The sequence below is a fragment of the Paramormyrops kingsleyae genome, chromosome 8 (genome assembly GCF_048594095.1).
Source record: "Paramormyrops kingsleyae isolate MSU_618 chromosome 8, PKINGS_0.4, whole genome shotgun sequence".
Taxonomy (NCBI): Eukaryota; Metazoa; Chordata; class Actinopteri; order Osteoglossiformes; family Mormyridae; genus Paramormyrops; species Paramormyrops kingsleyae.
Genome location: NC_132804.1, coordinates 40,544,915 through 40,617,003, shown reverse-complemented (window position 1 = coordinate 40,617,003; position 72,089 = coordinate 40,544,915). Strand labels below are relative to the sequence as shown.

The window sequence follows — 72,089 nt, the reverse complement described above, 5'->3', positions numbered from 1 at the left end:
AAGTCAAGGGAGGTGATGTTACACTTATATAATTCCTTGGTAAGACCCCACCTAGAATACTGTGTGCAGGTTTGGTCACCATACCTCAAGAAGGACATTGCTGCCTTAGAAAAGGTGCAACGAAGAGCTACGAGAATGATTCCTGGTCTAAGAGGAATGTCTTATGAGGAGAGGTTAGCGGAACCGAATCTGTTTAGCCTTGAGCAAAGGAGACTAAGGGGGGATATGATTTAGGTCTATAAGATTCTAACGGGTCTGGATGCTGTTCAGCCAAATGACTATTTCAATATTAGTCTAAATACTAGAACTCGTGGCCATAAGTGGAAATTAGCGGGAGAACATTTTAAAGCAAATTTGAGGAAGCACTTCTTTACACAGCATGTAGTTAGAGTATGGAATAGTCTTCCTGCTAGTGTAGTGGAAGCTAAAACCATGGGTTCCTTTAAATCAGAGCTAGATAAGATTTTAACAACTCTGAGCTATTAGTTAAGTTCTCCCCAAACGAGCTTGATGGGCCGAATGGCCTCCTCTCGTTTGTAAATTTCTTATGTTCTTATGATGGTCTTTTGTGACCTCCGAGGTAATGTGATTAGCTGTAAATGTGCTAATGGGGTTTATTCTTACTTTTAGGCTGTTTTGCTTTACCGCTGTGCCCTTCGGCTCTGCCCTGCCATTTGGCTGCTGCTCTGCCCTGCCGTTTGGCCGCTGCTCAGTTGCCACTTTGCCCTGCTCTGCTACCGCGCTTTGCCTAGCTCCCTTGTTTCTGCCGTCATGCTGCCACTTTGCCCTGCTGCTTCGCCTGCTTTCTATTTTTCCATCTGTTATTCGGGTTTCTTTTTGTATTTGTTGTTTTGCATGTTTGTTTTTGGTTATTTTATAGGTATATTGTTTTGGTTATTGTAGTTTGATTATTTTGGGTTTTTTTTTTTCTTTTTCTTTAAAGTCAGTAAGTTTGCTAGTTTAGGTATGTATGTTTCTTTTTTTGTTTTCGTCATATTGGTTGGGTAGTTTTCGTTATTGAGTTGTTGTGGGATTCTATTGTTAAAAGCCAATCTCCTAAGCAAATTCTGGATTTTTATTTAATTGTTTCTTTGGTTCTTGTTTTAGAGCATTGCCTGGTCGGGGGGGTGGCTGTAGGTGCTGTTGGGCGGACACATCTGGTACAGGAGGTCGCTTGGGTTTTTTTTGGTTTATTTTTCATTGAACAAGTATTCTGCGTGGGTTTTTTTTAGATTTTGTTTTGTTGCAGTGTTTTACTAAAGCCGGTGGCGTAGTGGCACTCCTGGATGTGTGTTTGTGTTCCCCCACAGTCAAAGCCTCCGCCCTGCCCGGGTGCTACACGGGGAATCCAGATCCAGCAGTGGTCCCTGTTTTTACCTGTTTTACTTTTACTTTTTCATGGTTAATAGCTTGTCCACCTATATGGTGGTGTTATAATAAATGTCCCTTGTTGTTTCTTTTGTAAATCATGTTTCTGCATTAATTACTGGTAGAACCATTGGGTGTGGGGTACACGTGTGGTTATATCCTAGGGTGAGAGGCCCAAGGTGGCGTAGTTGGGGTAGTTGTGTCGTTTGCCAAAGTAGTCATGCGCCCTTGGGCAAGGGTTTGGGGGGGCTACACCTGGATCATGTCCCCCCTCAGTCTCCTTTGCTTGAGGCTGAACAGATTTAGCTCAACTAACCTTTCCTCGTATGACATTCCTCTAAGACCAGGAATCATTCTTGTGGCCCTACGCTGCACCTTTTCTAAGGCCGCAATGTCCTTTTTAAGGTATGGTGACCAAACCTGCACACAGTATTCTAGGTGAGATCTCACCAAGGAATTGTATAATCTTAGCATTATCTCCCTTGACTTAAACTCCATACACCTGGAGATATACCCCAACATCCTATTGGCCTTTTTTATTGCTTCCCCGCACTGGCGAGAATGATCTGCCTGGTATCGGCCCAGTCACTAATTAAATCAAGATCCCGCTGTAGCTGCTGAGTCGCTAGTTCAGTATCTGCTACACCACCCACCTTGGTGTCATCTGGAAATTTCACCAGTTTACTGTATATATTGGTGTCTATATCATTTATGTAAATTAGGAATAATAGTGGTCCTAAAATTGAACCCTGTGGTACCCCACTATGAATGCAGACCCACTGTGACATTGTGCCTCTTATAACTACTCGCTGCTTCCTATCTGTTAACCAGTTATCGATCCAGGTCGCTACAGTTCCTAAAATAATCTACCTTCTGGGTCTGCGATAGTGTCTTTACAGTTGAAACATATTCTTTTGTTAATTAAAATTGCTATACCTCTGTTTTGAATTATAACTAGCTAAGTATACATGTGGAAATTCTGGTAAATTTAATGTACACTGTCCTGTTTTGGCTAAGTGAGTTTCCTGCAGTAGGACAATGTCTGCCTGTAATGTTGTTAGATATTATAAGATTTTATGTCTTTTAGCAAGTGAGCCAATACCACGCACGTTCCAAGTGACAAAGCGTAATGAGTTCATGCTGTCCTAACTTAGGCCCCTTGAGTACAATACAAAGTTGAAATCGACGGATGTGTGAGTGTGTGAATGACTATGTGTGCACAAGTGTAAGTGTGTCAGGAGGCATGTGTGTTAATGTTAATGTGCGAGTGTTAATGTGTGAATGTCTCCATGTGTGCTATTAAGGTCAGGACATCTGTCTGAGCTTCAGTGGGCATGTGTATATGTGAGTGTATGAATGCATACATGTGTGATGTTAAGATGAGGAGGTGCGTGCATGTTTGAGTGGGCGTCTATGCATGCGAGTGCAAGTGTGTGACTACCTACGTGTATGTGTGGGTGTATGGTATGTGGTAGACTGCTTCCAGATAAAACATATTTGAGCGTCAATCGGTCTTTGACAGTTGATGTCACACTCGCTAAAGTCGCAGTGTATTCTGGGTCGAATCGCCATTTTGCAGGTATATAACTCAAGAGCAAGCGTTTGCATCCGCCTTTATCCTTCGAAAGATGGGATACTCGTGCTGTGTGAAAGGCTGTCATACTAAATCACAAGGCAGAAAGGTGGACCACAACATAAGATTTTTTCGGATTCCCACTTGGAAAAAAGGATATGGACGGCAGGTAGAGGAGGTGTTAAATTATTCCATGTATTATTATTTATTATGCATTTGTAAGGCTGTCTACATGATTACAGTTAACTTCATCATATAATTACTAATAACTTAACTTGAACATAAGAACATAAGAAATTTATTGAAGTAGCCATTTGGCTGCATCCAGACCTGTTAGAATCTAATATGCCTGGACCATGTCCCCCCTTAGTCTAATTTGTTCGAGGCTGTACAGATTTGTTTGCAACTTGATTACAAGTTAGCGTACCTTTGCAGTGACGATTGTGTTGTCGCAGTCCTGCGTTCGAAATGTGAACAGATCCTACACCCAGCCATTGATGAAATGTCCGTGGGCTTCAAGAGATTTATAGTTCTTGAACTGTTCATATGTGTAAGCGCTGATACCATAAACAAGGTAGTTTGTTATATCCAGAGATGAAGTTAGAGGCAACAATGTCGCGTCGGAATTCCATTTTTTTATGTGAGATCATACGGATCTATACTGCTGATTGTTCACAATTTAGCCAAATACTGATCCCTGGCGTCCTTCGTAAGTTTTTCTCTGTAAGGAATTTTCTCGTTCTGCTTTTTCTTCTCAATTCTTCCTAGTGTTTGCGTCCGCGAATACCTTCAAAATGGCGAATGGGGGCGTGTCAGACAGTGCAGACACGTGACTGACAAAGACCGATACCGATATGCTACAAATGCCATAACAACCAAAGTGACAATGATGGCCATAACAACAACAACTACAACAACAATTGCGACCGTGGTGAGACATTAAACAAGGGGGTTGAAGAACAGTAAGGGATATAAAGTGTCCCAGCATTAATAACTGTGAGGCCGCGCATATGGAACCGTCCTCACTATCTTAAGGCAGGGGTGTCAAACTGCAGTCCTGGGGGGCCAGAGCCCTGTGTAGCTTAGTTCTTTCCCTGTTCCACCATAAATGATTCAGCTCAACAGCTATGTGGTAATTAGCACAACAAGTTGAATCAGGTGTGTTAAACGAGGGGAAACTGTCATGATAGCGGGCGGCTCGGGCACACGAACGAGGCATGGTGCAGGCACAGAAAGGATGGACGACCCACTTGCGGCTCAAAGAACAAAAACGGGGTTTATTTAACTGAACTAAAAAAAAAAACACAAGGAAGGGCTAGCAAAAACAAAGGACCACGAGGGGATTAAACTAAAGGGGATTAAACAAGACTAAATAGCAAACACCGAATACACATAGAACACTGAAACTCAAAATCATCAAACATCGCAAACAAGTCACAGTCACAGTCACAGTCACAGTCACAGTCACAATCACAATCACAATCACAATCACAATCAATACAGACCAACAACCCACACAGAACACAGACAATGAACCACTGGGGAACTGAACAGAAGCAGGAACTAAAATACTAAAGGGGTAACGAGACTAACACAGGACAGGTGAGACTAATTAACAAAGACCAGGGAAACAGGGCACAGGTGAAACTAATAAACTCAAAAGGAACTAAAAAACAGGGAAACTAAGAACTAACCAAGGACACAGGGAAACAGAAACGAACACTAGGGAATTACAAACAGCTAAAGACAAGCAGTGGCCTGTACTACGAAGGGGGTTTAACCAAATCAGACTTAACCCCGAGGTAATTTGCGAACGCGAGGTTAACAAAATCATGTTGACTCCATCGGGGCTAATCAGTACTACGACGCCAGTTAAGAAGTTGATTTGTTAAATCGGTGTTAACTGCATTGGAGTTTGTGCGCGTTCACATATATGGAGCACGTTCGGCAACGCAAGGCACCGTTTGACTCATCGATCTCCATATGTTTTACGGAGGAAGACTGCATGCTAATTATGCAGCGTTATGAGGAGTTTAAATCAACCCTTTAAAGAAAGTCCAATACCACTGCAGGTAACAAAAGCAGGCAGGCTTGTTGGCAACGTATTGACGACGAAGAAAATGCATACGTACATTTTCACGGTCATAAAACGTGGTCTAAAATATCCCACGACCGAGTATTAGACAATGTAGTGTTTTCTGAAAAGAATTGAAATACTGTTAATAAATACAGAGGCTAACAGATGCGACACAATTCAGAAGTCACCTATTATATGCTGCTAAGTAATATAATGCTCCCTGAAGTTCCATTACTATATATATGTTACTCATAATGAAACCTAATGTTAACAATAACTGATCCGATTTCAAATGCAATAGTAGTGGAAAGCGTTCGTCGCAGCAAATCAAGATGAAATATAGAAACATTGTCACATGTCAAGTGGTAGGGATATGTATTTATATTTCTACTCATTATGAAAGATTTGTTGTGTCTAGCCTTCACTAATAGCGTTTTTTCTATGTTTTACAGCTAATAATAAAAGGTGTCTGTTAATATGACACTTAATAGAAGGTGAGCCACTGTTTAACAAACAATTAAATGATTTACAACAGGACAAAACGAAAAAAAGAAGCATATGTGTAGTGAGAAAACGACTTGGAACCTGTCACCGCGGTTAAGTTAGCCTCATATTCGATATTCAGTTTTCTGGCTTTAATATCTTTGCGGAATTAAGTAAGGTGGCCGTTTTTAATGACAGAATTGTGATGTCCAGTACACAGACATCGATGCACACCGATTATTTTTCTGCTTCAAAACATTTTGTGATTTGTGCCAAATCATGTTAATCGCTAATATAATATAGGTCCTTTCAGCTGTAATGATATATGGTGGTTTAGTATTTTGGGCTCATGGCGACTGTTGCACACCCCTTTGTTTCCCAGATTGTTTTACATGCAAATTTTAATTAATTTTTGTATCCGTATACTGTGCAGTCGACAATACATGAATGGGTTAATAACTTTAAAACTAGATAAGACAGGCACATCTAGTGAAGTGTGCTTTGATTAGTGGACAACAGGGAACAATGCACACCCCTTGGGTTTTCAGAATAACTTTCTCTGTAACAGTTATTAATGAATACATTGAATGCATATTATATGCCATTGCTCCATTTCATACATATTAACAGAGAGAGCCCCTCACGATTCGCGCACCAATGTGGTACGGATCATCCAGGTACGCCGGCATTGTTTTCGGAGAAATTGTAGTGGGAGGGGCGGTGCTCATATAGGGCTGGCTTACGCAGAAACCTCGACTTAAACAAGAACAAAAACTGCTCGGAGCAGTTTTGAGACTTAGGGTAAATTGCCATAGCAACATGTCTCGACTAAAACCTACCCACCTTTCGTAGTACGGGTTAATCGCGAAGTTACACCACACGTCATCAAGTTACTCGCAAAGTTACCCCGAAAAGCCAGTAACCCCGCTTCGTAGTACAGGCCACAGGGGCACAAGGAACAAAACCAAATACAAAATCACCAGATACAATAACTAGAAACACTAAGGAGCAACATACCAAAACATTCAAACACAGGACAGAAGGGTACACAGACAACCATATGCTCAACACATTGAGCCACATGACCAGACAGGTAACAGGGGAGAACAAAGACTAACATAAAGAACGGGATGACCAGCAACACCTGCCAGTCAAACGGGGAAGGGACACGGAAGGACAACAGCAGGGGCTGACCCTGACAGGAAACCCAAAAATGTGCAGGGCTCCGGCCCTCCAGGACTGGAGTCTGACACCTGTGTCTTAAGGGGACAGTGGAATTTTACCGCAATAATGAATTATTGTTTTGGTATCTTTCTCCCAAGGTTTTGTTTGCAGGATCGGCAAGGGTGGAAGCAGATGGGCGCGCACATGTGGAACCTACGCAGAGTCTTTATTTATATCTATTGCCCTTTTGTGTGGGGACTAGAGGACACAGTTAAGTCTGTTGTACTTGTGTTTTTTTTTGTTTGTATTAGTTTTTCTTTGTTGTTTTCTTTATTTTTTCTCTTGTTTTTGGAGCGTTTAATGGGAGAAGCCAGAACATGAGCTGATGACAAAATAAACTTTTTTTTTTTGGATGTTTTGTTATCTTTGCCCGACCCTGAGACCTCTCGACACTTTACCCCTCGACAATAACCCTTATCCAAAGCCATCTAGTGCGCGGCGTGCGCTAAAAACCTGTATTAACTGGCGAACTTTAAAGTTAGTTTGTTAAATGCGTGTTACCTTAGTTGGAAGTGGTTTCAGTAGAGCCAAGCGGTGGTGTTCTGGTCGTGAAACAGTTGTCCATTAACATACAGTCTGTCTACCATGATGATCCCTCCACAATGATTTTTATCCTGAGCAGGAACAGGATTCTGCAAGTTTAAGTTCTTGTTGTATGAAGTTTCTGATGGCAGCTTCTGCGTCTTCCTCTGCGCGCTCCGGAATTCCGGCGAACACTAAATTATCCCGCATACTTCAGGCTTGAATATTGACTGTACTCCAGAGATTCCCGTAGTGCTTGGAATTCCTTGTGTAGGATTTCTACCAGTGCCAGTCGGGCGTCAAAACTGGAAAGTTTGTTATTAATAGAATCTAAGATATCTCCGTATTCCTTATCCGTCGGCGAAGGGCTGTTCAAGGGGCTGTTTGAAGTACAGTCCGAGCGGGTTCTCTTCGTGGATGGAGTCGCTTGGTTCTTCTTCATGATGAGTCGCTCGTAACACTCATCCACGTAATTGTCATGCGCGCTGTCTAACAGGCAGGCAGGACGCGGGGAAAGGATCAAGCAGGTAAACGAAGATCCAAGAAGACGGGTTTATTTAGGACGGACAACACAGTCACTGACATCACACGCGACAATACAATGACCGGACTGGGGGATACTAACACAGACGTGGACTAAATACACAAGACAAGTCAAAATCAAAAAGGAAACAGGTGATAACAATTAGGAAATAACACGAGGTAACGAGGTGGGCGTGGCACACACGGGGATCGTACGGAGCCGGGCGTGACAGTAATCCTGTAAATCTTCTAAGGTTTCTCCGTCCAGGATGTAATGAGTGAACTTATCTATCCAATAAAGTACTATAGATACTAGTAGGGCGCTGCCATGTTGGATTACGCACAGCTCTCACGAGATCTCACAGCATTACTCCTCCCTCTTCCTGCCCCGCCCAGAATTTGTATGTCTAGCGGAAACCTTGTGCATCCACGTACACCTAAATTCAGTTCTTTTAATATAGCATGGTAGAACACAAAGAGCCTGCTAACGGACCACCAAGATCAGATAAGGGCCATGAAGGAATGTGGAAGAAAAGGGGGGGGTTGTTAACCCTCTGATATGACAGAAATTTCCCCAAACTGTTTAAATAGCTTTTTTTTGTCATATACCCATTTAAAAAACACCCTCAGAAACCTTGGACGGTCTACTTTTCAAATACATCCTCCTGAGACCCAAGGAAAAAAGTGTCCTTCAATTGTAGGTTATTTGTCTTTGGAGGAAATAAGACATCTTACAATTTAGATTTTTTCAAATTTATTCTTATTTTAATTTCACAGCATGTCCTCTTTAGTCCACTACAAGAATAAATATGTTTCCCAACATCAGTGAAAAAATAAATGCAATAATACAATGTCCACTACAATGGACATAAATGAATAGGTCAGGTCTCCGGAGGATATATAGGTAGAAACGAAATATATTTTTACAGTTTCATGATATGAATAGAAATAACAAGAGTGACCGACTTAAACGTCTGCGTCTCGAAGCAGCTCTGATCGCCCACCCACTTGCAAGTCGCGCTATTCGCATGATAATAACATGATAATCCGACAGTCAGTACAGGGTAAAGAAATATGTGAATACGCCCATTGTGACTGAAATAAACAAGAGCAGATGTCTGGGTAGTGTTTACACTGATCGGCTACAAAATGGCACACGGATACATTTCTGCCACTGAAGCTTTGCACCAGTGTTGCCACTTTCAGCAGCGAATCTCATACCTGTGTTCATGGCTCAGTGGGCTAAGCCTGCATGCCTGTAATCATAAGGTTGCCAGTTGATACCCAGCCTATTTCGAACGTGAATAGCGATCTTCAGCTCTGAGCGGTATACACCCCCGATGCAGGTAAAACAAAGAAAGGTGACGTGGTTTGCTTTTTTGCCAATTTAACCTAATTTTAAAAACTTTAATACTTCCAACAATGGAAGTTTTGAAAAGAAGTCAGTGTTTTTTTCATGATTCTACATAATGATTTCAGCGAGATATAAACTGAAATACACAAGAAAGATACGCGGTCGATGGTGCCCTCATCCCCAGAGCCTTAATAATAGTGAATTATTTTATTTCCGTCAACTCTGCATAGGCACTGCATCATATTTATATGGTCACAGTTTTTCATTTTTCATTCCATCTACCAATAAACTGTGAAAAGGATTTTATTGTTGCTACTTTTCTTGCGTTTCAAACTACCTTTCCAAAGTGATGGTTGTGGGGTGCAGTGACATTCCAGACTGATGGGTCATTGACAGTATGCAAACTACTACAGGTGTAGGGACACCTATGTCATCAATATTCATTGTATAGGCCACTGACTTTGAGAAAAAGAGTGTCACTCTAAAGTTCTAACACTTTAGTAGTCAAACCACATAAAATTTCAGAATGTCTCTTTCACCTATGTGTAACCAACCCTTGTGTCTATAAGCATCAGAGCTCAAACGTCTTGGCTAGAAATGTCTATAATGTGATTTTTTTTACAATTTCTCAGCATGTCTGAAAATAGGTTTTTGAAAAGCATATGTTTAAAGTTTATTTTAACAAAAAATAGAATAATAACATTCTAAGTGGTCTCAGATTATTGGTGCTGAGTTTGTGCTAAATAAAAGCAAATGTAACACTTTGGGATAAATGTTTTTTAGATAGGTGAAATATTTTAAAATGTCAAGGCATGTCAGACTACCTCGAAAGTGGAAAAGAGGCCTCAGGCCCCAGGGGGTTAAGGTCGAGAAATGCGAGTTCCATCGACATACCATCTCCTTTTTGGGTTTCATCTTAGCAGAAGGTAGGGTTCAGATGGACCCAGAGAAGGTCAAGGCAGTGGCTGAATGGCCACAGCCCCAGTCTCGTAGGCATCTGCAACGCTTTCAGGGGTTTGCTAATTTCTATAGGCATTTTATCAGGGGATACAGCTCTGTGGCCGCTCCACTCACTGCACCCACCTCTACCAAGCTACATTTCCAGTGGACTGAGGCTGCCCAGACAGCTTTTGTTTGACCTGTGCAGACGTTTTTCCACTGCACCTGTCCTGCAGTTACCTGATCCAACAAGGCAGTTCGGAGCAGAGGTAGATGCCTCCGGAACTGGAGTGGGGGCTGTCTTGTCCTAGCGTTCACCCCTTGACAGTAAGTTACATCCATATGCCTTCCTCTCTCACAAGCTATCTTTGACTGAGAGGAACTATGATGTGGGGGATCTGGAACTTCTGCCCATTAAGTTACCATTGGAAGAGTGGCGGCATTGGCTAGAGGGTGCTAAGGATCCTTTCTTGATCCTGATGGATCATAAAAATCTGGAATATCTTAGTTCGACTAAATGTCTTAATGACTGTCAAGCCAGATGGTCTCTATTTTTTTGCCTATTTCCGATTCCAGATCTCCTATCGGCCTGGCTCCAAGAACAGCAAACCCGACGTGCTTTCCAGACAGTTTGAGGGGGTAGACGGCACAAGGGAACTGGCCCCCATCCTTCTTACTACTTGTTTCATTGTAGTAGTGTTCTGGGGACTCGAGGAGGCGGTCTGTGCAGTTCAACGTTTTGTTCTGCTTCCAGAGGGTTGTCCGGTAAACTGACTTTTTGTACCACAGTTCCTACGATCACGGACACTACTACTGGGGACATTACTGTCTTTTAACTTGTCACGCTGGGGTTCATTGAACCAGAGCCTTGCTGCAGTAGCGCTTCTGGTGGCCTTCCATGCTGCGCAACATTCGCAGCTATATTGCCTCTTGTCCCACCTGTGCGAGGAGCAAGAGCTCTTCCCAGGCCCTGAAGGGTCTATTACAGCCCCTTCCTGTTTCCCATCACCCCTGGTCCCATGTGGCTTTGGATTTTGTTACAGGTCTTCCTCCGTCCCGAGGGTTTACAGTGGTGCTGATGATTGTGGATTGTTTATCTAAAGCTGTGCATTTAGTCCCAATTTCGAAACTCCCTTCTACTAAGGAGATGGCGAAGCTTTTCATCGACTATGTCCTTCAGGCTTCAGGAATTATGATGAAAGTACCTTTTGTTTAAAATATACACATGGTTCCATTATAGCCATTTGGAAAAATGTTATGTTTTATTGTAAATCAATTTTTGCAACAATATGCCTTCCAATGTTTTTCAGTGCACCGCCAGTCAAACAAACCTAAAGCCAGCCCTAGCAGGTAGGCAGGGTGTGACAGTACCCCTCCCTCTTAAGTGGGTAGACCACTAAGAGGGTCTAGTACGTTTATTTCACAGTGTGTAACAATACATGAAAGAATAAAGAAAAAGAACAGGAATAATATACATAATGTTCTATGGTTTGAATCTGGCAATAACTTATTTCTCCCCGTACGCTCTGGAATAATCAACAAAAGATTTAAATAAATAACATGCTCAAGGTGCAAAATAAAAATACCATCTATGCTCAGAAAGTGGTACAAAATGAATGGCAGTGGTGACGCTAGGAAGACAAAACACAAGCTCCATAAGCATCACACATGATACATTTGTCATGTACTACATACGTTTACATTGAACATTAGAATACTTACAACTCAGTTACACCCGCAACTAACTTCTGTATGATCGCGGTGCACGGAGCGGGGAAGCAGGAGAGGAATACAAAGGATTGGGTAATACAGGATTCAATGGGGAAACGGAGCAGGGACATGGAACAGACAGCACTACACAATCAGATGTGAAAATACTTCACTGACATACCTAGGGAAATGGACTCAGACGTGGACTAAAATACACAGGACTAAACAGAAATAACACGAAACAGCTGATAACAATCCGAGTTTCACACAAGGTAAATGAGGGGCCGTGGCACACAGGAGGATCGGACGAGTAGGGCATCACACTGTAGGTGTCTCAATCCTCCAGATGTGACTCAGAACTAAATGAAATAAAATAACCAGGAATGCACCGAATATTCGGCCACCGAAAGATTTTTATCACAGAAAAACACGGCCGAAACAGTATGTTGTGATGACAAACAGAAATCGGGGCCTGCACGTGCTTGTCTGAAGCAGCATGTGTCACACTCGTGGACAAGCGGTGCAGGTAAACAGGCGATCGGAGCCAGGAAGTCAGGGAAACGGGGTTTATTTGGATGCAGACAGACAGGCACGGACATCGACGGACACTACAATGACAAGTCTGGGGAAGACTGACTCAGACGAGGACTAAATACAAAAGACAAGCTAGACTTAATAGGACACAGGCGATCACAATCAGGGCTGAACACGAGGTAACGAGGTGGGCGTGGTACACATTAGGATCGAACGGAGCAGGGTGTGACAGCATGTCTGCGGTGTGGACGTATTTCAATATATCTGAGAAAGACCCACGGATAGCGATTTGCAAAACATGTAATGCCGAAATTTCAAGAGGGGGTGCGTCTGCAAAGACTTTCGCCACGTCGGGTTTAATTTATCACCTGAAATCCAAACATCCCGATCGCCATGCTAGATATGAGAGTAAAGCAGCACAGAAAAGGAAAACCCCTCCGAGCACGTCCACTCCGTCTGTGGCGGACATTTTTGAAAAGGCAAGGAAGTTTCCCAGTGATAGTGTCAAGGCAAAGGGCATTACACAAAAGATTATGGAATTCATTGCCTTAGATGATCAACCATTCTCTGTCGTAGAAGATGTAGGATTTCGTAGGCTGATCGAGCACATTGAGCCCCGTTATGTCATGCCGAGCAGACGACATTTCTCAGACGTGTGTTTACCTGAGCTGTTTAATGTTGTTGCAACTCACGTCCATGAGCATATAGCTGCAGATATTTCAGCAATCAGTTTCACAACAGACATATGGAGCTCAGACGTCAGCCTTACCAGTATGCTCAGTCTAACCGCATAATGGATCGACGCTGATTTCCAGCTGCAAAAGATTGTGCTCCATTCACAAGAGTTTCGAGGGTCACATACAGCAGCAGCCATTTCTGATGCATTCGCCAATATGTTCGACACCTGGCATATCGACCGATCTAAAGTGCATGTTATTGTCAGTGACAATGCAAGAAATATGGCACAAGCAATAGAAGACAGTCAGCTGAAGGGAATACGGTGCATGGCCCATACACTACATCTGGTTGTGAGTGATGGAGTGTTGTCTCAACGCAGCGTAAAAGACATACTGGCTATAGGCAGAAGAATTGTTGGCCACTTTAAACATTCACAGTTGGCCTATTCCCGCTTGCAGTCTATGCATGATCAGTTTGGAACACAAATAAAACGGTTCCAGCAAGACTTGAGTACGCGGTGGAACAGCACGTATTACATGTTGCAAAGCCTCTTTGCGCAAAAGCGAGTCTTTCTCTGCATATAGCGCAGATCACGAGCTCCCGGCGACATTCACTTCACACCAGTGGGTCCTAATAGAGAACATTCTCTCTCTTCTTGCCCCCTTTGAGCAGCTAACTAAAGAGATCAGCTCCTCTGATGCATCTGTATCGGACGTTATTCCTTTAATCGCAGCACTAAAGTGTCTCTTAACCAAAGTGTTTGAGACGGACCACGGAGTGAAAACAATGAAAAGTACACTCTTAGAGTCTGTCAGCACACGTTTCACTGAGATCTATTCGGATCCTCTGCACTTCATCGCGACTGTAAAGATCATTACTTGGATGCGGAAATAAAGCAGCGTGCACGAGAAATGATCCAGACCGCGATGGATGCCGAGAACCCACGGGGAGATGGAGAGGGAGCAGCGCACAGCGCAGGAGAAGGAGATCAGAGCGCAGAAAAAAAGACTCGTGTCTTTGCACCAGATGAGGGTCATGCACCCTCGTTGTCTGATATGTTCAGTGAAATCCTGCAAGAAAGTGCCTCAAATAATAATAGGTAGGCTATTCTGTTCTGTTCTATTCTGACTTAGGCTACAATATATGTGACTATCAGATTGTAGCCATATTTCTGTTAGATATTTTTTAAATTTGACAAAAATTTTAATTTATGCACTGGCCCTATTTAAATACACTTTCTCAAATGTCAGGCAGATGACAAGCTCAACCACTCAACAGCTAGATGGTTATCTGTCTGAAGTCCCCATCCCCATAAGTGATAACCCTCTTGTCTACTGGAAAAATAATCACGGCTGCTTTCCTGACCTGGCAAAGATGGCACGCAAGTACTTGTCTGCTCCGTGCACAAGCACTGACAGCGAGAGACTGTTCAGTGCTGCAGCCCATGTTTTCGATGAGAAGAGGAACAGACTTCACTGTGATAAAGCAGAGAAGCTACTCTTCATCAAGAAAAACCTGCCACTTTACCTCAAGAAGTAGAATGGGCTTGTCTAGTGTTTAAATATTTATTATCCACTTTGCACATCTGCAATTCTTGGTGCATTTGTTGTTGTTAATGTTCTACAGTTAACATATGGGCTATGGCAGTCTTTGTTTTGATACACTATTATGTTGTAGGCCTACAGAGAAAATATTGTATCTTTAAGCAGTTGGACTTGTTCTGAATGCACTTTCTTGCAGTAGTCCTACAGAGTAAATTTAATATGCACTAGACTTAAATGCACTTTGTTTTTATGAGAGAACATATTTAATTTTACAACCTTTCAGCAGGCCAGAAGGCCTGTACATTGTTATTTAATGTACACATGAGTGCGGTTAAGTTAAACATTTAAGTTTGAATTTTATTTTATTTTATACTGTGCATTGTTGCAATGTGCTAAATAAATATTTTCATAATTTGTAACTGATTTATTCTTTGAAACTTTAATATTAATTTATGCAATCGCAATGCCTTGATTTTAGTAAGGTTAGTACACAGTTGTAGGAATTATTAGCTCAGGTAATTTTAATATCTCCACCAATATGTTTGAAATTAATTAAAGTTTAATTAATTATTATTTAATGCTGATTATTAACCAATCGTTATGCCGAATGGTCGGCTCCTCCAAACTCAATTGCGGTATCCCTGTGAGTCTGTTAATGTGACACTTAAATGGGATTCACTAATTACCAGTATCGCTTAGTAACCTGGGTTAGAAGGCTCGTCCAGCAAGCTGCATCACCAGGTAATGTAAACGATTGGTAGCGAAGCTCCCCTCACGGCCGATGAGAGAGGTTCTCGCGATGTTTCAGGTGAGTTGAGGTTCAGAGTGTGTAGCAAGATCGCACAGAGGCAGGGACTTTATTGTGAGACACTCAATGACGGAGGCTAAAGTTGTGTAAAAGACATGCATTTATTCCTAGCTAACACTACAATCAACATGACAGACATTACACCTAACACAAACAACAAACACGAAATAACGGAATAAAACAAACGATGTAATTATGAAAATGCAATGACCGGATTTAAATGAGTAACCTTAAATGGGAAATACTGTTCTGCAAAGCAAGCACAGTTTGTGGAACACGACCCTAAAGTCTTATAGCAGGTTAACAGAACAGCTTAAGTTGTTAGAATGAAAGGAAGTTGGTTTACTTGGTTGAAGAGTGGGGGGGGGTCTTGGCAGTTGATGGCAAAGCTGCTGAGCTGATGGCACTCAGGAAGGCGCGGCGTTTGGAGCAGTGGAGTGGAGCCCCTCTGGATTCTCTCTCCTGGTGAAGCTTTGTCTTGGGTACTGTTCTCTGTTCAGCTGGGCCTTCACCGGAGGGTTTCTTGTGGGCTTCTCGTCTCCTGGGCTGATGGTCTTTCCTCGGGCTGATGGTTGTTCTCTGCACCCTTTGTTCTGAGGTCCAGGTTTTTATGGTCTAAAGTTCATGAATAGGGATGACCAGGAATTCGACTCCTGGCCCAATGGCTGGCCATCCAGTTGGCAGGCTTTCGGAAGGGGGTCTGTATCAGTCCTTTTGGGATTTATGGCCCGACTGATTCTCCCTTTACTGATGATTTTCATTAAGCTGTTATAACTTTTGATACATCCACTTTTATGGTAATCACTGACCAGATTTGGAATCAGGGGTGATTAACAATCAGTTTGACACCAAACATGCCATACCAGCTTCACAGGTACATACCTCATACCATCTGTATTAATTGATTAAACAATATATTATTTTATCTATGTGACTGATTCACATCAGTATAGGATACAGGTGTTTTGGGTTGCACCTCAACAGATGTTACACTTTGTGCAGACATTACATCAAATATTCATATTACAAACAGCACATCTTATCCATAGATAGGCGTGGCCATTAGTTTGTGGTAATATCAATATAAGTTGCACATCTGGATACAACATATATTGGTTGGTGTGGCTTATTCTAATTGATCTTCTCCAAAATGGATAATGTACACCTTAATTCAGTTCTTTTTAATATAGCATGGTAGAACAAAGAAACTTGGTAACGGTCCACCAAGATCAGATATGGACCACAAAGGAATGTTGGAAGAGAAGGGGGGTTGTTAACAAAGAAGACTCTCTAAAAGTTAGGACACTACACTAATTTTCCAGATTCTTCTGGTATACCATGGGAACATATATACAATGGTAGCTATACCTATCTATTTATTTAAATTTATATGTGTTCAAGTGCAAAGGGGTAAAATAGGTGATACTCCGTGAACATGGTTATAAGGGTGGCACACAAAACACTAAGATTGTCTAAGGACACATACAAACATAACCAATCTGTATATTGAGACTAGTAGTCGTGAGTAAATCAATATACAGGGTATACATAAGCCAAACTTAAATGAAACTTCCTTTAGGGTGTTCGTCTGTTGGGTGAGTGATATGTAAGGCAGAATGTATGGGGAGGGGGTTGTGTGCCAAGTCGAGGGACCCCTGTTCATTAGGTCCACTCTGCTTTTCTGTAGGTCCCTAAATCTTTGGGCAATAAAAGTTGGAGTGCTGGCCTCCCTTGTTATCTGTGTGTGTGTGTTGATGTGTGTAACCCCCCTTTGGTGCCTCTCGTACCAGGCTCGGCCTTGTCTCAGGCCACCTGGAATTTAGGCCCTGTGATATGTGCGTGTGTTATCCTACACAATCATAGCCATAAATGCAATGGTACTAATTATTGGCATAATTTCTTTCGGTGTTTCGGTTTTCGGCCTTCGTTTCCTCTTTTTTGGTTTTCGGTTTCGGCCAAGAATTTTCATTTCGGTACATCACTAAAAATAACTAAATGAAATAAAATAACATCCGTAAATCCTCTAAGTTCGTCCACCAAAAAAATTATCTGCAGCTACTCAGCACATCCCAACAGTCACTCTAATTAATTCCCGGTTTTTTCCAGTCACGTATGCATAGTAATCCCAGAGTGCTTTTCAAAGCTCATTCCTCTACTACATAGTAACGTTACTGTAGTCTTTTTCTCTTAAAGAAAACATACCCCCCAAACACCATACAACTACGTATATATGCGTTCACAGAATATTAAATCTGTCAACACATTAAATGTCTGAGTAATAAATTATAAATTATTGTAATTGCTGACTGAATAGGTGCTGACTGAACACATATTGAGACTAGAGCAGTTCCTTGCACTGTATGGTGTTACACAAAACTTCACTATCTCAGTTTCACTCTACAATAGAATAGAATATAATAGAGTGGAGTGGAGTGGCATGGAGTAGAGTAGCTTCATTCATCCCTGTGGAGAAATTGTCTTTTCATGGGCAGATAATGTGGGAGCTCTGATTACAGAGTGTCTCTCCTTGCTATTCTGGAGCTCTTCCTTAAGTATTCCAAACCAAGGAACGGAATGTCTTTGAAGACTAAATTTTCTGACCAAATATTTTGATTTATTATTTTAGGGAATGTTTTGATCTTGTGTGTGTGTTCTAAAGAACTGCTGATCTTATCGATTCTCAGACCCTCAGCCAATCGAATTGCTTTAGGACGAATGTGGGAATTCCTTTGATCCACCAAGTGATAAGATCCTCCACTTAGGTGGGTTTAGTCTTACTTTTTATATTTCTTTTATATGAGAGATTCCTCTGAGTTCACAAGTCAGAATTCCAACTTCAGGGGCGTTCCAGTTGAAATTTCGAACTAGGAACTCAGAATTAATAAGTTACAATGGAATTCAGCATTATACATAATTGGAACATTACAATACAGCCCCAGAAGATTGCAGCATTCTTTGTGGCATGTTGTGTGTTACATAACATTGCCATTCATGATGGATATATCTTGGACATAAATGAGGACACATTAAAGGACTTCAGAAGGTATGATGCTGAACTGCTGAACAGTGCCGATGCCAGCAAAGGAGTTTGCAGCAGCAGCATGGGCAAGGGAGGGCCATCTGGCTGCAGACCTCCACTGTGGAGTCACTTCCTCTGCAGCCTCCACTCTCAGGACATCTCCACTGTCAGTACAGGAAATAACAAGGTGTGACTCCACCCCCTTCAATAGCGGAGAGTGAGCAGTTCAAAATAAAATCCCTAGGCACTTACACTGGAATTGATTTTCAAAATAAAATCGCTTTGTTTCATTCAGTACTCAACAATATAACGGTAATCTCTTCATTCCTCTTCTATAGTATATATCGTTTTATGTACACGGTTGTATATAGTTAGACTTTACTTATTTTGTTGTTTTTGTTTTGTGTTTATTTTGTCGTTTATATATTTTTAAGAAGTATTCATTGTTTCTACCTTTTCGTCAATAGCAAACGGACCCTGACGTGGATATTTATGCCCGTGAAGCAACTATTTTGCTAGTGACAGTATCTTACATGCGATATTTATTTATTTTCTCCAAATAGGACAAAAAGCCGATGTTTAGCCTAAAGATATGAATGAGTCTCTCTTCTCGTCTTTTCCAAAATACGTATAATTTATGATTGATGTGTTAAGAATAGTGTACTGCGGGATCTTACGACTTAACTCATTATGGAAAACAGATAACGGTGGCTGATATGACTCGAGGCTCTCTTACTACTGTAAACCGAGGATCTTTAAAAGAGCATTGGGTCAAATATTAAAAAAATGACGGCAATCAGCATACATAGAGAGCAGGAATAACGACATATTCATCATCCAACATCCCATACAATGTTATACAGTCATTGACAAAAGTCTTGTCACATAAGGACATAGTAACTTAAAAAGGCATATAACTTTATTTCTAATCAATCAATTGTTACAATGAATGGATCAATTTAATGCCAAGGGCTTTCACATTAATAACTGGGTACAAAATGAAACAGTCAAAAAGTGTCCTGAAAAGTGTCCATAATGACTTAAGTCGTAAGATCCCGCAGTACACTATTCTTAACACATCAATCATAAATTATACGTATTTTGGAAAAGACAAGAAGAGAGACTCAGCTTGTTAAAGTCCATAACACCTGTTTTTGCAAGGACAAAAGTCTTGTCATGTCTTTTAATTATTCAACCAATCACAAATTAGAGGTTCACCTGTGACAAATATTGTAATTAACATAATCCCAGGTGTGTATAAAAAGTACCCCAGCACACCAGACCTTCACTTGAAGTGCAACCTAACTTTTGACAACATGCCAAAGATTCAACCACAGACCAAGTCTGCTGCTGAGGTGGCAGACATCGTTAATGTATCCAAACATCAAGTGGAGAGGATTAAAAAAAAGATATGAAGAAACTGGTGATGTTCATGACAAGCCCAGGTCAGGCAGAACCCATAAGACAGCTCTTTGAGAGGACCGTTTGTTGCTTCGAAAATCCAGGGCCAACCCTTTTTCAACTGCAGCAGAGCTACATCAGAACTGGTCACCAGAAACCGCTGTGTCTACAAGAACAGTTTCTCGAATTCTCGCACGTAGTGGTCTCCATGGCCAAATTAGTGCTCAGAAACCAGCATTAACAAGAACACAACAAAAAAAGCATGTTGAACTTGCCAAGGCCCACAGCTTGCAGCAAGGATGGACAGAGGCAAAGTGGCAGAAGGTTGATTTTTCTGACGAATCATCCATTGAACTACATACCAAATGCCGCAAATACTGCAGGAGACCTGTTGGAACCTGCATGAACTCAAAATTCACCCAGAAAACAGTCAAGTTTGGTGGAGGAAAAATCATGGTTTGGGGTTACATCCATGGAGGTATTCGAGAGATCTGCAGAGTGGATGGCAACATCAACAGCCTGAAGTATCAAGATATTCTTGCTGCCCATTACATTCCAAACCATAAGAGAGGGCAAATTCTGCAGAAGGATGGCGCTCCTTCTCATACTTCAGCCTCCACATTGAAGTTCCTGAAACTGAAGAGGATCAAGGTGCTCCAGGATTGGCCAGCCCAGTCACCAAACATGAACATTATTGAGCATGTCTGGGGTAAGTTGAAGGAGGAGGCTTGGAAGACGAAACCAAAGAATCTAGACGAACCCTGGGAGTCCTGCAAAACTGCTTTCTTTGCCATTCCAGATGACTTCATCAACAAGTTATTTCAGTCATTGCCAAGACGTATGGATGTGGTCCTCCAAGCTCATGGGAGTCATACACATTATTAATTTTTTTTTCCAAGGCACCATGACTTTATGTTCTGATGTTATTGTAGCATGTTTGTGTATTCTAAATGAAGTATATGTATAATTTCTACATTATTTTTGCATATGACAAGACAAAAGTTGACCTTTCTGTCCTAATTACATGACAAAACTCAATGAATGATGCAAAACTTTATTTTGGTATAATAAGCATAATCTAGAGGGCTTTGCCTTTTCTTATAAGCCATTTCTGATTCCAACTGATTAATTACAGGTCAAGTTATTATTTGTTGTTCCTACAACTTGGTTAAGCGACAAGACTTTTGTCAGGCACTGTAGGTTGTACATTATTTCATTGTGGACAACATAAAATGTACTTTGAGGCCACGTCATAATAATTTAATTTGACTGTATTGCACTTTTGTTGTATTCCAACTTATTTATTCTATTTTACATTTTCCGTTGTATTATTCTGTATTCTTATTTTTAGCCACCATTAATTTCATTGCTATTTCTGTTCTTGGGCTGCTGGAACAGCAAAATACTACTAAATACTACAGTGACTTATATCCTCAGTATAGAAATGAAATATTAAGTGCTCCATTAAAAACAAAACTTAAAAAAAAAACACACAAAATCATAAATGATCAAATCTTCTGTTTCTTTTATTCTTTTGTAATATTTGTGCGACATTCACAATATGTCACATACCTTCTCTTATCAATATCAATAATTTCCTGGCAGAATGTCAACGTCATCAATGCAATCAAACATAAACTTGAAAGGCTCCAGGATTGCCTCTTTGTCCTGCTCCTCCATGTATTCATGGCACAACTTTCCATATTTTACAGCAGCCTCTGCCTGTTTCTCTTCCCCCACGGACAATACAGCAGGTGGGTCCACTGTGGCTTAAAACATGTGCTTGTTGGCCTCAACCCACACTGCTGCATGTTTACCTTCAAATTTAATGCCTTTTTTTTTTATGTGGACCTCCAGGTGCCACTGAAGCCTGGATGGTGGGCTTGGCTTGTATTTGGGGCAAAGGGGGCAGTGGTACAGACTGCAGCATTTTGTGTAGTGTGTTACTGCAGAATTTTCACGAATTATTGAATGATGCATCTACAAAAGATTATGCAGCTAGTCAAATGTAGAATATCTTTGCTTACAGTTTAAATTTAAAGACACTTTAAATGTGTATTTTTACCTGCACTAGACAACCTGAACCATAGGAAAACTTTATATCTTCACTAACTCCTCTTTTGAAAGGCAAATAACCACTGGTACAAGAAGTTCTCAGCTCCTTTAAGTTAAAGAAATAATACCAGACTATGAAAATACTCCACTACAAGGAAAAGTCCTCTGTTCAAAACTAATTGTGCAGACACATGCAAATTGAGATTAAAGCTGCCCTTCGCGGACAGCTTGCTCTACAAAGAGCAAGTTGAGGGAGGCGTAAAAAGAATTTCCCCACGGGGATTAATAAAAGTGTCAATTATTATTATTATTATTATGTACGGCTGTGTATGTTAGCTCATTGTTGTAGCTTGGCTATGAGAAACATGTATCACATTTGTGAGTTCAGAAACACGTTTTCAACTTTGTAATGATGCATTCGAGGAAGCTACTCAGGAAGTTGATGATAAGAAGGCCTATGATGTCATCTATTTAGATTTCCAAAAGGCTTTTGATGTTGTTCCCCACAAGAGGCTCTCACTTAAACTCAAAGCGACAGGTATTTTAGGAACTGTAGCGACTTGGATTGATAACTGGTTAACGGATAGGAAGCAGCGAGTAGTTATAAGAGGCTCGATGTCACAGTGGGCCTGCGTTCATAGTGGGGTACCGCAGGGTTCAATTTTAGGACCACTTTTGTTCCTAATTTACATAAATGATATAGACACCAATATATACAGTAAACTGGTGAAATTTGCAGATGACACCAAGGTGGGTGGTGTAGCAGATACTGAACTAGCGGCTCAGCAGCTACAGCGGGATCTTAATTTAATTAGTGACTGGGCTGACACCTGGCAGATGAAATTTAACATAGACAAATGTAAGGTACTCCATGTAGGGAGCAGAAATATAAAGTACAGGTATTTTATGGGACCTACTGAAATAAAGGTAGCTGATTATGAGAAAGACCTTGGTGTGTATGTTGATGCTTCCATGTCTCATTCTCGCCAGTGTGGGGAAGCAATAAAAAAGGCCAATAGGATGTTGGGGTACATCTCCAGGTGTGTGGAGTTTAAGTCAAGGGAGGTAATGCTAAGATTATACAATTCCTTGGTGAGACCTCACCTAGAATATTGTGTACAGGTTTGGTCACCATATCTTAAAAAGGACATAGCGGCCTTAGAAAAGGTGCAGCGTAGGGCCACAAGAATGATTCCTGGTCTTAGAGGAATGTCATACGAGGAAAGGTTATTTGAGCTAAATCTGTTCAGCCTCAAGCAAAGGAGACTGAGGGGGGACATGATCCAGGTCTATAAGATTCTAACAGGTTTGGATGCTGTTCAACCGAATAGTTACTTCAGCATTAGTTCAAATACAAGAACTCGTGGCCATAGGTGGAAATTAGCGGGAGAACATTTCAAACTGGATTTAAGGAAGCACTTCTTTACACAGCGTGTAGTCAGAGTATGGAATAGTCTTCCTGATAACGTAGTGCAAGCTGAATCCTTGGGTTCCTTTAAATCAGAGCTAGATAAGATTTTAACAACTCTGAGCTATTAGTTAAGTTCTCCCCAAGCGAGCTCGATGGGCCGAATGGCCTCCTCTCGTTTGTATAGTTCTTATGTTCTTATGTTCTTATTGCTCAGCTAATGCAAGGAGGGTTTACAAAAATGTTTTATACATCCAAACACAGTTATTCACAGTTTCTTTACGCCATGCACCAAACTATTAGGACGAATATTAATACTTAGTGCAACCTCATGGCTCTAGGTCACATAGGAGACCAGAGTACGCCACCTAAGGCCCTGCCCCTTAGGATATATGATGTTATCCCCAGAATTTCCACACGCAGCTACGTTGCATAAACACGCAGAGACTCATATCCCAGTACTAAAACAATTTATTGACACAATCCTTTAAAACAACCTAGCTTATAAACAATTACCAGCATGTCACAGCATGACTAAAACCAGAACACTGAACAGGAAGGAGGGGTTTAAGTCAAAACCCAGGTACTATGGTTACACCTTGACCAGTAAACCAGCCAGGGAGAGTGATTACCTGGAGAGAGAGGGGAAAGGAAACACCACAGCGCACACACTATGAGCTCACATATCAGGTGCAAGTTACACACACAAAAATCACAGCAAACCACAGCATAGAACTAGTGCTTCTTAATTCACCCTGCAATCACACCATGCAGTGCAGGGAAGGCCACACCAACCCCTAAAACTCCAGCACCACGTTGTCCGGCTATATGGATAAAAGAAGATCAATGAACTACCCTCAGGACCCCCACCAATTAGCCCAGCCAGTACCCAGTTAACCTACATAGTGATGGTAGCAACCATACCAAAAACACAAACTACATCATCTTCTCACAAAACGAGAGCAATAAAACAAAACAGGCAAAACAGCAATGACAACTCCTGCAAAAATATGCACACAATTTATACCATACCCACAAAATACATGAGGTCAACATTTATTATATGCGCCATATATCACTACGAAATCAAACCCCTTAATTTTTAGCCCTTAAAATTACCTTAATTACTGCTATATGTGAAATTAAGAGAAATTAAGGGAAAAAGTGCACAGATTAAGGCCAATTAAGGTGTAAAACTACTGAATTTTCCCCTTACTTTTTCAAATTTGCCCCTTAAATTTACATTTAAAAAATCCTTATTTCATCCCTTAATTTTTTATGAATTAAGGGGCAATTTAAGATTGTTTCAACATAACATTGCCCTTTAATTCTGATTATTAAGGGGCAGTTTAAGAGTACTGTAAGGTTCCTTTACTACTTAAAATGACTTACATCTCCCCTTAATTCTAATAAATTAAGGGATAGTTCAATAGTATTATAAGGGCCCGTAAACCCTTAAAATTCTTTATTTTGCCCATTATTTTTTTATTAATTAAGGGGTTATTTAAGACTGTTTTAAGTTCTTAAGCACTTAAAATATCCTTATAAAAATATCACTTAATTTTAATTGTGTGCTGAAATGTTTAGGTAAAAAATAAAGCATAATAAATCACAAACCAATATGATAAAATATTGTTTATTATTATGCATAAATGAATTACAACGAAAAAAGCTTTCTTTTTTTTACAGGCCGCTTGCCTCCTTGGGGTTGAAAAGCCTTTGGTGGGCTATAAGTAACGTATTCATAGCCTCTTCCTCCTTTAAATTTGTTGCTTCCTTCTTCCACTTCTTTTCTCTCCTCATCTGTCTTCTCACCCCTATCTTTGTTTTCTTCTCCCTTCTTCTTTCCTATTTTGTCTTCTGCTCCTTGCTCCTGCTGCTTACTTAGCCCATCTATGTATTTTTTTCTCCATTTCACTTTTTCCCCTGCCTATAATGGTAAAGAAGAAAAAATATTAGGAGGATAGAGCTTGTTCAAACATGCAATTACTACCAACAACTTTGCCAAGGGCTACTGTTCTCCCATCTTTTTTCAGCAGTCTTACATGCCTGTTCTCCCATCTTTTTTCAGCAGTCTTACATGCCTGTTCTCCTATCTTTTTTCAGCAGTCTTACATGCCTGTTCAGCCAAATGACTATTTCAATATTAGTCTAAATACTAGAACTCGTGGCCATAAGTGGAAATTAGCGGGAGAACATTTTAAAACAAATTTGAGGAAGCACTTCTTTACACAGCGTGTAGTCAGAGTATGGAATAGTCTTCCTGCTATTGTAGTGGAAGCTAAAACCATGGGTTCCTTTAAATCAGAGCTAGATAAGATTTTAACAACTCTGAGCTATTAGCTAAGTTCTCCCCAAACGAGCTTGATGGGCCGAATGGCCTCCTCTCGTTTGTAAATTTCTTATGTTCTTATGTTCTTAACTTGCACATCAAAATGTATTAATACAAACACAGCAAATCCATAATGTTCTATACATAAGGTATTTACTAAAAATGGAATAGCGGCCATGTTAAAATGTGCTCCCTGAAACCAGTTTATGTTTCTTTATGTGGCCTCCGGCACCTGCAGCCCAATGTAGTCCCCCACTCTTCTGGAGATCCACCCAGGCACGTAATGCCCACGTTGGCCTTCGCCGTACAGCAACGACACCAGAATTTACTCCGCGTCAATCACACACACCAGCCGCACACTAACCCCGGATCCACACAGACCTGCCGCGGCTTCACTCCCTCCAACTGCCCCTGCCTACAGCTGAATCGAAACGCCTTTGACCGACTGGAATTACCGTCATCTATACACTCTACTCACTCACTCCTGGGTCCTAAAGTCCCACTCGTTACATTTACATTAACTTGTGTCAGTAAATGCTGGGTGAGTACTTGTGATTTGGACTCACAATGGTATAGAGCAGAGGTAGCCAATCTTACCCGCAAAGGGCCGGTGTGTATGCAGATTTTTGGGACAACCTGTAGGTCAGCTGTTCAAACCCAGGTGTGAGGATTCTTATTTGTCAATTAAACTATTTTTAATGCTATGTAAGACCATAATTTTCACCAAATTGGTTTAATTACTTCTAATCCTTATAATGTCCCATGGAAACCCAGTCTAAGAGCTGCCCAGAAAAAAAATATACTTTGATGATATTTCAAGGAAATTACTTACTTTGTAAAGGTGCTTAAATGGAGGTGTGATGTCCAGGAGGCATACCTCAAGTGCTTCTGTTCTTTCTACAAGAAACCACAAACATTTCAGGTATGTAGCAGTTTGAAACATTATTCAAAATTAAGTTCAAAACCTGAAACTGTGCAGTACAGTGAATCAAGCAACAGGATTGGGAAAATGTAAAAACACATTTTACCTCCAACAACTTTGCCAAGGGCTACTGTTCTCCCATCTTTTTTCAGCAGTCTTACATGCCTGTAAACACATAAAATATGTATGCACATATACTGTATTGATCCTGATAGGTTTAAGATTGCAAAAATATCAGTTGGGCTGTCGACTGCAGAATATTTAAGAAGCTAAATTATGAAATGTATTACTATCTTACACAATCATAAGATACAAATACAGAAAAAGCTACATACTGTTCAAGTGAAGTTGAAGTCCTCCCTGTCTTCTAGACAATGCAATCAATAGAAATGAAGTTATGCCATGACATGAGAAGTGAAGAAGAACATGAACAGGAAAATTTTTCAGCCTTCGCTGACTAGGTCTGTATGCTGGATTGATGATTTAATCGGATTGTAAGAGGCTTGAATAATTTTAATTTGCTTGCAAGTTACTCATGTACAGTATGTATTACCTTTCCTGACCTTCGGAGGTACTCCCTCCTGTTTTGGAGCATTTTTAATGCTTTTTGACGAATTTCTTGTTCTTTGCCGATGAGGCAGGGCAACTTTGCTGTGACCTTGAAATTACATGAAATATTCTGTTAAAACACTTTATTTGATGTTTTATATTTTGTTACGATCCAGTCTAGGGTTGGACCGCAAGAAAGTGAAAGGGAAGGAGGGATTGGGGAGGACAGGCCAACTAGGGCTAGGAGAAGGGAACACGGGACACAGAGGGAGTCTTTTTTTATAGTTTTTTTTTTTTAGTTTTTCACAAACACAGTACAAACACTAGGTGTAACGAACGCCAGGAGTGACAAAGGCCAAAGAAACAAACAAAAGCACATCTACCGAGTATCACCACAAGCTGAGCTACCTAAGCGAACACAAAAAAAAGGTGAAACGAAACAACAATGCCTAAATCTATCTCCCTGACTAAACAAACAATAATCCCCACGTTAACGAATAAACAAAAAGGCAGACACTCCCTACACACCTAGTGAACACGAAACACAAAGCCAAAGCAAAGGTATCAAAAGGGAAAACCGAGAGGCGAAGTCGAAACACAGGCGAAAGTCCAAAACCAATCAAGCAATCAGAAACCAAGGCGAAAGTACAAATAAGGGCGAGGCGAGAATCAAAAGTTGAGGGCAAAACAGTCATACACAGTCAATCAAACAAAGCAAAAGCGAACAAAGAGCGAGCTAGCAGGCGAGAAGCAAGTAGCGGGCAGCCGAAGGGACGAAGCGGCAATCTCTTCAGCCGATGAACCGGAAACTGCTCCGAGGTAATGCTGTAAGTGACGTCAGACGCCGGAGACTTGGCGGAAAATCTGAATGAACAGCGAGCTGAGCGAGGACAGCGAGGGGAAGTTGGAATCACTCGAAGAATACATTGACTGGTACTTTGACACTATAGTCATGAAGAAGAACCTAAATACATCTTCCCCGGGCAAAAGCGAGACGCCGTCATCCAAAAGAAGTCGCCCGGCAGACTCCCCCGGAGCAACTTCGCCGACTAGTAAAGACTTCGCCGACATCCTGGAGTCAATCGACAAGCGATTGTCCAGCTTCGACGCGAGGTTGTCTCTGGTCGAGATTTTGCATCAGGAGTTCACATCCCTGAGGGAGTCTTTGGAATTCAGCCAGCAACAGGTGGAAACACTCGCTGCTGAAAATGCCTCACTACGGGGCTCGGTCAAGTCTCTAACTGAGAATGTGGCCAATCTAAAAGAAGAAAATAAAAAAATAAAAGAGACTGCCATCGATCTCCAAGCCCGTAGTATGAGAGATAACCTGGTGTTTTCAGGCATCCCGGAATCTGCTGAAGAGGACGCAGAAATTACGGTTAAAACATTTATCAAGACCCACCTGAAGCTTCCAGAGGACACTGTGGAAAGCATCTGCTTTGACAGAGTCCATCGGCTGGGAGCTAAGAAGCCTGGTGCCCTGAGACCGCGTCCTATTGTGGCCAAATTCGGGAATTTCAAACAGAAGCAGCAGGTGAAGAGCCGCGGCAGGGAGCTGAAAGGAACGGACTTTGGCGTAAACGACCAGTTCCCCAAAGAGATTCTGGAGCGACGCAAAGTTCTGTTCCCAATCCGACGCAGCTCCATCCAGAAGGGCTCCCGAGCTGTCATCGCCGTGGACCGGCTCTACGTGGATGGACAGCTCTACCGTGACCCTAACATCACTCCCTGGTTATATTAACGCCACTCCAGATAAGAACCTGTTATATTTTTCTTCTTTTCCCAAATCCTCTTCCGTTTACATCAATCTAGCTTATACATGTTAATTCGCTAATTTAATGTTATGTCATAACAAATACACTACCGTCAGTCTCCGCAGCGCTACAGTGCTAACAATGTTTTCGTTTCTAGGTTTCTCACATATACCCTTACTCGCGTGCCCCTTTGTATGTCTTTTTCACTTCTCCCTGCTTTCCCTGCACCGATCACCTGCTTTAAATTTCTACTCAATCACACACAACACCCTCGATTTTTACACATCTGCACGACATGACCATGTACATATGTACTTAGCTTCACCACAACCACTCCGACCTTATAGTGCACACAGACTTATAGAATACACACGCACACAAGCGCTCACACGCTCGTTCGTATCTGACTCATTTGCACGTGCAATATTAGCTACACACACATGTCTATGGGCACACTAAGGTTTGTCTCATGGAATGTGCATGGAGCTGGCTCCAGAGAGAAGAGGTTAAAAATATTTAGCCAGCTTAAAAAACTACAGGCAGACGTTGTTTTATTACAAGAGACTCATAGACCTGCCACAGCTACAGATGAACTTAAAACACCTGAGTTTCCTAATGTGTTCTCAGCCTGTTATAACTCTAGGCAAAGGGGAGTAGCAATTTTAATACATAAAAATGTTAATTTCACATTACTCAACACAATTATAGATCCAGAAGGTAGATTTATTATCATTAAATGATCTATACTTAACAAGAAGTTATGTATTGTTAGTATATATGGTCCAAATGTTGATAACCCTTCATTCTTCCACGTTTTCTTTACCGCACTCTCTGAACACCTAGATAGCACACTCGTTCTTGGGGGCGACCTCAATTTCGCACTAAATAAAGAAATGGACAGGCTCAGTACAGCTGCTCAGCGCAATTGGGAATCCATAAATATAGTTAAGCAGTACATGAGCGACTATGGTCTTCGCGATGCATGGCGTTCTCTTCACCCCAACCGTAGGGAATATACTTTCTTCTCACACGTCCATCACTCTTACTCTCGTCTGGATTATTTCCTAATCAGTAGCTCACTGCTGAGTGACATTTCAGACACTGAGATACACCCTATAGCTGTCAGCGATCATGCTCCTGTATCTTTAACCCTAATAAATAAGAAAGCCATTCCACCAATTAGAAACTGGAGATTTAATACATCATTGCTTAAAGATGGAGATTTTATTAACTATTTCAAAAAAGAGTGGGCTTTATATTTAGACTATAATGACCTGCCTGGAACATCAGCATCTGTTCTCTGGGAAGCAGGCAAAGCTGTGATGAGAGGTAAAATAATCTCATTATTTTAATAATCTCATCACATAAAAAGAAAAGAGAAAACAAGTATATTCAGGAATTAGAAGAAAACATCAAATCCTTAGAAGAAGCTTATGTATCATCCCAGGAACAGGAAATGCTGAACAAAATACGTAAAGCAAAATTAGAATTAAATGAAATTATTCATAAAAAAAAACACAATTCTTAGCACAAAGACTTCGCTGGCAAAATTATGAATATGGTAATAAATCAGGTAGATTTTTAGCTAACCAGTTAAAAATAAATAAAGAAAAAACAACTATATGTGCTGTTAAAGACTCAACTGGGGATACAGTATATGACCCTGAAAGAATAAACAACACTTTCAGGGACTTTTACAAATCTTTATACTTACCACAGATAAACCCATCTAAAGACGAAATTGATCAGTTTCTTGATAGTATAACCCTTCCGAAATTATCAGATAATCAAACGATGGCACTGGATTCTCTGCTGACACCAGGTGAACTCCAGGAAGCTTTGAACAGTATGCCCAATAATAAGGCTCCAGGCCCAGATGGATTTCCAGTAGAATTCTATAAAGAATTCTGGACAATTCTGTCACCAACATTCTACAGAATGTTGCAGGAAACCAAGGAAAATGGTAGACTACCACCAAATATGAATTCTGCCAACATTAGTCTCTTGCTAAAACCAGGCAAAGACCCTATATTGCCTACCAGCTATCGTCCAATATCCCTTATTAATATTGATCTTAAAATAATCTGCAAAGCTCTCTCAAAAAGAATAGAGAAGATAACCCCTCACATAATTCATCCTGACCAAACTGGTTTCATAAAAGGGAGGCACTCATCAACAAACACACGTAGATTACTCAATCTGATAGACTATTCGTGCAATAAAAACCTTCAAATCATAATATTGTCTCTAGATGCAGAAAAAGCATTCGATAGAGTTAGTTGGAGTTTTTTATTTGCAACATTACACAAATTTGGTTTTGGAACCTCTTTTATAAACTGGTTAAAAATATTATATAGTTCCCCAACAGCATGTGTTAGGACAAATGACCAAACATCCTCTAGCTTCTGTCTCAAGAGGGGCACCAGGCAGGGATGCCCTCTCTCCCCCTCACTGTTTGCAATTTTTATTGAACCACTAGCAGCAGCAATTAGACAGGCTATAGTGATTAAAGGCATCAAATGCAAGAATGTGGAACATAAGGTCAGTCTTTATGCGGATGATGTGTTACTCTTTCTCCAGCATTCACAAACCACTCTCTCTGAGGTAATTACATTAATAAACTCTTTCTCAAGAGTCTCAGATTATTCAATAAACTGGTTAAAATCTACAGTTCTTCCAATTAACTGCTCCTTTCAGAACTCTTCCTCCACTCCACTGCAATCTGGGGATATTAAATATTTAGGTATTAATGTTTCACCTAGGCTGGCAGACTTAACTAAATTAAACCACATCCCACTTTTAAAGAAGGTAGAGGATGAGCTGGTTAGATGGAAGTCCCTGCCCATATCACTCATGGGAAGGGTTGCATCAATAAAAATGATGGTGTTACCAAGAATTAATTATTTATTTGCAATGATTCCAAGTAAACCATCACCTGACTGGTTTAGATCTCTGGACTCCGCCATCTCTAAATTCCTTTTGAAAGATAAACCACCGCGTATTAGCTTAAAAACGCTGCAAAGGACCAAGGACAAAGGAGGACTAGATCTGCCTAACCACTACTTCTTAGCCAACAGGCTTCAAAACATCTCAGGATGGCTAAAACATACCCTCTTAGATGAACCTTGGCTAGACGTAGAACAGGCTCTATGCAATAACAAAGAGATTTCGGATCTACCATTCATTAGCTCAAACATTAAACGACATGAATGCTTCAAAAGCATCAGTATCAGCTCTTCTCTGACAGCATGGTGGGAGTTTCTTAAAATGACTGAGTCTTCATTAATCCCATGCAAACGTACTCCCATCTGGAACAACCCTGACATACTACTAAACAATAATATGATAAATTTCCCGGATTGGAGTTGTAAAGGTATTAAATACTTGGAACATATATTCGAAGAAATAGACTTTATCCCCTTTGACTTATTAGTTAAAAGACATGGGATTAACAAGAATAGATTTTTAGAATATCAACAAGTTAAATCTATAGTAAAAAGGAAATTCAAGTCTAATCAAATCAAATTACAAATACCACCAACCCCCAAATTACTGTCTAAAATATACAGGACACTTTCCAAAATGGATGATTCAATATCCCTTCCTATTGCAAAATGGGAGGCAGATCTATCAATCAGCTGGAACCACAATTTCTGGTCTAAGACATGCTTAAAAACCTTTGAACTGATTAGAAGTCCCAATTTACAATTAATACAATACAAAATCCTGCATAGAGTGCACTATACAGGGCATCGGATGTTCAGGATGGGTTTTACATCTTCTAACAACTGCTCACACAGTCAAGGGGATACACCTGACAATTACATCCATGCTCTTTGGTTCTGTCCACCTGTTCAGATGTTTTGGCGCAGGATTTGTGAGGACTTATCAAAGTGTCTGAAATGTACCATTCCAGCCTCTCCTTCAGTCTGCTTGTTGGGCGACCTAGATGGTGTCACTACAGAGATTAACACAACCCACATGGCTTTCACCGCTTTATGCATTGCTAAGAAGACTGTCCTCATGAACTGGAAAAATAAAAATAACCTTAATATCAACCAATATAGAGAGAGTTTGCTGGACCATATTAGTCTTGATACAGCTTCTGCCGCCACATTAGACCAATCTCTCTGGGCTCCTTTGATCAGCTCCATCACCTAGTGGCGGTGGGGGGTCGCAGGTTTGTCCCGCTTCGGTCTTTGTTGTTGGTGTGGGGGGGGGCCTATGGGCTTGGGGTGTCGGGGGGGGGGGGGTTTCTGGGGGGGTTCGGCACTGGGACTGCGGTCCTAGCCTGGATGGGGCTTTGGTGGCTCTTGGGTGGCGTCTTTCTGGCGGCTGCATGCAGCGCTGCTGGGGTAGCCAGTGCCGGCGGACGTAGGTTGCCGGCCTGGCGGCCGTGCTGCTCCTGGGTGGGTCCGGGGCGGGCTTGGGGTTCTGGGGGCGCTCTGCCTCCGGGCTGGGGTTCCGGCTGGGCTGGGGGGGCTTGGGTCCTGGTGGGTGGGTCGCCGGGGTGTGGGCTGGCGCGTGCACTGGGGCCCAGCCCCGGCGCAGGGACCTTCGGCGCATTGGAGGGGCTGGGGGCCTCTTTAGCTGGTGGGGAGGTTGTTACCATCTGTCCGCAGGTGGTCCCTGCCTTAGGGGTATCCACTCTGCGGTGGTGGGGGGGAATCCAATAGAGTAGGAGAATGGACCCAACCTGGGTGTCTATTGTCTTATGTAGTCTGGGAGTTGACTGAATGGTGGGGTGGGTGTAGTTTTTCCCTCTGTGGTGGGGTCTGGTTGGCTGCCCCGGGCTCTGTGGTGCCCGGTGGTGCCGCTGCTCTGGGCCCCCGGACTGGATGGGCCTCGGCTCTCCCGCCCTGGGTGGATTTCGGTGAACGGGGGTGCTTATGGGGGTCAGCGGGGGGGCTGGCTCCAGAGGGGGGGTACTTTGCCCCCCCCGATCCTTTCCTCCCCATCCCTAAATGCTTCCCTCCTCCCGCTCCGTCACCCCAACACACATATAGGGCTTTGAGGTGCAGGTGCGTCGCTGGGATGCAGGGGAGGTGTTCCTCCTCTGTCCCCCCGTGACCACCTGTGTCTCAATCACACATCACAACTTAGACACTCTCATTACTTACTCTCTCATGACACATACATTTAGGGCCTTAGGGGTGGGCACAAGGAATGGCGTCCAGAGGGCGGTCTGTTCATTCAGCCTTACCTCTGGTGCCAGTGCCCACTTCTCAATTTTAAGTTGCACATAGACATTGAGGGTTCTGGGGAGGGGCCGAGCTGACACCAGCTGCTGATTGGCAGAGGGTGGTTAGCACCATGCCCTTCCCCTGTTTTAAAGCACTTTAGAACAACACGCACCAACACCACATATGAGCGGGCGGAGGGAAGCATGGGGTCTTTTCACACCCCCGTTCTCTGTTCACCATCTGGGGCCGGGGGCTGGGAGGAGCTGGCCGTCCGGTTGGGGTCTGGGCTGGTGGGCTTCTCGACTGCTGTGGGGTCCGGGGTGGTCTTCTTGTCCCCATGCCAGAGGAAAAAAGGGATCCATCTCCGAGGTCTGGTGGCGGATTGCCCCTCTGGGGGCGGTGGTGCCTAGATCTCGGAGTATAGAGTATATATGGGGAGTGTGAATGTGCGTACAGCGTTCATTTCTGTGTCTTCATGTTGGGCGAATGGGTGAATATTTGTTTATGTGTGCATGAGGGTGGGAACGTATGCTTGTGTATGTGTACGCCTGTTTGTCTATACGTATGTGTCAGGTTGGGTCTTAGACTCCACCTGAAATAACATCTCAGGCTCTATTCCCCCCCGCCACACTCCCTGCTGGTGGATGAGGCCCCCGGCTGCCGATGCGTTGGTGGTTCTCGATGTCCGGGGCTGGATGCTCTGGTGTGTGCTGGCTCACTCTCGGTGGTTGCCTGCCGGGGCCTGGCCCTTCCATCTCTGGGCCCTTGGATCTCTGGGCCCGGGGACCGGTCTGCCCTGGTGTGGCCAGCCGCCGGCGGGGCCTGCGTGCTCGTCGCCACGGCCCCCTGGGGCTCCTGTGATGTGGCTGCCGGATGGCCCCCCTCCGGAGCGCTCCTCTGCCCTTTCCTCGGTGGGGGCAGCAATTGTCCCTGCGGTGGTCCTCCTGGGGTTCCCCTGCCCTGGGGGGCCTCTGGATATCTGGGGCCCGGGTCTCCTCCGTGTCAACTTCATGTCCTGGGTGGGCGGGGCTGTGGCTCCCCACACACACTACTAGACAATTACATGGAGAAACCTTAGGAACACCAGCGCGCTGACACACAGGTGTACACACAGGTGCTCACGGACACATGCTCACGGACACACACTATCTTGATCGGCTGTTGTTTCTGGGCATGGGTTGTAATGCTGGTTGTGTGTGCTGTTCAACAACATTTAACGTTTGATGGTCGTTGTGATTAGTACAGATGTCGTATGTTGTCTTTCTCTTTTCAACAGACATGGAAGCAGATTATCTGTTTTGTTTTTTTCTTGTTTTTTTTTTTTTCTTTTGTTTTTTTTTTTTCTTTCCATTCCTCTCTCTCCCTCTCTCTCTCTTCCCTCCTTCTCCTTTGTCCCCCCCCTCCCTCTCCTTCTTTTGAGGAAGTAAATAAAAATATAAAATAAAAAATAAAAAAATAATAATAAAAAATAATAATAATAAAATAAATTAATAAATAAATAAATAGATACAGATAAAGTAGTCCTCCGCAGAGGGGGGGTGGAGGAGGGAATATAAAAAAAAAAAAAAGGAAACTGCTCCGAGGGCAAGGGAGGCGGGGTCAGATCCAGAGGGCGGAGTCGAGAGAGCAGTTGACCAATCGGCGGCGAGAAGGCAGGAGGTCCGAGCAACTTACGGGCATCCTCCTAAACTTACGGCACAAATTCCTTACGGCACGTAACCCGAACTTACGGCACGTAACACTTGTGAATCGAAATTTTAAGCACTCATTGTGCTTTATGTGGTATATAAGTAAGATACAGAAATGAAACTATTTGATTAGACACATTGATTTTAAACAAATTTATGAGGTACAAACTTTGCTTATGACAGGGTCCCAATCAATTTCAGCTCCCTTGCAGGCAGTGGTCCACATTTTCGATGCACCCAGGGATGACCTTACAACAGCCTGGTGGAGATGTGTAGAAAAAAGAAAGATATCAGTTTTGCACCAAAAATGTTAGAATACAGAGGAGTACAGGTAGAAATAGAATCAGCAGAATAAATGGTAGTAGTATTTCTGATGTGATAACCACTTATTCTACTGATTCTATTTCTACCTGCACTGTCTGTATTCTAACAGCTCTGTCCACTTTATTTTCTATTTCCAGGACTGTGTAATACTGAATCTCTTTTGTTCGGTTGTTGCTGCTGATTTCCCCTTCTTATTTTTAAGGAAGTCTTCTGCTTCCACTCCAGATTGCTTGAGGGAAAGATCATGAAACTAAATATGATATATTCTGTAACCATGACTTGACAGCAGTAAGTCTGTGAAACCACAAGGAAAAAAACAGAGTGCTTGCTATCAAACCATTTACTTGCCTTTAGTTTTAAAATGGAAATTAGAGATTTCCACAGCCTGAAGTTTTTGGGGAACAAAATGTAAACATCTTGCTCCCCAATATCCACAAAATCATCCCCTGTCACGCCTTGTTCTTCATGGTAAAACACAGAGAAAATAGATTAATCCACATGATTGTAACTATAAGACCCAAAACATTATGGCCACACAGAGATTGAAAAAATAACAATGATTATCAATAAATTAATAATAAAGCACCATAATATAATTAAGGCACGCAGAGTGAGCATTTAGCAGGCAAAGCAACAGTAAGTAAGGCGGACAAAGGGGCAACTGAGAAGACTGCATCACCAAATTTAGCATATTTGTCCTAAACACAACACTGGTAGGCGCTATCAATTTAACATTACCATATAGTTCATGAGCCAGCTCATTCTGCCAGGTTCATTCTGCCAATGTTTTGGCAGAGTTCCTCCGCTGACATTCCTGCATAAATCTGGTTGCTGTGAACACACAAACCATTTTTTAAAAAGAATACTAGTGCTAACAATATTTTATCAAGTAGTTTGAAGGCCATGGTTTGGATTACAGGGGCGCTCTCTTGAAATTTGTTCACATCTTATTTTATGTAAGGTTCCTGAAATAAAAGGTCTCCCCTGTCAGCCACTCTGTAATTCACGCCCTGGGTCGATTCACGCGATGGTCATGGAGCACGACGCTACATTACAAATATGCAACGCTGCGCGTTTGCATACATTCCGACATGCCCACTTTGTGCAACGAAAAACCAACATGTCGGACAACCTAGGGCAGGAGTCTACAACCTGCGGCTCGCGAGCCACATACAGCTCTTTGACCACGTCACTGTGGCTCTTCTCAGAATGATAGCGGCATTCGCATTTTTATGTCTTAACATAATTATGATAAATAATTTCTTTACGACAGTATTATATATGGGTTAATATTATTTTTCATTTAGATATTTCTTTAACTATATGTGAATGAGGCAGTCCGCTTAACTGCATAATTTACATCTTCCTCAAAGTCATTCACCAAAACGAGATTACTTCTCTGGTTAAATAGCATTCTTTCCGGAGTTTTCTTAAGCACCTGGAGATTGGATGTACGCTTCAACATTTATTGGGATTCCTAATTCTTTTAAATACTTTTTTGTAGTAAATCGTCACCATGCCTTCCCAGATCTTCGTAAAAAATTATTATATTTTCTCCGATTTACATATAATAGCCAGCTGAGTTGTGATTACATTTTGCACTGCTCGTCAGCACAGCAGTAGTGAAGGAGAGTGAAGGGCAGACTACTGCAGAGCCGAACGAAAGAAGGGATGAGGGTGAAGACTATCGCTACAGAACTGAACAATGTTGTAATATTAGTCACCTTTGCGCTGTTACGCGTCCGAGTGATTTAAAACTGACATGCCCCCCGAAACTGGTTTTCTTTATTTTTTGGAAGTACTTGAACTTGAACTTGTGTTTTTGTGTTAAATGCATATGTGCCCCTATCACATAAAAAAAATCGTATCTCAAACCCCCTTCTCTAACCATTGCGGCTCATTGTAAATATTGGTTCAGATATTTAGGAAAAAATGGCTCTCTGCTTTAAAAAGGTTGCCGACCCCTGACCTAAGGTAAATGTACGGCTCCACATACACATATGCGAGGCGATCCTACAGCCAAGCGACACCAGTGAAAGTTATGGAAATGGGCAGGCAAAATCGGCACTTCAGGCAAATGTTCAAAAATAATTTTAATATTTAGATTTTTTTATAAAAATAATTAGACCTTACTTACTTAAAAACAAAATGAAGAACATTGAAAGGGTTTAAGTCATGTTTGGGGTTAATAAAAAGCTCTTGGAAGGAAAATTACCACAGAGATTTACTAATTCAAGTAAGTCAGGGTTGCTAATTAACTTTAGCAAGCTTTTAGTTTCGTCTTGCTAATTGGTAGCTCTATGTAAGTAAACTTCATATCTTAATTCATAAACTATGGCCATATATTGATAGTTATAGACAATTCAAATTCTTGGTTTTGTTTTTCTGTAATTTTTAGTGGACCGTGGAAATGAGTGAACATACCTCTCCATCATCTCTTCGTGTCATCGTCGCTTTGACGAAGGATTGAGTGGGCCGGTCTAATTCCTATTGGTGTCTTTGGTGCCGTTTCTGATAGCAACACTTTTAACATTTCTGGCTTACTCCGTATATTTCCGTAGACGTTGATTGGCTGCTTCTTGCATAACCAGATTTCATTGGTTGGCACAAAGGGATTTGATTGGTTGGAGATATTACTGCTGTTGCTGGAGTACAATATCTCCAACTAATCACGACACAGATGCCAACCAATAAAATCTGTAAAGTGATACTGATTGGTACTGCGGTTGCTGTGGAGCAGATACCTTAGAGATTCTGCAAGACTTATGTAAGACTTATGTACTTTTGTGTCTGCATCAGTAAGACAAGCAAGACACTCTCCAAAAATGGACTTATCAAAATTAAAACAACGGTAAGAATGAATTTTCTATTTCCACTAAATGTACTAAAATACAATTAATACAAGTCAATATCCATGTTATTGTTTATGTTAAACATGATCTTGATATTAGTTTTTAGTAAACATGAATTTTTGGTTAACCAATTTCCTCACTTTAAACTCAGATTTAAATGTTATTTTGTTATTAATTTTAAACGTCCAACTGACATATGGTTTGAAGAAGACCAACAAGTTCCTCAAAAGGAAATAAAAGACTTAGGATCTTAATTTTTCAAAAATTTTCTTAATTTTGTGGCGGATCAGTTCCACAAAGCATCTGTAATGACATTAAAAACTGACCGCAGCTGTATGAATCCCAGCTGGTGGTTTTAAAATCTGGAGATACCTGCAAATGATTCCAGGTGATGGTTGGGGACATACTATAATAACAACTACAACCAATTAATATATTTACTCTTACAAGCAATTTCTGTAAAATGAAAACCCTGCACAAAATTGCACTACCACTTTTGCCACTACATCTCCAAAAATATATTTTGTACCCAGTCTTAACAAATGACATTTAAGATGCCAGTTTAAATTTTAAGTAGCTACATTGCCATAAATGTGACCACAAAAACATTTTAATTTACAGGAGACACCAGAAGTCAAGACTCCAGTGTGTTTGTTCTGTCTGTGGAGGAAAAAGAATGTATTTTTCAGGACAATAAAGGCTCACTTTAAAAAAGAGAATAGAAAGGTAGGTTTATGACCTGATTCATCCGTGCAGTCTTAATTTATCTGTGATTTTACTAAGATAAAAAAAATGTTCTTATAAGTTTTTACACTTTTCATTTTGGCCATGCATCACACAAACAGAAGCCATTCATGATGCTTTTTATCTTCAGATTGTATCCTTGGCTAACTACATTTCTATTCTACATGAGATGGGCTTTACAATACATCAAGTAAGTATTGTCACGCCCGGCTTGGACGATCCTCCTATGTGCCACGCCCCCCTCGTTAACCACGCCCCCCTCGTTAACCTCATGTGAAACCCCGATGTTATCAGCTGTTTCTTGTTGTTTTATTAAGTCCTGTGTATTTAAGTCCACGTCACAGTATGTATCCCCAGTTCTGTCATTAACGTCTTAGCTTTGTTTGAAGTCCTGTTTTGCCTTGTATATCTCTCCCGATTAAAGTCCTCTTTCCCCGATCCTGTGTCTCTTCTCTTTTCAGTTTTTGCTAGATTTTTTTCTCTTTTTGGAAATTCTACCCAGATATTGATCAAAAACAGAAAATTAGCAAAGCTATAATTTTCCAAATTATAACATTTACCAATATCAATTAAACATTAACAACAGCAAAAATCTGCAACATTAAGGAATGAATTTGTGTGTAACACTTTTTTTTTTCATTTAATGTTTTTGTAGTATTCTGAATCCTCAGAGGAGCATTCAACATCTGAAGAAGAGGTTTACTCACAGGATTCCATCCCTGAAGTTACCAATCAAGTGTCTGAACAAGATTTCCACATGTCTTTGTCTGGAGAAGTTTCTAAGTCATGTTACTCTGAAGAGGTCACGCATGAGTCTGGTTCTAAAGAGGTCTTCCAGGTGTCCATTTCACAAGAGCTCTCCCCAGTATCTACTTCAGAAGAAGTCTCCCAGGTAGCCAACTCAATAGAACTCTCCCAGGAGTTTACCTCAGAAGACTTCTCCCAGAGCTCCACCTCAAACTGTTTCCAGGTGACCCCATCATATGACTGTAGTCTTATAACATCTCACTGGTCATACAAAACAAACATTTATGAAGGATCCAGTACCACTGTCCTCCAAGCTGTATGTCGCCACCTCAAGACATTCGTAGAGCACCCTGGAATGTCAAAGGCTGCACTCAATTCAGTTTTGGCCACAGAGCAATCATTCTTGTTACCAGTGGGTAATAAGATGCCCTCCTCATATAGTGAAATGATTTCAGTCATTAATCCCTTCCTCATACCCCTCTCTGTCTACCATGTCTGCCCAAAGGGTGACTATGTTTACTTCAGGGATGAAGATAAATGCCTTGCACAGTGTCCAGCTTATGGCAACAAACGACTGAATGATCGGAATTTACCAATAAAAACATTCAGCTATCTGCCAGTAATCCCTCGTATAGTTAGGTTGTATTCAAGCCCCAAAATAGCTGAACTTCTACAATCACACTGTTTGGAAGAACCTGAATTAATCATAGATATACAAAACACATGTGAGTGGCGGAGGTGGTTTTCTCCTGGGGGAATGTTTCAGGGTGACCAGAGAGGAATTGCAATTGGTTTTGCAACTGATGGAGTAAATCCTTGCAAAACAATTGGGAAAGAGTGTAGCATCTGGCCCATGTACATAAAGATTTTCAATTTGCCCGCATGTATGCGGAATGAAATGGGACATCTGATGTTGTGTGGGGTAATAGAAGGAGAGGGAAAAAAAGAGCCTCCAAGCCTTGACCCATATATGGAAGTGCTAGTGCAAGAGCTTCACTCCTCAAATGGCAGACTTACATATGATGCCTTCCATCATTAATATTTTCCTCTACGTGTGGCAATAGTACGGTTCATTACAGATTTCATGGGCAGATGCAAACTGCTACATTGCGTTGGACCAATGGGGCTAAGGGCATGTCCTTGGTGCAAATTACAAGGATTCAAATGCAGGTGCCTTGGGAAAACAGTCTTATCTGGAAATCGGAGATTTTTGGGGACAGCACATCCTTTGCGATCTCAAGAGGAGCTGTTCCCAACCACTGAGTGCAATCCAAGATGTGGGATGATTGCAATGCTGTCAGAATCCAGAGAGCATCCTGGAAACACTACCTATGAAGAGAGGGTATTCCAAAGGGCTAAATATCAAAATGCACCCACGAAACTTGAAAGGGCACAGTTAGCCAAAGAAGAAGGAGTATTTGGTCCATATCCAATGCAGTCTCTGCCATATCACAATGAGGTCAGACAATCGCACCCAGATGGTATGCATGTCATCAAACAGTCATTCTCCCATCTCATGGACTTCCTGTGTGATTCAAAGAAGGTTATTAGTTCTTGGCAGATGGCAGACCATGTCCACCGGGTAATTCCACCTCAAAGGTTTGCTCTTACAGAAAGGGAGCTTAAGGAGGCAAATCTAAGAGCAACTGGTGTCATTGCTCCAGTGGGGTCGAGTTTCAATGCTGGACCAGTCTTCTCCCAGAATCTGCCCAACACATCGGCTATCCATGAGGTATGTAACTTACGCAACATAATTCTTAAATTTTATAACCTCCTTTTTTCTGTTTCTTGCGGTTTGATCTCTGCCAACACTGAATTTAAAACTACTGTATGTAGAATATTGATGCTACCAAGGCAAAAACATGTTGTAAATTGTAGTAACATTTTATGGAGTGTTTTCTTTTTCTTGCTCTTCAGTTTCAGATTTCTGGGGTTTTCCAATGGTGCCCGAAAGGAATGCTTGAGCAACAACAGCGGCGTAGCCTTTTCATGTGGCTGAAAGCTATTCAGTGTTGCTATGCTGAATCATTTACTGAAGTGGACCTCGAGAATCTTGATGAAATTGTACCTTTAGCTTGTGCCCTCATGGAGAGGGATTGGCCTCTTTCATTTCAGGTGAATACAATGCTTTGAACAATATGATATAATATTAATATTGTTAGTTGTACTAAGGTCCTATTTGTCATTGTCATATTACTCTATTTTGCCATTTAATTTTTGTGTTTTGTGTCTTTTGTGTTTTAAGAATAGAACATCACGACCCACCTCCTACTACACCTGCCCCAATCAGTAAGAGAGAATGGACCTCTTGTGTCTACATGGATGTTTCCATTTGAGAGAGCTAACAGCTGGGTTGTGAGGCGTGCACTCAATAAGTGTGACATGGCGAGTACAATAATGCGGACTTACCAGGTAAATTATATGTATTTGTATTTGCAAGAAGGTCATATGTAAGGTTAAGGTTATAATTCTAGTATATGAAAAACATGCTTTATTAATGCATTTGCTCATTTAGCAGAAACAATTTTATTTCTAATTGATTTAAAGTACAGATATACTCATAATAGTGAGTGTTGCCTTAGTAGTAAACCCTCTTAGTGTTTTTTCAGCACCATAGTGTACCAGACAAATCACTGTACAACTTTACAAGCCATGAAATTGTAGCTTGGTGTAACTGGGAAAAATGTGAATATGCACAAACGTAGGAAAAATCTATTTTCATTTTTAGGTCCTGGACTTTACATTGTTTGCCTACAGTTCAGAAACAGTCCATAATGAGGATCATCATGGACTATCCCTGAATACCCAGACCTGGACAAAACAACATCCAAGTCCAAATCAGTTAATGCTCTTGACCAAATTTCTGCCAGACAGCAATGAGAAGATGGAAATCATGGTTTGCCACAAGACCTTCCGAGTGCAGAAGAAGGGCCGCAATCAGCCTCTACTGTTCTCTGCAGCACGGCAGGCCAAATATAATAAGAAATCTTGCTATGTGCAGGTTTCAGAGGCAACATTTGGTGAAATTCAGTATTTTGTAGCACACACAAATAACACATTTGCTGTGGTAGACATTTTCCCAAATCCAGAAATTGATGAAGAAGTACACATGTACTTCTGCAAAAGGGAAAAGGTGGGACAGGATTTTATCCAAATGTCATCATTGTCAGCACCTTTGTTCGTAGCATTTGAGGATGACAAAATTTATTTCCTGAATGTGCCTGTCCCTGGGAAGCCACAGTGGCTGGAGTCACATGTCTGTAAATAGGTTAACTGTCTAATGTTTTGAAAATATAAGTACAGTAAACAGTCAAATATGTGCTCATTTTCAATTTTGTCATGTTTGAATTTGTTACTGCTTTGTATATATTACTGTCATGACCTGCTCGTACGATCCTCGTGTGTGCCACGCCCCCTCATTAACCACTTGTACTGCCCCGATTGTGATCACCTGTTTCCTGTTATTTCGGCTTGTCTTGTGTATTTCAGTCCGCATTCAAGTCTGTTTCCCCAGGTCTGTCATTGACGTTTGTCTTGTGCTGCTCCACGTTCTATAAATAAAAGCTCGTTTTTGGATTCACGTCTCCCGAGTCTCCTTCCCCGCTACCCGTTCGTGCACCGGACCTGACAGTTACACTGTTCATAGTACACTGTATACTTAAGAATTGTTGATGGAAAATTACAGTTATCAGCACCTAATTATGATTGGTTGTAGTCAAATAGCATCTGTTCTTAACCATTTAATCAATTTGTCATCTGTCTAAAGCTGGAAGTCAGTGTTATTTTGCAAAATCAAATGTGCAATAAAAATTTCAGAAAAAATCTAAGAAAATGGTGATGACCTTCAAAGGGCACTCATGTTTTATGAATGAACATTTACTACATAATATGAAATGCATGCAGACATATAAAATTTACATGAAAAATCAGACATTTAAAAGATGAAAATTATAGTTTCATTGCTGAATGAAAATGAAAATAAAAAATAGACTGGATCATGCAATCAACTATTCATTGCATTTGGAGAATTTTGCACTCTGACAATTTTGTGTCAGATGTTGTATTTATAATACTTCAATATTTACTTTCTATTTATTTACACACAGAATGCTGCAAAAGTCGTACATATGCGGAGCACTTGGTAGATGGAAAAATGGCACTAAAAATGGTTTCTAAGTGAAGTAGTGTAAATATAACCTTCCCAATTTACTAACTTTTATACCCAGTGACTAGTAAGACATTATTTTTAAGGAAATAACTCTAATACAATATTTCAGTAATTTTACAATAATCTCCATTTGGCACTGTATCAAAGTTCATAATTATGCATATCAGTTTAGATTATAAACCATATAAATAACCTTTATTATGACACTTAATGTCAGCACAAACTTGGAGTATTACACCTGAATCTTTACAAGCATAGTTTCACACTTTAAGAATTAACTCTACTTAATAGTGTCCTTAATTACCCCTTAGTAATACAACACCCTGAATTAACACCTTAAATTTAAGATTAAGGGATTTCACAGTCATGTCTTAAATCTAATTTTAAGGTAAAATTAAGGGGTCTGTTTCACAAATTAACGCCCACTTAATTCAAATTAAGGGGTTTGGTGTGTTTTCAGGGGTAAATTAAGGTAGAGTTAAGCACATTTTAAGTACATTGTGTTTCGTAGTGTATCCACCTGCGTCCTACGTGGGCTTCGGCATAAACCCAGACACGCCCCCATCATCTGGATCGGTAAGATCGGTAATTATTATATACCAAAAAGAGAAAAAAAACACATTGCCACGCCATTTAACCACCATCGCTTAATACCTTACACTGCAGCCCGACACAAGACAACCACCCGCTCACCACGATCCCAGTCGCTCGCATAAATGTCACGGAAACACCAGACCATTACCCTCTAACCAGCCGCTCGTGCACTGCAACTCAACACCGGACCCGTGGGTGACGTAACCACCGTCAATCACCGGTTACATTAGTAACTAGAAATTAAGGTGCTAATGTTAGCCGTCGTCGGCGAAAGTTTTAAAACGACAACCTAAACTGACAGACATTCGGTAATTTGTAGGCTATTATTAATGAAGGCTACATTAATTTACTTTCTGTGGATAATGAAAATCAGGCACTTACCGCTGTTCATCAGCTCACTCTCCGCTATTGAAGGGGGTGGAGTCACACCTTGTTATTTCCTGTACTGACATTGGACATGTCCTGGGAGTGGAGACTGCAGCGGAAGTGACTCCACAGTGAAGGTCTGCAGCCAGGTGCTCTTGGGGCAAGGAGTGATCAGCTGGCAAAAGTGCTGAATTGTCTGTAGCCTGGTAAGGAATCTAAATTGTGAGATATAGAAAAATAACAGCCCTATTGCCTTTCATTTGAACATTTTAAAACACCTTAAAACAGTCTGAATATCATTAAGGATAAAGAATGCACTGGTGAGCTCAGTTATCGCAAAGGGACTGGTAGGCCAAGGAAGACCTCCACTTGTGATGACAAAAGAATCCTCACTATGGTAAAGGGAAATCCCCAAACAACTGTCCAACAGATCAGAAACAGTCTTCAGGAGGTGGGTGTGCCTTTGTCAGAGACTAATATCTGCAGAAGACTTGAACAATGTCACATGAACAAAAACACAGAGGCTACACTGCAAGATGCAAATCACTAGTTAACCACAAAAACACAATGGCCAGATTACAGTTTGAGAGAAAGTACTTAAAAGAGCCTGCAGGATTCTGGAAAAAGAACTTATGAACAGATGAGACTACGATCAACCTGTGCCAAAGTTATGGCACAAGGAAAGTGTGGAGACAGAAAGTTCCCAAGACCCAAAGCATACCACTTCATCTGTAAAACATGGTGGTGGGGGTGTTGTGGTTTGTGCATATATGGCTGCCACAGGTACTGGCACACTTATCTTCCTTGATGATGTAAATGCTGATGGTAGTCGCACAATGAATTCTGAGGTATATAGAAACATTTTATCTGCTCAAGTTCAAGTAAAAGCATAGGAAATACTACAGGAACAAAGGTTTCACTTTAAACAAACTGAAAATTTTGTTTAAATATGATCTTTCTGTGAATGTCTTTTTAAAAGTTGTCTTTTCTGCCACTGCTTCATAACCTATACAACTACAGGCACAATAAAAAGTTGTGACTAAAGGTGATATACTGGAACCCTAGTGATACCAAGCAGAGCTTTTCAGGACAATACTGTTCTTTCTGACCTCATTGCTAACAGAGTTTATGTCAGCTTGTGTAAAATGGATCTTATAGCAATAAACAGCTGTTATTATCTTTTTTGCTAACCTTATCTAATCATGTTCATATAAATTTCAATGAGCATTCTTTACACTGGGTTGGCCTTTTCAACTTTTTTTTTAATCTTGGCCTCTATATATACTGTGGTATCTCTACAGATGAAAGGTCTCTGAAACCTTAAGCCTATAAGGTAAGACAAACTTTCAGATACTCATTAACTGAGTAACATTAATTTTTGTATGTCAAAGTATGGATTTTAATAAATTAATATGTATCGATTTTTTTCTATGTGGTTGTATAATTACATAACTGTGTACTCACTGTTATTTTCATACAGTAGTAAAAAGAAAAATATCAAAGAGAAAAGAGAAAGATCATCAACAACAAAATGATGAAGATCACCACTTTAACAGGTAATTTGTACAGTACAATGCCAAAGTATTCTAGAACTAATACTTTTCCTTGCTGATGCAAAAAGAGTTGCTCAGCATTAACAAGCTTTTCTTTCCAATTTAGGCTTGTGTCTTTTGCTCTCTCAATTGGGTGAGTGACTGAGGATTAAAATGAAATATATAAAAATAATAATTTCATTCATAAGACACTGCCTATAGAACTCAAAGGAAACTACTATGTGCATTTTCTAAATCTTATTCTAAAGTGTCTTAAAAAAAATATATTTTGAATTTGAATTCTCTATTAATAAGCAGTATTTTTTTTATACCTATCTCTTTATAATTCTTTGGGGTTGAGTATTGTATGGACTTCCTAGCATTAATTCACATGTGAATAAAATACACATATATTTTAAAAGCTTAGTATTTCTTATTTCATTTTTTATTCTTATTCAAATTATTATAATTTCAGGGTATGCCAGAGATATGGTGTGTTACTTCACCAATTGGTCCCAGTACAGACCTGGAACTGGGAAGTACCTTCCTGCCAATGTAGACCCTTTCCTGTGTACTCATCTGATATATGCCTTCTCTATGATTAACCATGCAAATGAGCTTGTCACATATGAATGGAATGATGAGAGTCTCTACAAGTCCTTCAACGAGCTAAAGCACAAGTATGCATACTAACTTGCATGTTGTATGTATGTGCATATATTTGTCTTTATATAATAAATCTTAATGAAAGTATGATACGTTTACTCTAAGTCAAAAGTGAACTGTAAGACTTCAAAAAGTATTGAATTCTCCACTACAGAAATCCCCATCTGAGAACTCTTTTAGCTGTTGGTGGCTGGAACTTTGGCTCCTACCAGTAAGTCACAATTTATTCTACAAGTTGTGATAGTGCTTGCAAAAATATTTATGCACTAAATTTCATACTGGAAAGCTAATAATAATATATGTGGCAAACCTTAGATCAGGAGTGCATAGACTTAAAGTTTTATTTTTGTTGAGGACTAAGTATTACAGCTCCTTCCAGGTTCTCCATCATGGTATCCACACCGGCCAACCGTCAGAAGTTTATACAGTCATCTATTAGTTTTCTACGCACTTATGGCTTTGACGGCTTGGACATTGATTGGGAGTACCCTGGTTCTCGAGGGAGCCCCACAGAGGACAAACAGAGGTTCACACTCCTATGCAAGGTCAGATATCATCTGTGGTTCTTTATTAAATATGATTATACTATGCAAAATAGAAAATACTGATTAATAATCTTTTGGTATGTAGGAGCTTCTTGAGGCTTATGAGGTTGAGAGCAAAGAAACAGGACGTCGTAGATTACTGGTCACAGCTGCAGTGGCCGCTGGAAAAGGCACAATCGATGCTGGCTATGAAATTGCTGAGATCGCTAAGTAAGTCTGGGTTTAAATAATTTTGTCTTTAGATCTTCAGATAAACAGTGATACATTGCTTAACAATGGGAATACTTCTTAGGAATGTGTTGTTAAATGATTTCATCATTGTGCAAACATCATAAAATGTATTTAAGCAAACCTAGATGGCATAGCCTACTACACACCTAGGCTACAGTAAATACTTTTTATAAGTTGAAAGAGTGCTATCTAATATAATGATAAAAGGTACAGTATAGTAAATACATAAACCAGTTGCATGGTTATCAAGTATTATGTCCTGTACATAATTATATGTGCTATACAATGTGTATATAGTACATACATAACTGTATTTACTAAATACGCCTAGCAGCACAGTAGGTTGGTTTACACCAGTATACCAGATAGAAGTAATTTGTCAAACTATAGGCCAATCAGTCTAACTTGTATAACTGGTAAAGTTATGGAGGCTATAATCAAAGAGAAAATGGTAGATTACCTGGACTCAAATAACATTTTGAGGGATAGCCAGCATGGATTTAGGAGAGGTAGATCCTGTTTAACAAATCTGTTGGAGTTTTTTGAGGAAGCTACTCAGGAAGTTGATGATAAGAAGGCCTATGATGTCATCTACTTAGATTTCCAAAAGGCTTTTGATGTTGTCCCCCACAAGAGGCTCACTTAAACTCAAAGCGAACTGTAGCAACCTGGATTGATAACTGGTTAACAGATAGGAAGCAGCGAGTAGTTATAAGAGGCACAATGTCACAGTGGGCCTGCGTTCATAGTGGGGTACCGCAGGGTTCAATTTTAGGACCACTATTGTTCCCAATTTACATAAATGATATAGACACCAATATATACAGTAAACTGGTGAAATTTGCAGATGACACCAAGGTGGGTGGTGTAGCAGATACTGAACTAGCGGCTCAGCAGCTACAGCGGGATCTTGATTTAATTAGTTACTTGGCCGATACCTGGCAGATGAAATTTAACATAGACAAATGTAAGGTACTCCATGTAGGGAGCAGAAATATAAAGTACAGGTATTTTATGGGACCTACTGAAGTAAAGGTAGCTGATTATGAAAAAGACCTTGGTGTGTATGTTGATGCTTCCATGTCTCATTCTCGCCAGTGCGGGGAAGCAATAAAAAAGGCCAATAGGATGTTGGGGTATATCTCCAGATGTGTGGAGTTTAAGTCAAGGGAGGTAATGCTAAGATTATACAATTCCTTGGTGAGACCTCACCTAGAATATTGTGTGCAGGTTTGGTCACCATATCTTAAAAAGGACTTTGCGGCCTTAGAAAAGGTGCAGCATAGGGCCACAAGAATGATTCCTGGTCTTAGAGGAATGTCATACGAGGAAAGGTTAGTTGAGTTAAATCTGTTCAGCCTCAAGCAAAGGAGACTGAGGGGGGACATGATCCAGGTCTATAAGATTCTAACAGGTTTGGATGCTGTTCAACCAAATAGTTACTTCAGCATTAGTTCAAATACAAGAACTCGTGGCCATAGGTGGAAATTAGCGGGAGAACATTTCAAACTGGATTTAAGGAAGCACTTCTTTACACAGCGTGTAGTCAGAGTATGGCATAGTCTTCCTGATAATATAGTGCAAGCTGAATCCTTGGGTTCCTTTAAATCAGAGCTATATAAGATTTTAACAACTCTGAGCTATTAGTTAAGTTCTCCCCAAGCGAGCTCGATGGGCCAAATGGCCTCCTCTCGTTTGTATAGTTCTTATGTTCTTATGTTCTTACTACGACATCACTAGGCAAAGGGAATTTTTCAGCAATGTTACAATCTTATGGGACTACCATGCGTCGTTGACTGAAACATTGCGGTGCATGGCTCCATCTACAGTGAGGTCAATAAGTATTTGATCACCCTGTGATTTTGCAAGTTCTCTTACTTAGAAATCATGGAGGAGTCTACAATTTTCAGCATAGGTGCATTTCCACTGTGAGAGACAGAATCTAAAAAAAAAAATCCGGAAATCACATTGTATGATTTTTTAACAATTTATTTGTGAATTACTGTGTCAAATAAGTATTTGATCACTTGCATATCAGCCAGATTTCTGACCCTCAAAGACCTGTTATTTTGCTTTTAAATAGTCCAGCTACACTCTGCTCATGATTCTAAATTAGTAGCACCTGTTTGAGGTCATAAAGACACCTGTGCACCCCACAATCAGCCAAAGTCTAAGTAGCAACATGGGCAAAACCAAAGAGCTGTCAAAAGACACAAGAGACAAAATTGTAGACCTTCACAAAGCTGGAAAGGGCTACGGGGCAATTGCCAAGCAGCTTGGTAAAAAAAAAACAACTGTTGGAGCAATTGTCAGAAAATGGAAGAGGCTAATGATGACTGTCAATGTCCCTCGGACTGGGGCCCCACGGAAGATCTCTCCTCGTGGGGTTTCAATGATGCTAAGAATGGTGAAGAATCAGCCCAGAACTACACGGGAGGAGCTGGTCAATGCCGTGAAGAGAGCTGGGACCATCGTTTCCAAGGCTACTATCAGTAATACACTAAGACGTCATGGTTTAAAATCTTGCATCGCACGGAAGGTTCCCCTGCTTAAGTCAGCCCATGTCCAGGCCCGTCTGAAGTTTGCCAGGGACCATCTGGATGATCCAGAGGAGTCATGGGAGAAAGTCTTGTGGTCAGATGAGACCAAAGTAGAACTTTTTGGTCTTAACTCCATTTGCCGTGTTTGGAGGAAGAAGAATGATGAGTATCATCCCAATAATACCATACTTACAGTGAAGCATGGGGCTGGAAGCATCATGCTCTGGGGGTGTTTTTCTGCACAGGGGACAGGACGACTGCACTGTATTAAGGAGAGGATGAACGGGGCCATGTATTGTGACATATTGGGCAAAAACCTCCTTCCCTCAGTCAGAGCATTAAAGATGGGTTGTGGCTGGGTACTTGACCCAAAGCACACAGCCAGGAAAACCAAGGAGTGGCTCCGTAAGAAGCATATCAAGGTTCTGGAGTGGCCTAGCCAGTCTCCAGACCTAAATCCAATAGAAAATCTTTGGAGGGAACTGAAACTCTGTGTTGCTCAGCGACAGCCTCGAAACCTGACAGATCTAGAGAAGATCTGTATGGAGGAGTGGGCCAAAATCCCTCCTGCAGTGTGTGCAAACCTGGTGAAGAACTACAGGAACCGTTTGACCTCTGTAATTGTTAACAAAGGCTTCTGTACCAAATATTATTTTTTTTTTTACTCAAGTGATCAAATACTTATTTGACACAGTAATTCACAAATAAATTGTTCAAAAATCATACAATGTGATTTCCGGATTTTTCTTTTTAGATTCTGTCTCTCACAGTGGAAATGCACCTATGCTGAAAATTGTAGACCCCTCCATGATTTCTAAGTAAGAGAACTTGCAAAATCACAGGGTGATCAAATACTTATTGACCTCACTGCATATATACACACACATACACAAACACACACACACACGCACACACACAGGTTTGTAATTAGATCTTAGTGAGGATTCTCCATTCATTTCTATGGGAAAAACTTCCAACATGATGACCTTAACCCCCACCCAGCCCTAACCTTAACTATAACTATAACCATAACCAAACAAAATACAAGACTTTTGGCATTTTTAGTTTTTTGACTGCATTCTCAAATCTTTGTGGGGATGTGAGAAATGGTCCCGACAATGTCAAAATAATAGGTTTTTATTATTTTGTAGGGGTCATTTGGTCCCACAATGAAATATAAACATAATCCACACACACACACAAACACACATACACACACAGTATATGGACAAAGGTATTGACACAGACCACTGAATTCAGGTGTTTCATTCAGACCAATTGCCACAGGTGTATAAAATCAAGCACCTAGCCATGTAGTCAGGTTTACAAACATTTGTGAAAGGATGGTTTGTTCTGCAGACCTGAGTGAATTCAGGCATTGTACTGTCATAGGATGCCACAACTGCATTGTGTCAGCTGTAAAGTTTGATAGAGGAAGGATTATGGTATGGGGTTGTTTTTCAGGGGTTAGGCTAGGCCCCTTAGTTCCAGTGGAAGGAACTCTTAATGTTTCAGCACACCAAGACATGTTGGACAGTTCAAACATTATGGGAACAGTTAGGGGAAGGCTTTTTTCTCTTCTAGCCTGACTGCCCCAGCGCACAAAGCAAGGTCCATAAAAGAGCCCTGACCTCAACCCCATACCAACATTTTGGGATGAACTAGAACGGAGACTGAGAACCAGGCCTTCATGTACAACATCAGTACCTCATCTGGATGAATGGGCAAAAATTCCTACAAACACACTCCAAAATGTTGTGGAAAGCTTTCCCAGAAACATGGCAGCTGTTATAGCTGTAAAGAGGGGACCAACTCCACATTGATGCCTATGGATTTATAGTGGGATGTCATAAAAGTTCTTGTAGGTGTTCTTGTAGGTGTAATGGCCAATACTTTTGTCCTTATACTGGATTCTTTGCTGTGAAAGACAGAAGTGTATTACTGTTTGTTCCTTTTTGTCCCAATTCTTTACTTGTGTATCTCAAGGTACTTGGACTTCATCAATGTGATGACATATGACTTCCATGGGACTTGGGAAAGTTTCACAGGACACAACAGCCCCTTGTACCGTGGCAAGCATGACACAGGAGATTTAGTTTTTTTTAACACAGTAAGAAAACAAACACTCAATATTTGCAGAATTTTGTAATTATTTTATTAATCCATGGTGACATTTTTGAAGAGTACAGTTCTTCCTTTTTCTTTCTCATAGGATTTTGCCATGAATTACTGGAAGGACAATGGTACCCCTGAAGAGAAACTCAGGATGGGTTTCGCCACATATGGACGCACATTCCGTTTGACATCACCATCTAATGGTGTTGGTTCTCCAGCTAGTGGGCCTGCTTCAGCTGGACCCTATACTCGTGAAGCTGGCTTCTGGTCCTACTATGAAGTAAGCAAGAAACTGGCATTATAACTGAGACTTATACAATATCATCAGTCTTCTAATTTTTGTTTTCAGTTGCTTTGAAGGTGCATTTTTATGTCTAATATAAAAACTTTTCTATAGATATGTACTTTCTTACAAGGAACCACCATTGAATGGATTGCAGATCAGAAGGTACCATATGCCAGCAAAGGAAATGAGTGGGTGGGATTTGACACACAGGAGAGCTTTGCTATCAAGGTAATTGATTAATGGATGAAAAATCAACAGTTAAATCACTGCATTTTTTCCCCAAGTATTTAAGAATAAGTGCTAAGGGTTTTCTCCAATCCTGGCCCCATTTTTAGGTACACTATCTGAAGGAAAACAATTTTGGAGGGGCATTTGTTTGGGCCCTGGACCTGGATGACTTTGCTGGACAGTTTTGTGGTCAGGGGAACTATCCACTTATGAACCACTTACACAAACTTCTTGACATTGGTAAATCTCTAATCAAATGACTGTTTTAAGCAGTAGTACAACATTTTTAAAACTAAAGATGAGAAACACAGAGCAATCATAGGTGCTTTTTACTCTTTAAAATGAATTTAACCCTTTAATGCATGGTTTCTGCACTTTTAGAGTTACATTAGGTAAACATGATGTAACAAGATGGTAACCACTAGATCCATGGAAAAGCACAGTCAAGAATTATTTCATATATTTTCTGAAAGAAGCAACATATTGCTTATGAAATATGATGGTGTTTACAAAATCTTTTGATGCATGAAAGGGTTAAATAAAATGCAAATATCAAAACAACAAATGAAACAATGTATTTCTTCACCTTGCTTTTTTTTCCAAATGCAGAACTACCTCCCTTACCACCAACCACTACCTTAAAACCTGGAATGACAACAATCAGAACCACTACTAGCACAACCACCACCACAACAACAACCCACGAGCCAGGAACTGGCTTTTGTGCTGGCAAACCTGATGGTTTATATCCAAATGAAGAAGAGGCCAACTGCTTCTATGATTGTGCAGGAGGCAGAACTTATTACAGAAATTGTGGTCCTGGCACAGTTTTCAGTGACAGCTGCAAGTGCTGCACATGGCCGTAGAGGAGACAAGTAGTCCTGACACCTTGTAAAATGTAATGAAGTTCACTCAGTATACGTCAGTGACTAACATGTATACAGTTAAAACATTTTAAGGGGATTGCAGAATCATTTTGAGTTTGACTGCTCTGAACTAAAAGATCTCTGTAAATCCTCACACTTCTTAATAACAAACATGAAAGAAAACATGAAAATGATACTGCCCATTTTTGTCCCCAGAAAATTTCTTTTTAAAATCTCAATATGATGTTTTCTGCTTTTTATATATTCTGACATCAAATATTTTCACAAATAAGTATGAAAATTACAAGACTTATAAAGGAAACCGTTTCCTTTCAATATTATCCCAAATTATCTAAACCCAAAATTTGAAATGTTTTGTATTTTTTCAGTATATATAGTAAATTTACCACTCAACAGTCAACATTCATTTCATTGCTATGCAATTTCTAATTGTTATTCATTATTACAAAGAACTTTACAGCATTTTCAATTATAGTTATCTTGTATGAATCATTAGAAAATGTGTAAATAAGTTCAAATAAATAATAAATCAAATAAAATGCAACAAATAAATAATAAATCAAATAAAATATAATAGTGTTTAAAATGGTGTTTACAAACCTTTTCAACTTACAGCCTTTCCTAAGCAATTTCTGCCTTGTTTAGGGAAATCTTATAGTCATATTCTGTGCTTGAACAGTGCACATCTATACACCAGTCTGATGCAAATTTATGTTATGCATTCCAAACTTCCCTGTGACCAAAAGTATGCGCACATACCAATTAATCAGAGAAATTGGAAATGACTGTTTAAGACAGACTCTTTGCTGACAACAGGGGGGTATTCCATGAAGCAGGATTAAGGGAAAGTCTGACTTATTTCGACAAGTCAGTCTTATTTAAGTGAGAGTTCCGTTCCATCAACGTGTCTTAAATGAATCCCTGCTGAATTACCATGGTAATTTATACCTGTGAACAAACCTGGTCCGGACCAGGCTAACTGTCTCGCTTAGTTTAGCATTGTCTCAAAGAACGTCCGACATGTGGGAACAGATTCCCAAAAGATTGTTCCATCGGACGAAATTCTGCGATCTTACTATTCATGTCATGTAATCTGTTGAATTATATGTCCTCATCTGACATTATATTTGACATTATCTGATTAAATTTTTTTGTTAATCTGTAAGGTGTACCAAAATGACATGATTTTGTTTGAGTTAGTGGCAGAATGAGTCTTGTATATTATATATTAAAAAATACATAAAAAATATATGAAAAAATGGAACCCTGTATACATAGTCAGTGCTGTGAGTAAAAGCAAGACAAGAAAGCAGAGAATAAAAACCATCTTTTCGGAAGTAATCCTCTGCGTGATACTTCCATAATATGGAGAACAGAGCTGAGATTGCTACATAATCAATATAATAAAGCCTATAAAATCATGTCTTAGCATTCCAATTAATTCCAAAATAATTACAGTAAAATTCCGTTATAGTGGACTCGCTTATAACGGATTATCGTCTATAACAGACAAGGTCCACTGGTCCCGGCCGTGCGCCTTTAAGAACATGCAGAAAAAGCATCGGATATAGCGGACTCGCTTATAATGGATAAACAATTTGGTCCCCAGGGCCGCTTTTAGCTGTAGTTCTGTTTGGCTATAACGGACATGCAGTTCCGCCTACAAGGCGTGTGGCGTACCGGTGATATCCAGCGCAGATACGTACGTAGTCGGGATTATTAATAGTCACGCATCTGGTAAGGTACAGTTGGATTACTACATGTACAATATAATAATCTATACCACAAGTGTGTCTGCTGAGGTCTGGCATGAGTAAGTGGTGTCCTGTAGCTGTGTTATGGGCATACAGCAACTCTGCACTGTAAAATGTAATTCTAGATGTTTGTTGTTTTAACATATTATTCCATGTCAGTATGACAATAGATGACTGAAGTTGTTGTTATAACATAGAATTATAAGTTAAAAACGTCCCAATTACATCAAAAAAAGCTAACTTGAAAACTCATGTCCAGCTAAATCAGAAACTTATGTGAACTTGACAATGTGGTGAAGTTGAGCACTGCAGGGTTCAAAATTGCTTCACGTGACTGCTATCGAGGTGCATTATGGGGAATTGGCGGTTAAAGACAAGCTCACGTTGCTTGGACATTTACTAATCGTCTCCATTGAAATCTGCTTTCAATGTGAGTAACATCGGTTATAACTATAACAAAAGTAGCTACAAAATTTGGAATACGTTTTTAAATTTATGGCATGATGTGTGTTTTTCTCTTTTACCGAAACATTTGCTTTAACTAATGTAACTTTAGCCGACATGGTCCAGCTTGTGCGCCATGACCAAACTTAACCTAATAAACTGATATATGTCCTTTTTATGGGTTTAATGTTGCACGGACCAAATGAAAAGTGTTGTGCCGCTAGTTTTAAGGTTGCACATTCAACAACTGTTGCGATATTAGCAAGCTAACTCTGCTAATTAATATGGCTTATGTCATATTGCCTGTGTACTTGTACATGTCTTTTAACTTCACAGCCTGTTATATTTTGGTGGAGGTTTAGTTTGGCAATATTTCCAGTAACTGACTGACTAAAAGAACATTTTTTTGGTAGGACTGTTGTGCTTGTTGTCATCTCTTTGTCCCTATATAATCACTTAAGCTGCTATTTACTGCTGTGTGCTGAGCTGCAAGAGTGCACTGAGGAGTGAGACAAAATATGGTCTGCAACCCAGCATTATATTAGTTTTTATGAGAGAGTTCAGTGTTTATCTTATGCTGGCTAACACCTACCAGCTCATATTGACTATTCATTTCCATACTGTCCTGTTCTTATTTTTCAGACAGAAGTCTGTTTTCTTTTGTTTGAAGGTGGAAAACTTTCGTACTCTTATCTTGGCCCAGAACATTGATGGATATTCTTCCTTTGGGTTATATATATCTGATATGTTTTTATTTTATTTTAGGTCTGTGAAGCCAAACTAGGTGCTGGCCATTTATTTTTGCCAATAGAGTGAAATGGTAAGTTCCTTTTTTTCATACTGGAAACACCACAGACTATATTGTAATTTAATAGCTCTGTAGAATAAAGCACTGTAGTGTCAAGGTACTTCTTCTTTACGCAGCATGTATAGTTACAGTATGGAATAGTCTTCCTGATAACGTAGTGCAAGCGGAATCCTTGGGTTCCTTTAAATCAGAGCTAGATAAGATTTTAACAACTCTGAGCTATTAGTTAAGTTCTCCCCAAGCGAGCTTGATGGGCCGAATGGCCTCCTCTCGTTTGTATAGTTCTTATGTTCTTATGAAGAAGTAATATTGGGCGATTGATGATCACATGCAGGTGGCATAACCTAAGTATTGAGAGATGCTACCAACAAATAATTCATTAACAAAAGCAATGGAGAACACTTTTTATGCTACTGTGTTTGTAATAGCACCCATAACTAAAGGTTTTTCATTAATTTATTTTCACAGGTCTAGATGGTCACATCTGTTTCTGTCTTTTGAATGAGGTGGACTTGCAAATTTTGTACTTTTTTTTGTGGAAATCGCAAGAGAATCATTGAACATTACAGTAACAGTCACAGACATTACGGAAGAAGCTGTCCACTACCCTGCATATACACCGACTGTGCACAGTATTTCAGATCTAAAAAAGCCTTGCAGGTCCATTTAAGAGATCATGGGGTCACAGAAGGAGTATGTAATGGACTTGCTGGCTTTAAAGTAAAATGCCTGCTGTGTAGCTTTAATCAGGCAGTTGGACTAAAGCAGTATATTGCTCATCAAGGTAAACATCTGAGGAATAGGGAAATTGTTACTTGCCCTTTTAATCAGTGTTCTTTTAAATCACACCTTTACTCCAGTTTTACATCACATAAGAGTCGTTTTCACCCTCATTCTACTATAAAAGATTTCAAGACAGAGCTTATTGTCCAAGAAAATGAATTTGCAGAATTTGGATCTGAAGTAAATGTTGATTTGCAGTCAGAAGATACTCACAGTGATGGCCATGTGCCACTTCAAGATAATTGTGGCAGTGAAGTAGAACACCATGATACCACTTACAAAATTCAGGAAAAGCTTGCATCTTTACTTCTGCGCATGCAAGCAATATTGCATGTTTCCAAATTAGCTACCCAGGAAATAATCAATGAGTTTCATGAAATTGGCATTTTGATAGGTGATCTAAATAGGAATACAGTGAAAAGGGTTTTAAGGCAGCACAATGGTAACATTGATGACGACACTATTACTTTGGTAACTGATTCCTTGAACAGCCTCAGTCCTCTTTGCTCCATTTCAGAGAGTGGGTGTTTAGGATCAGAACAAAAAAGGTTGTCCTATTTCAGAGAAAAATTTGGCGTTATAGACCCAGTTGAATATATCTTAGATTTAGCATCAAAGAAAACCTTTGTTTATGTTCCGGTTCTAAAAACTCTGCAGGAGTTGTTAAATAAGGGGGATATTATTGACAAAGTTTTAGAAAAAGACAATACAGGATCAAAACCTGGCCAGTACAACAGCTCATTTGATGGCTCATATTTCAAGGAGAACCCACTTCTGTCTGGGGAACTGGGTTTCCCCCTGACTTTTTGCATGATGTTTTAGAAGGTATTGTACCTTGGGAGCTCTGTTTGTGTTTGAAAACTTTGATTGGACAGAAATACTTTACATTAGATTATTTGAATACTGCCATTCAACGCTTTCCCTATAAATTTTCTGACAAAACTAACTGTCCACAGAAAATTACAGAAAAAATACTTGTCTGTGAAACTATTGGGGGTAATGGCCATGAGAACTGGACTCTGTTGAGGTTGCTACCTCTGCTCATTGGTGACGTTGTACCTGAAAATAATGATGCTTGGTGTGTAATTCTGGAACTGAAAGACATTGTGGAACTTTTAGCATCCTCCACTTTTACTGAGGAAAGCCTGTGCTATCTTGATGCTAAAATAAGTGAACACAGGAGACTTTTGCAAAGTGTGTTTCCAGGACAGAAACTTAAACCTAAACACCATTTCCTGGAGCACTACCCTCATTTGATCCGCTGCTTTGGGCCACTGGTTGACTTTTGGACAATTCGTTTTGAAGCTAAACATAGCTTTTTCAAGAAAGTGGTTCGTGATGTCAATAATTTCAAAAACATTCTACTGACTTTGTCTCTTAGACACCAGCTTATGCTGGCATACCACTTGGACATGACTACCCTGTTTAAACCAAGAGTGGAAGTTAAGGGAGCATCAAATGTTTCTGTGGACATGCTAGCTTCCTCTGTCATGCAAGTGATGGAGAAGAAATTTACAACTCTGAGAAGTGTGTCACTGGCTACAACAGCATACATACATGGGACACAATACACCACAGGAATGTTTGTCTCATTTGGAAGCACAAGTGGACTTCCTGATTTTTCTAAAATTGTTCATGTGCTGCTTGTATGCAACAAGCCATTTTTTGTTTTGGAATCTTTCTCAGCTTGGTATGTGGAGCACCTCAGATGTTACGAACTCTGCGAAAGGAATACTGCTCAACTGATGGTAGCTGAACCTGAAGAGCTTAACCACTACATCCCATTGTCAGCATACACTGTACGGGGCAGACTCCTGGTGTCACCAAAGGCATTTCTTGTACATTAAGGTAATTTGTTTTTGTGGCATGTCATCGTAGTCTAAGGAGCTTGGAAAGAAATATATATTATAGAAATATTATAGTCTAAAACTAAATGATGTTTTAGTCAAAACACTGACTATAGCTAAATCAAAATGTGCTGTCAAAATTAACACTGGTTCAATGTTTTGTAACTTTTCCAGCTTGTTAAATGCATTATTTACAATTTACACAATTCTCCTATTTTTAATAATGGTAAAGCTCTTTTTTTATATACAGTACATAGATGGCTGCCAAAAAAGTCAGTAGTCGTATGTGAATGGTTGATATATATTTTTTTTCTTAGCATCTCCTGTGAAAATGTATTCGTGCTATTCACACTTTATTTCTGTTTTTCTTGTTGGAAGCGATTCATCATGCTGCTGCGCATCATCCTGAGTGAAGATGACATAAGAAAGGTTACCATCGACAACTTGCCTGAAACTGTTGAAAACTTCCATATACTTCTGAAGACGAAACTTGGATTGGAGGGGGACCTTGTGGTTCAATATCAAGACCCTGAATTTGATAATGAACTGTGCAATCTGAGTAGCATATCAGAACTTCCTAAAGAGAAAGCAACATTGAAGGTGTACACGAAGACTTTTACAACCTACAACACAGACTCCACTCTAGACACAGCAAGCCTGTCATCAACTCTTGAGGAGGGCAGCAGTGGTGGCCAAACTCGTCAGCTGCCTCAGCCATTTGTTATTCCTGCCTTTTCTTTTGATGTTGAGTTAAAACTGAAGCAAGGAAATGAAACCTACCACAAAGATGGATCCTTACTTGACATATCGAAGGACATGAAATCGGATATCTTGGAGAAGCTGGCAGAAGCCATGTATGTCCACAACCCCTACCCAACACGTGACGAATATGATTGTGTGGCCCAGGCTCTCATCAACAAGCATCCTTGTCTCAAGGAACCAGGGTCTGTCAATGGGTGGTACTGTTGGAAATTTAAAGTTCAAAATGGGTAACTTCAGACAGAGGCTGCGAGTGGCTGGATGTCCTGAACTCAAAGTAAACACACGTACCTCTAGTCAAACTGGGTCAAAAAAACTGAAGCGGGCCAAAAAGTCAGAGGTAAATTTTCTACCAGGTTTTCCAGAGGGGAAAACCCAACATGATCTTGACATAGAGAGATCAGTCTTGGTCAGTGAGATGAAGAAAAGAAAGGTTGACTGGAGGCAAATTGATGAAATGATGTTCAACACATTCTCTTTACGGAGAAAAGAGATTGTTGAGGATGAACCTCTGGTGGCACAAGTCAAAGAAAGATGGCCAGCCTTGTTCTCTGAACGGCAGGTAAAATGCATCTTTGTGGTTGTTTTGCTTTTGTGTGTGTATTTTGTCTAATGGGCCTCAGATGATGTTTGCTTAAATTTAGATCTTAAAGCATTTTTTTATTAAATTCTGCCTGTACCCCCCACCCCTCTTCTTCCATTGCTCAGGTTGAAGCTGAATTTGCCCGTCTTACATCTGTTGACCTGAAAGGCTCCCTCTTTGCTGGGCTTGACCAATATCTGGAGAGGTTCCTTGAGCTGTACAAAACCAAGAGCGGCATAGCAGGGCTAACTAGGCTCATAAAATGCCTAGATGATGATGTAAGTGTTCAACTGCTAAATGTTCTCCGTTTGTCTAAGTTTTAGGTTATCCATTTTAAGTGATGAACTCATTCAAAGAAAGCTGTAGTAATATTTCACAATTGGACATTTAGTGTGGTAACTTTTACAGAATCTGTGTACAGTATATTGGTGTTAGATTTGATATCATATTCTACTTTAATGTGCTGATCAGCCTGATTCAAATTATAAGATATTAAAACATTAAAAGACAGGTGTAACTGACCCAGTTATCTCCACTGATACTCATATATTGATGAAATGAAATGAAAAAGCAAAAAGCTGTTTATTTGGAGCTGTCTAGGTGTTTCATAAACACTGTTTAAAACATTTTTTGTTTTGTTTTTCAATTCTTTGACCAGAGCTCTACACAAAGGAAGAGGACAGTTCTTCTGCTGGGCCTTCCTCATTTTCTCAAGGAAGATCCCTCACACATTTTCAAGACTGTGGAGGTGAGCATTGTTTCTTATTAATTCTAGTTAATTCTATAATTACAGTACCACAGTGGATTTTAAATCAAGACTTTCAGCCTTAACTCAAGGGGTTAACTCCCTGCTCACTATAGATGCCAGCAAATGTATTATTACGAGATCTGTGAGACTGGATTTAGTCTGGTTTTCAGAGAAACTACCTGATAAACTACTATGGGTATTGTTCGTTTATTGTGTTTATTCATGTCTTCACCAGGGTCTTTGACATTGTGCTGCTGTACTGTTCCCTACAGCTTTGCATTGGATTTCTCACACACTGTATATTTGTAATGGCAGACATATTAGGATATTTAAGTGATTACAGCGGCTGCTACAGCTGTTGGGGGGGCAATACTTTGGTGAAATGTCTTCGACCCTGGACTGTTTAAACAATTAAGTCACTGGCCCAGTCATTGGACAGCTGGGTAAAGGTGGATGTTGTCATTCAATGCCAGTTATGCAACCAATCCAGCTACGTCTATATGTTCGTTTTTCATGCAGTTTAATATAAGGGGAACTGTTACTGATTAAAGAAGCATTGTCTGTGGAGTTACATTCTGCTACGGTAGTGTAGCTCCAGTTTGCACATTTCATGCATTCTCAGTCACATTTTATTCAGAGCACAGCCAATATTTAGCACAATTAGCATGTATTTAAATTGTTGTTCACATTCTGCAATTGAAGACATGCTTTATTATTAATGAACATGATCTTTGTTCAAAGCAAGAAATGGATTTGTAACATTGTTTTTGTCTAATAAACCCTCGTTCCCGTCACTTTGGACTTGCTTCCGCTCTGTTCGTCCTGCTCGCACCGGCGAACGTCACAGAATGCGGCATTCTGTAACGTACGCCGGTGCGTGTAGGGCGAACAAAACCAAAGCATGGCGAAGGGACGGGAACGAGGGTTTATTAGACAAAAACACCGACTTGGAGACATCAATAACAATGCCGTATCTGCCGGGACATACGCTGGCGCAGACTAAAATACACAAGACAAGGCACAGGACTGGCGAGCGGCATCGCCTCACAGGTGATCACATTTGGATAATTACAAGAGGGAACAAGGTGGGCGTGGCGACACACAGGGCTTGAACGAGACGGACGACGCGGTACGTCACATTTACATTTCAGTTTAGACAATTACTCATGTTTTGAAACTTATTTGTGAACAAAAATATAATAGGGGACTTTAATTTTAATGCAGCAGTTCTAGCTCATCTTGTTGAAAAACTGATCTCATGTCATAGTGTTCTGTTGTCCAATTGTCAACAATTCACAAGAATTGTTAAATGCTCCTGGGTCAGATTTTAATCAAACTTGCAAGTCACTGATTTTCTGATTTTGTTTGTCAGAGGAGTAAGATGGAGCAATAAATGTTTGATGTTGGATGTTAATGGGTAATTGTCTTGCTATGTTCTTAAAACAAACTTCATGCATCAGATACATTTTAATTAAATCTGTGGGTGGGGGGTTCTGAAGTGTAAACAACATAAAATTAATTTAAATGAATGTAGACATTTAAACATGGGATCTAAGATAAACGTAACAGGATTTTTTTGCTGAAATGGATGGTGGAAAGCTCAACTTATTTTTTTGTGTAGTGAACATCTTTACATCAAGTCAATCAACCTTTAAATCAGTTTGATTTTATTTATAAAGTTCACACAGCTACCTTAATAAACCTTAATCAACTTAATAAGTTAAGCTAAAATAGATTCCTAAGTTGAGAGAACCACTAAAACATTTGAATTAACTAAGAAACCCAAGTCAACTAAATTAGAACAAGAGTTTAAACAATTGATTATTTTAATTTAGCTTAAATAGTTTTCCCAAGTAAAAATGACTATTAAAGCAGTTGAACTGACTAACAAACCTTAGTCAACTAAACTAAGACAAAAGTTTAGACAACATGTGATTTTTCATTAGGATAACAATTGGTTGAGTTATAAGAACAAACTCTATTTCTTGACTTAACTTAAAATTTTAAGGCAGCCCTTTACCTGATATTTTTAAGTTGAAACAACAAATTATATTTTACAGTGTGGATGTAACGGACTGTTTTGCCAGGTCCCTTGAAGTCCGTTAAAATGGTATTTTACTCTAAAATAAAAGCTACGCATATTACAAAGGTGAAACATGAAATGCAATGACTGTAACTGGAAAACAAACCTGTTAAAATAATATGATCAGGAAGATATTTTTAGTCACTGTCTACTTTGAAAGTTTACTACTAAAATAGCAAAGACAACATATGGTTATTTGTGCAGAACATTTCACACGGATGCGATTTAAAATATTTTACGGAGATCAAATAATATTATACAGTAGGCCTAATAATGACAGGTGAAATCAACCCAGAAGGTTCCCCGTTGTCTATGGGGATCAAACCAGCAACTTTCGCATTAGGCGACAGCATAACCACTGTACCACCATGCCACTGTACTAAGCACTTTTAACATTTACGTAACTTATGCATTTAGTCTGTCTGCAATTCATTGCCAAGCCAACTCCATGGCTGTGTTTATGGCCACAGTATTGCCTTTTTTTTAACGATTTCATCTTTGTATTTTTCATTCAGCTCCATCAGCAGCGTTTATTCTGCGGTGGAAAGAAACATTGCTCTCATTTTACAGGCTTTCCGACTCATTTGGTCGATCTACAGTATATCGTTCATCCATTCCTACCTGGCTTCTGATGAGTTACACCTGTTATCAGGTAAATATCAGGAACAGGTGTGACTCATCAGAATCCAAGTGGGACAGAAAACCTACTGGATAAGTAGCTCTCCAGGACTGGAGTTGGAGACCCCTGATCTATACATTCTGATGAAATTAAATAAATAGTATTTTTACCCCTTTTTAAATTTAAATTATTACTCAAAATAATTGAATCCTGTTTGGCTCATACATTACCTGGCCCCTAATTGGTTAGGCAGGAAGACTAAACAATTACAAAAAACGTTATGAACCAAACTACTTATGATGTTCATAATTTCTGACCTTCACTCTTCCGATGTTGATTCTTCCAGCAGGCACAGTTTATTCACAGGTCTTTCCAGTGTACTGATCCTGGTCTTTATTTTCACTCTTCTCACTGTTCCACTGGAATCTGGCAATGTTTCAATTACTTTCCCCATGACCCAGGAGTTGCGTGGGGAAGAACTGCCCACTAGTAGTACAACATCTCCAATCATGAAGTTTCTTCTAGGTTTCAACCATTTCTGGCGCTCCTGAAGATATTCGCGTGTCCATCTGGTCCAGAATAAATCCGCATGATATTGGACCTGTTTCCATTTTCTTCTTGCGTATGTGTCATCTTTGTTGAAGATTCCTGAAGGCATGATGGTCTGATACTTCAGCAGCAATACGTGATTAGGTGTTAAAGGTTCAATGTCGTTCACATCATCTGAGACATTTATGAGTGGCCTGCCATTGATGATGCTTTCGATCTCGCACATTATTGTCTGAAGACAATCATCATTCACCGTTTGCTCTTTCAATAGAGAACTAAGGATTCTTCGCACTGTCCGAATTTGTCTTTCCCAAACCTCACCTTGGTGGGAAGCGGCTGGGCTGTTGAATATCCCTTTTATTCCCTTTGGTTGCAAGGCTCTTTCAATCTTGTCATTATCCAGCTGTTGGATAGCTTCCCTTAACTCTCTTTCAGTCGCCACAAAATTTTTGCCATTATCTGACCTCATGATGGTGACTTGACCTCTCCTGCATATAAAACGCGGAATTGCATTAATGGAGGAGTCCATGTCGAGGCTGTCCACTACTTCAATGTGCACAGCTCTAAGAGTGAGGTAAATGAACATCACCCCGTATCTTTTAACTGTACCCCGGCCTCGCTTGACCTCAAACAGCCCAAAGTAATCAACGCCAGTGTTTGTGAAAGGAGGTTTGTCTGGCAAGAGGCGATCTTCAGGTAAGTCTGCCATTCTTTGCTCACCAACCTTTCCATTAATCCTACAGCACACTGTACATTTATTGATTATTTTTCGAATTGCAGAATTAGCTTGTGGAATCCAGTACCTGCATCTCAGTTGTGCCAAGACATAACTGCGTCCACAATGGCAGGTTCTTTGATATATGTCTCTCAAGATCAGTGTGGCAACTTTACTATGCTTAGAAAGAATTACTGAATGTTTAACATTTTCTGGCATGGCAGATTTGCTAAGTCTTCCGCCTACTTTCAAAGTGCTATCTAGAAGAACAGAATCCAGATTGAACAACTGAATGATGCGATTAAGCTGTCTGCCTTCCTGCAGAACCTTGATTTCTTCTCCAAAATGTCTTTGACTGAACTGGATTATTTCATATTCTGCAGCATCCAGATCATCCAAGGACTCGGGGTTACTGCAGGGTTGGTTGGAATGCCCTTCCCCACATTGAATTTCATGCACACTATATACCTCTCGCAGAATTGGGCAGCAGCTGCGGCAAACCCAGGGGCATGCCACACCCGAGTCACAGCTGCCACCATTCCATCACGAGACACATGATCCAGGCCAAGAACGGCTTTGGCCACCCCTGGATACGCGGATCTAAGAAGATAAGGTCGGTTAGTCTCGGAATGTCACCACACGCCATCCCCATCACACCGTACTCCGCTCCGTTTCCATCCGCGGAGCTCACCCTCTGTTGCACCTGTTTGAATCAAAACAAGGTCATTATCAGCGCATAGTTTATCAACATCCTTCACTAGCAAAGCCTTATTCCCAAACCCAGTGGAGTCTTAAACTAAACTTTTAGCCCACTGGTCTACGAGGTCATTCCCCTGACTGATTTCATCAGTCCGCTTTGTGTGGGCCTGGCACTTCACTATTGCCACCTGTTCAGGTAGCATGAGAGCGTCCTACAATTGTTCCACTAACTGATGATGCCGAATGGGTTTTCCAGTGCTGGTGCAAAAACTTCTCTGCTTCCACAATGCACCATGATTATGACACACCCCGAAGGCGTATCTTGAGTCTGTGTAGATAGTGACTTTCTGTCCTTCAGCCAGTTTGCAGGCCTTTTGCAGTGCAAACAGCTCAGCTGCCTGTGTGGACCAATGTCTAGGCAGCTGCCCTCCGTCCACAAGTGATCCATCTTGCAGCACCACGGCATAGGAGGTCGCTGGCGATCCATCCTCCAGCCGCAAAGAACTCCCATCAACAAACAGGATGTTTCCTCCTTCCAGTGGGATGTCAGTCAGATCCAGCCTAGGTCTGCACACACAGTTAATGACCTGCAAACAATCATGCGGCTCCCCGTCCCCCGTGGGAAGAAGGGTCGCTGGAATCAAAGCAGAGCATCTTTCCACAGTCACATTTGCCAGTGTAAGCAAAATATTCTGATAATGCACCGATCGCGCGTGCATCAAATGAGATGTCCTGGCCTGTGTTAGGATCGTGTGCACCGCATGGGGAACTCGAAGTGTCAGTGGATGCAACTGCACTAGATCCGCACTTGCCATCACTGCCTCAGCTGCTGCAGCCACCACTCGAAGAAAGGGGGGTAATGCTCAAGCCACTGAGTCCAAACGCTTTGAGTAGTATGCAACCGGTTTGCACCTTCCCCCGTGATACTGAGTTAGAACTGAAGTCATGAACCCTTTTTTTTTTCCATCCACACATTGCACAAATGGCTTTCTATAGTCAGGCACCCCCAAAGCTGGGGCTGACATTAACGCCTATTTTAAATCAATCAGGGCGTCTTCAGCTTCGGGCGTCCACATCAGCCTGTCTGTCAGCCCTAACTAGAGTTGAGCCGGATACTTGGCTGAAACGAGTATCCGGTACGGATAAAGCACTTTTGACGAGTACGAGTATCATACGAGTAATACGAGTCAATATCTGTGCTCGGATTGAATAAAAATTCTCATTGGGTAGCTGACTGTGTCTGCGTTCTGTGATAGACTAGTCACAGCGCCCCTCCCCTACACACATACAGATTTATTGTGTTGCTGTGTCCCGCTCTGCTCACTCAGAACACAGAACACTGAGAAGAGAAGAGAACAGCGCGCTCTCTCTCTCTGTCTCTCCCTCAGTCACTCAGGTTCGCGGGATTTTTCCGTTAACGTTTAGGGTTTCTTCAGCTTCAGGTTTGTTTTTTACTTTGGTTTGTAGTACTTACTTATTAACCAGTAGAGTTTTGGTAAACGTGGGGTTTGTTCAGACGTGGTGCTTGGTAGAATGTGACTCGCGTCTCTGCCTGTCGGAGATTTTTTTTTCTTTTTTAAACCGTCAGCTGGCTCTAACCAGTTTTTTTTTACTTCACGCACTGAGTGTCTGATACTTTCTTACTGGGGAAAGTAATTGAAACATTGCCAGATTCCAGTGGAACAGGAAAAAAGGAAGTAGTGGTATAAAACTATATTACAAATTAATTAGCTACACACACACACACACACTCTCTCTCCCTCTCTCTGCCGGTCATCGGAGTTTTTTTTTTTTTTTAACCGTCTGCTGGCTCTAACCAGTTTTTTGACTTCACGCACTGAGTGACACTTTCTTGCTGTATTTTATAAAAAAAAAATAAAGGTAGTCGTGGTATAAATAATATTACAAATTAAGCTACACACACAAACACACACACACACACACACTCTCCCCCCCCCCCCTCTCTCTCTCATGATCAGTGATACAGAATAATGAGTGATACAGAGAGTACTTCAGCTGACACTGCACCACCGGTCAGAGTTTGCTTAACCTTGCAGGACAGCGAGGGTCAAATCAGTGACAATGAAAACATTGGCAGTAGCACCCACCTTTCCCCCACTGAGACCAATATTGCATCTGGGGATGGAGGTCCTCCTCCACTAAAGATCAAGAGGACTTCTGCAGTGTGGAACTCTTTCACTCTTTCTGAAAATGATCCCTCCAAAGCCATTTGCAAGCTTTTCAAGTCCAAGCTAAGCAGAGGTAGAGATGCAAAACATTACAACACAACATCTCTACATAACCATCTGCTATATGTTCATCACATGAGAAAGCCCACTGTATCAGCCACCTCCTCCTCCTCTCCTCTTCCTTCTCGGGTCACTGGTGTTCAGCTGGGTGCTGCTAAGGGCTCACATTCATCTTCCTCTTCACCAATACTCACTGCATTTGCAGCAAAGCAGCCATTCTCAGCAAACCATCCCCGGTCAAAACAAATTGCAGAGATGATTGGTAAAATGATCTGCACTGATCTTGAACCTTTCTCTGTGGTGGAGAGGAGAGGCTTCAAGACACTTGTTGGCTTTTTAGAGCCCAAGTATAACATACCTTCGAGGCACTATTCCAGTCGGACTGTAGTGCCTAAGCTGTATGAGGCAATGAGAGGGGAGATGGTCCAGTCACTTAAGGCAGCTGAAGGAGGTGTCATCAACCTCACTACAGATCTCTGGACCAGCAATCACAACGCACATGCATATCTCTGTCTTACTGGGCACTGGTGTGAACGTGTAGGGGAAGCTTCAGTACAGAGGAAAGCAGGGCTGCTAAATGTTGGTGTGCTGGACATTGAGCACACATCAAACAACATTCTGTGCTGCCTTAAGGAAAAGATGAGAGAGTGTTAAGAGTCTGTTGGTCAGTCTGTCACAATACGGTTTGTTGTTTCAGATAATGCAGCAAACATGGTGAAAGCTTTGACTGAATATGGGCACATCCATTGCGTGTCCCATATGCTTCACTTGGTGGTGATCAAAGCACTGGAGAAGGACAGGGTTGGGACATCCCTTCTCTCCAAAGCCAGGAGCATATCTGGCCATGTTCATCACTCAAGCAAAGCCAGCAGCAGACTACATGAGCTGCAAACACAGTTGAACCTCCCCCAGCACACGCTCATAACAGATGTAAAAACAAGGTGGAACTATACGTTCTACATGCTCCAGCGGCTGTCCTGTCCTGTTTACAGGACTCACGAGTGTGAGAGCAAAGCAACAAATCATCCACATACTGTACCAGTGTACTACCCCCAGGCGCAGTAAACCCCTCCAAATTTTTTGCCAGCTCCTGCCCATACACGCTAGGTATGGGCAGGACAGTGAGCCCTGGGGCATCACTGTCCAGGTCCACCTCTTCCCCTGAAAGGTGAAGGCGAACCAGTACTGGGAATCTGGATCTACTGGGATAGAAAAGAAAGCATTAGCCAAGTCAATGACAGAGAACCATTTAGCCTCCGCTGGTATGGAAGCCTGAATCATAATTGGATTGGGTACAATAGGAGCTCTGGGGTGTATGGCTGCATTTACGCCCCTCAAATCCTGTACAAACCTCCAAGTACCATTTGCCTTTTTCACAGGTAAGATAGGAGAATTAACTGGAGAATAGGCTATTTCCTTAATAGCCCCCCTTATCACCAGATCTGCATGTACTTCTCTCACTCCCTCTTCTGCTTTTCTAGATAAGGGACACTGGGCCTTGTGAGGCCGAAAGTCAGACTTGGGGTGGACCACCAAAGGCTCAGCTGACACCACTCGACCAAAATCATTTAGCCTCTGAGGTCACTGTGAAACCGTCTTCCCCCATTTCCACCTTCATTCTCGGCGTAGAGAAAGTCTTCCTGTTTCACAGAATGCTGTGGCATCAGTCCCACTGCCCCCCCCTTCTTCAGCATCAGGGGCAGAATGGATTCCACCATTCCATTTAATGTTAGCACCTGCATGCGACAGTGTGGAGCAAAATCAACTCCATGTATTGTTTATCCCACTGAGGATACTGCACCTGGGAGACCCCACACCCTTTACCACTGTCACGTTTGGCGAAGGAGGCGAGCAGGGAAGCAGGAAAGCAAGCCAGGACTTAAGGTACACTGGGTTTAATGAACCAAAAACGGGCAAGCACGGACAATAGCGAGACAATACAATGCCGTATCTGGCATACATGGGGAGATGCGGACTAATATACACAGGACTAATCAAATGAAACAGGACACAGATGATCACAAACAGGAATGAACACGAGGTAATGAGGGGGCGTGGCACACATCGGGATCGGATGGAGCGGATCGTGACATAACCCCCCCCCAAAGGCGCGCACACCGGGCACGCCCCAAGGGGAGGGGACGGACGAGACGAGGGCAGGAAACAGGACCTGGAAGACAAAAAGCAAAAACATCAACCAAGGGCGGGGAACAGAACAGAGACACAAAACAAGAACAAGGACCAAAAGAAAGACAGGACCTGACAAAGGACGGGGAACACGGACAGACAAACCAGGAAGGGAGACATGGGGGGAACACCCACAGGCGACACGAAGGGGCCAGGGGTGAACGAAGGAGACACAGAGGGCCGAGGAGCAGAGACAGGCGGGACAAAGGGAAAGGGAGGAGGAAAAAGGGGAGCCCGAGGGAGCCCAGGCGGGCGACGGGCAGCGGCCGGAGGGGCCGCAGGGGAGAGGGAGGAGGGAACGGGAGGGGACCACCCGGGGGCCAAGGGAACGGGACGAGGGAGTGACGGAGGGGACACGGAGGGAGCAGGAGGGAACACCAGTGAAGGCAGGCAGGAGGGGGAAGCTGCGGCAGGCGGAGGCGCTGCTGGCGAAGGCGCCGTCCGATGCTCAGCCAGAGCAGGGGGGCCCGGAGGCGGCCGACACGGACCCGGAGGCGGGACCAAGGACCGGCACCGAGGATCCAGGGAGGGACCCGGCGGAGACCGCTGACCCCGAGCCGGAGGACCCGCAGGCAGCCACCGAGCCACAGCCAGGGGCCGAACGGGCGAGCCAGGGGGCAGGGCGGGCGGGACCCGGGCCCGACGCCTATGTCCCCGTCCCTTGCCGGGGTAAGGGCGAGGGAGTCAGAGCCGCGGGCGTGGCCGCAGGCGGGGCAGCCAGAGCCGCGGGCGTGGCCGCAGGCGAGGCAGCCAGAGCCGCGGGTGTGGCCGCATGTAGGGACGCGGGCCG

The 72,089-nt window shown here is 41.2% G+C and overlaps 3 protein-coding genes across 3 annotated transcripts; 2 read left to right on the top strand and 1 right to left on the bottom strand.

Moving 5' to 3' along the window:
* Positions 1-24,464: 24,464 nt before the first annotated feature.
* Positions 24,465-45,509, bottom strand: LOC140592220 (uncharacterized). The gene is made up of 8 exons (XM_072714936.1): positions 45,458-45,509; positions 43,766-43,865; positions 35,817-35,906; positions 27,027-27,131; positions 26,809-26,840; positions 26,580-26,638; positions 26,384-26,448; positions 24,465-25,149 (listed from the first exon to the last, which is right to left on the bottom strand). The coding sequence occupies exons 2-8, from the start codon at positions 43,808-43,810 to the stop codon at positions 24,877-24,879; spliced, it is 669 nt and encodes a 222-aa protein (XP_072571037.1). The 5' UTR covers positions 43,811-43,865; positions 45,458-45,509; the 3' UTR covers positions 24,465-24,876.
* A 1,228-nt stretch (positions 45,510-46,737) lies between these two features.
* On the top strand, positions 46,738-55,046 carry LOC140592356 (acidic mammalian chitinase-like). The gene is made up of 12 exons (XM_072715871.1): positions 46,738-46,775; positions 46,923-46,998; positions 47,102-47,128; positions 47,450-47,654; positions 47,795-47,851; positions 48,020-48,185; positions 48,271-48,395; positions 52,943-53,066; positions 53,169-53,351; positions 53,469-53,585; positions 53,693-53,825; positions 54,195-55,046. Exons 2-12 carry the CDS (start codon positions 46,974-46,976, stop codon positions 54,449-54,451), a joined length of 1,419 nt encoding a protein of 472 aa, XP_072571972.1. The 5' UTR covers positions 46,738-46,775; positions 46,923-46,973; the 3' UTR covers positions 54,452-55,046.
* A 1,269-nt stretch (positions 55,047-56,315) lies between these two features.
* On the top strand, positions 56,316-62,937 carry LOC140592355 (uncharacterized). Its single transcript, XM_072715870.1, has 8 exons — positions 56,316-56,656; positions 57,436-57,490; positions 57,947-58,262; positions 59,948-60,109; positions 60,487-61,429; positions 61,576-61,728; positions 62,109-62,198; positions 62,434-62,937. The coding sequence occupies exons 5-8, from the start codon at positions 60,965-60,967 to the stop codon at positions 62,440-62,442; spliced, it is 717 nt and encodes a 238-aa protein (XP_072571971.1). The 5' UTR covers positions 56,316-56,656; positions 57,436-57,490; positions 57,947-58,262; positions 59,948-60,109; positions 60,487-60,964; the 3' UTR covers positions 62,443-62,937.
* Positions 62,938-72,089: the final 9,152 nt, after the last annotated feature.

Coding starts and splice junctions, on each gene's coding strand:
- LOC140592220 (XM_072714936.1), bottom strand. CDS start 43,810: ATGCGGACTGAAATACACAAGACAAGCCGAAATAACAGGAAACAG. Junction 26,449..26,579: donor CCTTGGCAAAGTTGTTGGAG/GTAAAATGTGTT, acceptor GGTTTCTTGTAG/AAAGAACAGAAGCACTTGAG. Junction 25,150..26,383: donor CATTTAAGCACCTTTACAAA/GTAAGTAATTTC, acceptor TTACCATTATAG/GCAGGGGAAAAAGTGAAATG.
- LOC140592356 (XM_072715871.1), top strand. CDS start 46,974: ATGATGAAGATCACCACTTTAACAG. Junction 47,655..47,794: donor TTCAACGAGCTAAAGCACAA/GTATGCATACTA, acceptor TCTCCACTACAG/AAATCCCCATCTGAGAACTC. Junction 53,586..53,692: donor AGGAGAGCTTTGCTATCAAG/GTAATTGATTAA, acceptor CCCCATTTTTAG/GTACACTATCTGAAGGAAAA.
- LOC140592355 (XM_072715870.1), top strand. CDS start 60,965: ATGTCCACAACCCCTACCCAACACGTGACGAATATGATTGTGTGGCCC. Junction 61,430..61,575: donor CCTTGTTCTCTGAACGGCAG/GTAAAATGCATC, acceptor TCCATTGCTCAG/GTTGAAGCTGAATTTGCCCG. Junction 61,729..62,108: donor TAAAATGCCTAGATGATGAT/GTAAGTGTTCAA, acceptor TTCTTTGACCAG/AGCTCTACACAAAGGAAGAG.